This window comes from Zootermopsis nevadensis, unplaced genomic scaffold, assembly GCF_977971745.1.
Source record: "Zootermopsis nevadensis isolate Lab colony 2312 unplaced genomic scaffold, Znev_1.0 Znev_ptg000007l, whole genome shotgun sequence".
Classification (NCBI taxonomy): Eukaryota; Metazoa; Arthropoda; class Insecta; order Blattodea; family Termopsidae; genus Zootermopsis; species Zootermopsis nevadensis.
The window spans coordinates 21,551,525-21,623,613 of record NW_028259139.1 but is presented as its reverse complement, the minus strand read 5'-3'; positions in this window follow the sequence as shown (position 1 = coordinate 21,623,613).

Sequence of the window (72,089 nt, the reverse complement as noted above, 5' to 3'; positions counted from 1 at the left end):
TGTAAAGCAGATACCGGTTGAGGCACAGAGTACGGCTGAGACTGTGTGAAGTAGACAATAGCATGGTCAGGGTCTGGCATAGCCTAGTTCTGACAGGGAATAATTGTCAGGTCAAATATAGAAGAAATATTTTCAATTTTTTCGAAATTTTCGAAAAATCAAAAAACGCTGCAAAACTTCTGAAAAGCGCACATAACGAAGAATTTTCGAAAAATTCTGAAAAAATTAAAAGTTGAAAATTTTCAAAAATTCTTAGTTTTGTGCGCTTTTTGGACGATTTCCTACGTTTTTTGATTTTTTGAAAATTTTCGAAAAATTTGAAAATTCTCAAAGGAATACCCCTTTGAGAAATTTCAAAAATTTTCGAAAATTTAAAAAAATGGAAAATGGTTGCAAATGGCATGAAACGCGAAGATAAATAAGAATTTGTGAAATTTTAGACAAAAAATTTGAAAACGGAATTTTTCAAACGTTATTGGTTTTGTGCGCAATTTGAAGTTTCCTACGTTTTTGATTATTCGAAAAATTTGAAAAAATTTTATCAAAATTTTCTCCTCACTATCCCGTTCAGGACCGTCTGTGTTCTTCCCGGTCACTGCCGCCCTCTTTCTCTGTCGGACGCGGTGTCTGCCGGACTCGCTCTCTGCAGGATACGTCGTCTGTATCACCCGACATCTGCCAGGCCGTCTGTCGAAGACGTGGTTCGGCAGAGACCGGGTGAGGCACAGACCGAAAGCAAGGAGAGAAGTATGACAGACAGTGAGGCGAAGACGTGGTGAGTCACAGGAAATAAAAAGCAGAGCTCGGGTGAGGCAGAGACAGAGTCAAGCATGAACAGGCTGATGCACATACCGTATCAAGCAGAGACCGGTGAGGCACAGGCCGATTCACGCAGAGACCCTGTTAACCAGAGACGGAGTCAAGACGAGACCTGGTGAATCACACCGTGTAGAGCAGATACCGGTTGAGGCACAGAGTACGGCTGAGACTGTGTGAAGTAGACAATAGCAGGGTCGGGGTCTGGCATAGCCTAGTTCTGACAGGGAATAATTGTAAGGTCAAATTTAGAAAAAATATTTTCAATTTCTTCGAAATTTTCGAAAAATCAAAAAACGCTGCAAATCTTCTGAAAAGCGCACATAACGAAGAATTTTCGAAAAATTCTGAAAAAATTAAAAGTTGAAAATTTTCAAAAATTCTTAGTTTTGTGCGCTTTTTGGACGATTTCCTACGTTTTTTGATTTTTCGAAAATTTTCGAAAAATTTGAAAATTCTCAAAGGGGTACCCCTTTGAGAAATTTCAAAAATTTTCGATAATTTAATAAAATGGAAAATGGTTGCAAATGGCATGAAACGCGAAGATAAATAAGAATTTGTGAAATTTTAGACAAAAATTTTGAAAACAGAATTTTACAAAAATTATTGGTTTTGTGCGCATTTTGAACGGTTTCCTACGTTTTTGATTTTTCGAAAAATTTGAAATTTTTTTATCAAAATTTTCTCCTCACTATCCCGGCCAGGACCGTCTGTGTTCTTCCCTCTCACTGCCGCCCTCTTTCTCTGTCGGACGCGGTGACTGCCGGACTCGCTCTCTGCAGGATACGTCGTCTGTGTCACTCGACATCTGCCAGGCCGTCTGTGAAAGACGTGGTTCGGCAGAGACCGGGTGAGGCACAGACCGAAAGCAAGGACAGACAGAGTGAGGCGAAGACGTGGTGAGTCACAGGAAATGGGAAGCAGAGCTCGGGTGAGACAGAGACAGAGTCAAGCATGAACAGGCTGATGCACATACCGTATCAAGCAGAGACCGGTGAGGCACAGGCCGATTCACGCAGAGACCCTGTTAACCAGAGACGGAGTCAAGACGAGACCTGGTGAATCACACCGTGTAGAGCAGATACCGGTTGAGGCACAGACAGAGTACGGCTGAGACTGTGTGAAGTAGACAATAGCAGGGTCGGGGTCTGGCATAGCCTAGTTCTGACAGGGAATAATTGTAAGGTCAAATTTAGAAAAAATATTTTCAATTTCTTCGAAATTTTCGAAAAATCAAAAAACGCTGCAAATCTTCTGAAAAGCGCACATAACGAAGAATTTTCGAAAAATTCTGAAAAAATTAAAAGTTGAAAATTTCAAAATTTCTTAGTTTTGTGCGCTTTTTGGACGATTTCCTACGTTTTTTGATTTTTCGAAAATTTTCGAAAAATTTGAAAATTCTCAAAGGGGTACCCCTTTGAGAAATTTCAAAAATTTTCGAAAATTTAAAAAAATGGAAAATGGTTGCAAATGGCATGAAACGCGAAGATAAATAAGAATTTGTGAAATTTTAGACAAAAAATTTGAAAACGGAATTTTTAAAAAATTATTGGTTTTGTGCGCAATTTGAACGGTTTCCTACGTTTTTGATTATTCGAAAAATTTGAAAAAATTTTATCAAAATTTTCTCCTCACTATCCCGGTCAGGACCGTCTGTGTTCTTCCCGGTCACTGCCGCCCTCTTTCTCTGTCGGACGCGGTGTCTGCCGGACTCGCTCTCTGCAGGATACGTCGTCTGTATCACCCGACATCTGCCAGGCCGTCTGTCGAAGACGTGGTTCGGCAGAGACCGGGTGAGGCACAGACCGAAAGCAAGGAGAGAAGTATGACAGACAGTGAGGCGAAGACGTGGTGAGTCACAAGAAATAAAAAGCAGAGCTCGGGTGAGGCAGAGACAGAGTCAAGTATGAACGGGCTGATGCACATACCGTATCAAGCAGAGACCGGTGAGGCACAGGCCGATTCACGCAGAGACCCTGTTAACCAGAGACGGAGTCAAGACGAGACCTGGTGAATCACACGGTGTAAAGCAGATACCGGTTGAGGCACAGACAGAGTACGGCTGAGACTGTGTGAAGTAGACAATAGCATGGTCAGGGTCTGGCATAGCCTAGTTCTGACAGGGAATAATTGTCAGGTCAAATATAGAAGAAATATTTTCAATTTCTTCGAAATTTTCGAAAAATCAAAAAACGCTGCAAATCTTCTGAAAAGCGCACATAACGAAGAATTTTCGAAAAATTCTGAAAAAATTAAAAGTTGAAAATTTTCAAAAATTCTTAGTTTTGTGCGCTTTTTGGACGATTTCCTACGCTTTTTGATTTTTCGAAAATTTTCGAAAAATTTGAAAATTCTCAATTTGAGAAATTTCAAAAATTTTCGAAAATTTAAAAAAATGGAAAATGGTTGCAAATGGCATGAAACGCGAAGATAAATAAGAATTTGTGAAATTTTAGACAAAAAATTTGAAAACGGAATTTTTCAAAAATTATTGGTTTTGTGCGCAATTTGAACGGTTTCCTACGTTTTTGATTATTCGAAAAATTTGAAAATTTTTTATCAAAATTTTCTCCTCACTATCCCGGTCAGGACCGTCTGTGTTCTTCCCGGTCACTGCCGCCCTCTTTCTCTGTCGGACGCGGTGTCTGCCGGACTCGCTCTCTGCAGGATACGTCGTCTGTATCACCCGACATCTGCCAGGCCGTCTGTCGAAGACGTGGTTCGGCAGAGACCGGGTGAGGCACAGACCGAAAGCAAGGAGAGAAGTATGACAGACAGTGAGGCGAAGACGTGGTGAGTCACAGGAAATGGAAAGCAGAGCTCGGGTGAGGCAGAGACAGAGTCAAGTATGAACAGGCTGATGCACATACCGTATCAAGCAGAGACCGGTGAGGCACAGGCCGATTCACGCAGAGACCCTGTTAACCAGAGACGGAGTCAAGACGAGACCTGGTGAATAACACCGTGTAGAGCAGATACCGGTTGAGGCACAGACAGAGTACGGCTGAGACTGTGTGAAGTAGACAATAGCAGGGTCGGGGTCTGGCATAGCCTAGTTCTGACAGGGAATAATTGTAAGTTCAAATTTAGAAAAAATATTTTCAATTTCTTCGAAATTTTCGAAAAATCAAAAAACGCTGCAAATCTTCTGAAAAGCGCACAAAACGAAGAATTTTCGAAAAATTCTGAAAAAATTAAAAGTTGAAAATTTTCAAAAATTCTTAGTTTTTTGCGCTTTTTGGACGATTTCCTACGTTTTTTGATTTTTCGAAAATTTTCGAAAAATTTGAAAATTCTCAAAGGGGTACCCCTTTGAGAAATTTCAAAAATTTACGAAAATTTAAAAAAATGGAAAATGGTTGCAAATGGCATGAAACGCGAAGATAAATAAGAATTTGTGAAATTTTAGACAAAAAATTTGAAAACGGAATTTTTCAAAAATTATTGGTTTTTTGCGCAATTTGAACGGTTTCCTACGTTTTTGATTATTCGAAAAATTTGAAAATTTTTTATCAAAATTTTCTCCTCACTATCCCAGTCAGGACCGTCTGTGTTCTTCCCGGTCACTGCCGCCCTCTTTCTCTGTCGGACGCGGTGTCTGCCGGACTCGCTCTCTGCAGGATACGTCGTCTGTATCACCCGACATCTGCCAGGCCGTCTGTCGAAGACGTGGTTCGGCAGAGACCGGGTGAGGCACAGACCGAAAGCAAGGAGAGAAGTATGACAGACAGTGAGGCGAAGACGTGGTGAGTCACAAGAAATAAAAAGCAGAGCTCGGGTGAGGCAGAGACAGAGTCAAGTATGAACGGGCTGATGCACATACCGTATCAAGCAGAGACCGGTGAGGCACAGGCCGATTCACGCAGAGACCCTGTTAACCAGAGACGGAGTCAAGACGAGACCTGGTGAATCACACGGTGTAAAGCAGATACCGGTTGAGGCACAGACAGAGTACGGCTGAGACTGTGTGAAGTAGACAATAGCATGGTCAGGGTCTGGCATAGCCTAGTTCTGACAGGGAATAATTGTCAGGTCAAATATAGAAGAAATATTTTCAATTTCTTCGAAATTTTCGAAAAATCAAAAAACGCTGCAAATCTTCTGAAAAGCGCACATAACGAAGAATTTTCGAAAAATTCTGAAAAAATTAAAAGTTGAAAATTTTCAAAAATTCTTAGTTTTGTGCGCTTTTTGGACGATTTCCTACGCTTTTTGATTTTTCGAAAATTTTCGAAAAATTTGAAAATTCTCAATTTGAGAAATTTCAAAAATTTTCGAAAATTTAAAAAAATGGAAAATGGTTGCAAATGGCATGAAACGCGAAGATAAATAAGAATTTGTGAAATTTTAGACAAAAAATTTGAAAACGGAATTTTTCAAAAATTATTGGTTTTGTGCGCAATTTGAACGGTTTCCTACGTTTTTTATTATTCGAAAAATTTGAAAATTTTTTATCAAAATTTTCTCCTCACTATCCCGGTCAGGACCGTCTGTGTTCTTCCCGGTCACTGCCGCCCTCTTTCTCTGTCGGACGCGGTGTCTGCCGGACTCGCTCTCTGCAGGATACGTCGTCTGTATCACCCGACATCTGCCAGGCCGTCTGTCGAAGACGTGGTTCGGCAGAGACCGGGTGAGGCACAGACCGAAAGCAAGGAGAGAAGTATGACAGACAGTGAGGCGAAGACGTGGTGAGTCACAGGAAATGGAAAGCAGAGCTCGGGTGAGGCAGAGACAGAGTCAAGTATGAACAGGCTGATGCACATACCGTATCAAGCAGAGACCGGTGAGGCACAGGCCGATTCACGCAGAGACCCTGTTAACCAGAGACGGAGTCAAGACGAGACCTGGTGAATAACACCGTGTAGAGCAGATACCGGTTGAGGCACAGACAGAGTACGGCTGAGACTGTGTGAAGTAGACAATAGCAGGGTCGGGGTCTGGCATAGCCTAGTTCTGACAGGGAATAATTGTAAGTTCAAATTTAGAAAAAAATATTTTCAATTTCTTCGAAATTTTCGAAAAATCAAAAAACGCTGCAAATCTTCTGAAAAGCGCACAAAACGAAGAATTTTTGAAAAATTCTGAAAAAATTAAAAGTTGAAAATTTTCAAAAATTCTTAGTTTTTTGAGCTTTTTGGACGATTTCCTACGTTTTTTGATTTTTCGAAAATTTTCGAAAAATTTGAAAATTCTCAAAGGGGTACCCCTTTGAGAAATTTCAAAAATTTACGAAAATTTAAAAAAATGGAAAATGGTTGCAAATGGCATGAAACGCGAAGATAAATAAGAATTTGTGAAATTTTAGACAAAAAATTTGAAAACGGAATTTTTCAAAAATTATTGGTTTTGTGCGCAATTTGAACGGTTTCCTACGTTTTTGATTATTCGAAAAATTTGAAAATTTTTTATCAAAATTTTCTCCTCACTATCCCGGTCAGGACCGTCTGTGTTCTTCCCGGTCACTGCCGCCCTCTTTCTCTGTCGGACGCGGTGTCTGCCGGACTCGCTCTCTGCAGGATACGTCGTCTGTATCACCCGACATCTGCCAGGCCGTCTGTCGAAGACGTGGTTCGGCAGAGACCGGGTGAGGCACAGACCGAAAGCAAGGAGAGAAGTATGACAGACAGTGAGGCGAAGACGTGGTGAGTCACAGGAAATGGAAAGCAGAGCTCGGGTGAGGCAGAGACAGAGTCAAGTATGAACAGGCTGATGCACATACCGTATCAAGCAGAGACCGGTGAGGCACAGGCCGATTCACGCAGAGACCCTGTTAACCAGAGACGGAGTCAAGACGAGACCTGGTGAATAACACCGTGTAGAGCAGATACCGGTTGAGGCACAGACAGAGTACGGCTGAGACTGTGTGAAGTAGACAATAGCAGGGTCGGGGTCTGGCATAGCCTAGTTCTGACAGGGAATAATTGTAAGTTCAAATTTAGAAAAAATATTTTCAATTTATTCGAAATTTTCGAAAAATCAAAAAACGCTGCAAATCTTCTGAAAAGCGCACATAACGAAGAATTTTCGAAAAATTCTGAAAAAATTAAAAGTTGAAAATTTTCAAAAATTCTTAGTTTTTTGCGCTTTTTGGACGATTTCCAACGTTTTTTGATTTTTCGAAAATTTTCGAAAAATTTGAAAATTCTCAAAGGGGTACCCCTTTGAGAAATTTCAAAAATTTACGAAAATTTAAAAAAATGGAAAATGGTTGCAAATGGCATGAAACGCGAAGATAAATAAGAATTTGTGAAATTTTAGACAAAAAATTTGAAAACGGAATTTTTCAAAAATTATTGGTTTTGTGCGCAATTTGAACGGTTTCCTACGTTTTTGATTATTCGAAAAATTTGAAAATTTTTTATCAAAATTTTCTCCTCACTATCCCGGTCAGGACCGTCTGTGTTCTTCCCGGTCACTGCCGCCCTCTTTCTCTGTCGGACGCGGTGTCTGCCGGACTCGCTCTCTGCAGGATACGTCGTCTGTATCACCCGACATCTGCCAGGCCGTCTGTCGAAGACGTGGTTCGGCAGAGACCGGGTGAGGCACAGACCGAAAGCAAGGAGAGAAGTATGACAGACATTGAGGCGAAGACGTGGTGAGTCACAGGAAATAAAAAGCAGAGCTCGGGTGAGGCAGAGACAGAGTCAAGCATGAACAGGCTGATGCACATACCGTATCAAGCAGAGACCGGTGAGGCACAGGCCGATTCACGCAGAGACCCTGTTAACCAGAGACGGAGTCAAGACGAGACCTGGTGAATCACACGGTGTAAAGCAGATACCGGTTGAGGCACAGAGTACGGCTGAGACTGTGTGAAGTAGACAATAGCATGGTCAGGGTCTGGCATAGCCTAGTTCTGACAGGGAATAATTGTCAGGTCAAATATAGAAGAAATATTTTCAATTTTTTCGAAATTTTCGAAAAATCAAAAAACGCTGCAAAACTTCTGAAAAGCGCACATAACGAAGAATTTTCGAAAAATTCTGAAAAAATTAAAAGTTGAAAATTTTCAAAAATTCTTAGTTTTGTGCGCTTTTTGGACGATTTCCTACGTTTTTTGATTTTTTGAAAATTTTCGAAAAATTTGAAAATTCTCAAAGGAATACCCCTTTGAGAAATTTCAAAAATTTTCGAAAATTTAAAAAAATGGAAAATGGTTGCAAATGGCATGAAACGCGAAGATAAATAAGAATTTGTGAAATTTTAGACAAAAAATTTGAAAACGGAATTTTTCAAACGTTATTGGTTTTGTGCGCAATTTGAAGTTTCCTACGTTTTTGATTATTCGAAAAATTTGAAAAAATTTTATCAAAATTTTCTCCTCACTATCCCGTTCAGGACCGTCTGTGTTCTTCCCGGTCACTGCCGCCCTCTTTCTCTGTCGGACGCGGTGTCTGCCGGACTCGCTCTCTGCAGGATACGTCGTCTGTATCACCCGACATCTGCCAGGCCGTCTGTCGAAGACGTGGTTCGGCAGAGACCGGGTGAGGCACAGACCGAAAGCAAGGAGAGAAGTATGACAGACAGTGAGGCGAAGACGTGGTGAGTCACAGGAAATAAAAAGCAGAGCTCGGGTGAGGCAGAGACAGAGTCAAGCATGAACAGGCTGATGCACATACCGTATCAAGCAGAGACCGGTGAGGCACAGGCCGATTCACGCAGAGACCCTGTTAACCAGAGACGGAGTCAAGACGAGACCTGGTGAATCACACCGTGTAGAGCAGATACCGGTTGAGGCACAGAGTACGGCTGAGACTGTGTGAAGTAGACAATAGCAGGGTCGGGGTCTGGCATAGCCTAGTTCTGACAGGGAATAATTGTAAGGTCAAATTTAGAAAAAATATTTTCAATTTCTTCGAAATTTTCGAAAAATCAAAAAACGCTGCAAATCTTCTGAAAAGCGCACATAACGAAGAATTTTCGAAAAATTCTGAAAAAATTAAAAGTTGAAAATTTTCAAAAATTCTTAGTTTTGTGCGCTTTTTGGACGATTTCCTACGTTTTTTGATTTTTCGAAAATTTTCGAAAAATTTGAAAATTCTCAAAGGGGTACCCCTTTGAGAAATTTCAAAAATTTTCGATAATTTAAAAAAATGGAAAATGGTTGCAAATGGCATGAAACGCGAAGATAAATAAGAATTTGTGAAATTTTAGACAAAAATTTTGAAAACAGAATTTTACAAAAATTATTGGTTTTGTGCGCATTTTGAACGGTTTCCTACGTTTTTGATTTTTCGAAAAATTTGAAATTTTTTTATCAAAATTTTCTCCTCACTATCCCGGCCAGGACCGTCTGTGTTCTTCCCTCTCACTGCCGCCCTCTTTCTCTGTCGGACGCGGTGACTGCCGGACTCGCTCTCTGCAGGATACGTCGTCTGTGTCACTCGACATCTGCCAGGCCGTCTGTGAAAGACGTGGTTCGGCAGAGACCGGGTGAGGCACAGACCGAAAGCAAGGACAGACAGAGTGAGGCGAAGACGTGGTGAGTCACAGGAAATGGGAAGCAGAGCTCGGGTGAGACAGAGACAGAGTCAAGCATGAACAGGCTGATGCACATACAGTATCAAGCAGAGACCGGTGAGGCACAGGCCGATTCACGCAGAGACCCTGTTAACCAGAGACGGAGTCAAGACGAGACCTGGTGAATCACACCGTGTAGAGCAGATACCGGTTGAGGCACAGACAGAGTACGGCTGAGACTGTGTGAAGTAGACAATAGCAGGGTCGGGGTCTGGCATAGCCTAGTTCTGACAGGGAATAATTGTAAGGTCAAATTTAGAAAAAATATTTTCAATTTCTTCGAAATTTTCGAAAAATCAAAAAACGCTGCAAATCTTCTGAAAAGCGCACATAACGAAGAATTTTCGAAAAATTCTGAAAAAATTAAAAGTTGAAAATTTCAAAATTTCTTAGTTTTGTGCGCTTTTTGGACGATTTCCTACGTTTTTTGATTTTTCGAAAATTTTCGAAAAATTTGAAAATTCTCAAAGGGGTACCCCTTTGAGAAATTTCAAAAATTTTCGAAAATTTAAAAAAATGGAAAATGGTTGCAAATGGCATGAAACGCGAAGATAAATAAGAATTTGTGAAATTTTAGACAAAAAATTTGAAAACGGAATTTTTAAAAAATTATTGGTTTTGTGCGCAATTTGAACGGTTTCCTACGTTTTTGATTATTCGAAAAATTTGAAAAAATTTTATCAAAATTTTCTCCTCACTATCCCGGTCAGGACCGTCTGTGTTCTTCCCGGTCACTGCCGCCCTCTTTCTCTGTCGGACGCGGTGTCTGCCGGACTCGCTCTCTGCAGGATACGTCGTCTGTATCACCCGACATCTGCCAGGCCGTCTGTCGAAGACGTGGTTCGGCAGAGACCGGGTGAGGCACAGACCGAAAGCAAGGAGAGAAGTATGACAGACAGTGAGGCGAAGACGTGGTGAGTCACAAGAAATAAAAAGCAGAGCTCGGGTGAGGCAGAGACAGAGTCAAGTATGAACGGGCTGATGCACATACCGTATCAAGCAGAGACCGGTGAGGCACAGGCCGATTCACGCAGAGACCCTGTTAACCAGAGACGGAGTCAAGACGAGACCTGGTGAATCACACGGTGTAAAGCAGATACCGGTTGAGGCACAGACAGAGTACGGCTGAGACTGTGTGAAGTAGACAATAGCATGGTCAGGGTCTGGCATAGCCTAGTTCTGACAGGGAATAATTGTCAGGTCAAATATAGAAGAAATATTTTCAATTTCTTCGAAATTTTCGAAAAATCAAAAAACGCTGCAAATCTTCTGAAAAGCGCACATAACGAAGAATTTTCGAAAAATTCTGAAAAAATTAAAAGTTGAAAATTTTCAAAAATTCTTAGTTTTGTGCGCTTTTTGGACGATTTCCTACGCTTTTTGATTTTTCGAAAATTTTCGAAAAATTTGAAAATTCTCAATTTGAGAAATTTCAAAAATTTTCGAAAATTTAAAAAAATGGAAAATGGTTGCAAATGGCATGAAACGCGAAGATAAATAAGAATTTGTGAAATTTTAGACAAAAAATTTGAAAACGGAATTTTTCAAAAATTATTGGTTTTGTGCGCAATTTGAACGGTTTCCTACGTTTTTGATTATTCGAAAAATTTGAAAATTTTTTATCAAAATTTTCTCCTCACTATCCCGGTCAGGACCGTCTGTGTTCTTCCCGGTCACTGCCGCCCTCTTTCTCTGTCGGACGCGGTGTCTGCCGGACTCGCTCTCTGCAGGATACGTCGTCTGTATCACCCGACATCTGCCAGGCCGTCTGTCGAAGACGTGGTTCGGCAGAGACCGGGTGAGGCACAGACCGAAAGCAAGGAGAGAAGTATGACAGACAGTGAGGCGAAGACGTGGTGAGTCACAGGAAATGGAAAGCAGAGCTCGGGTGAGGCAGAGACAGAGTCAAGTATGAACAGGCTGATGCACATACCGTATCAAGCAGAGACCGGTGAGGCACAGGCCGATTCACGCAGAGACCCTGTTAACCAGAGACGGAGTCAAGACGAGACCTGGTGAATAACACCGTGTAGAGCAGATACCGGTTGAGGCACAGACAGAGTACGGCTGAGACTGTGTGAAGTAGACAATAGCAGGGTCGGGGTCTGGCATAGCCTAGTTCTGACAGGGAATAATTGTAAGTTCAAATTTAGAAAAAAATATTTTCAATTTCTTCGAAATTTTCGAAAAATCAAAAAACGCTGCAAATCTTCTGAAAAGCGCACAAAACGAAGAATTTTTGAAAAATTCTGAAAAAATTAAAAGTTGAAAATTTTCAAAAATTCTTAGTTTTTTGCGCTTTTTGGACGATTTCCTACGTTTTTTGATTTTTCGAAAATTTTCGAAAAATTTGAAAATTCTCAAAGGGGTACCCCTTTGAGAAATTTCAAAAATTTACGAAAATTTAAAAAAATGGAAAATGGTTGCAAATGGCATGAAACGCGAAGATAAATAAGAATTTGTGAAATTTTAGACAAAAAATTTGAAAACGGAATTTTTCAAAAATTATTGGTTTTTTGCGCAATTTGAACGGTTTCCTACGTTTTTGATTATTCGAAAAATTTGAAAATTTTTTATCAAAATTTTCTCCTCACTATCCCAGTCAGGACCGTCTGTGTTCTTCCCGGTCACTGCCGCCCTCTTTCTCTGTCGGACGCGGTGTCTGCCGGACTCGCTCTCTGCAGGATACGTCGTCTGTATCACCCGACATCTGCCAGGCCGTCTGTCGAAGACGTGGTTCGGCAGAGACCGGGTGAGGCACAGACCGAAAGCAAGGAGAGAAGTATGACAGACAGTGAGGCGAAGACGTGGTGAGTCACAAGAAATAAAAAGCAGAGCTCGGGTGAGGCAGAGACAGAGTCAAGTATGAACGGGCTGATGCACATACCGTATCAAGCAGAGACCGGTGAGGCACAGGCCGATTCACGCAGAGACCCTGTTAACCAGAGACGGAGTCAAGACGAGACCTGGTGAATCACACGGTGTAAAGCAGATACCGGTTGAGGCACAGACAGAGTACGGCTGAGACTGTGTGAAGTAGACAATAGCATGGTCAGGGTCTGGCATAGCCTAGTTCTGACAGGGAATAATTGTCAGGTCAAATATAGAAGAAATATTTTCAATTTCTTCGAAATTTTCGAAAAATCAAAAAACGCTGCAAATCTTCTGAAAAGCGCACATAACGAAGAATTTTCGAAAAATTCTGAAAAAATTAAAAGTTGAAAATTTTCAAAAATTCTTAGTTTTGTGCGCTTTTTGGACGATTTCCTACGCTTTTTGATTTTTCGAAAATTTTCGAAAAATTTGAAAATTCTCAATTTGAGAAATTTCAAAAATTTTCGAAAATTTAAAAAAATGGAAAATGGTTGCAAATGGCATGAAACGCGAAGATAAATAAGAATTTGTGAAATTTTAGACAAAAAATTTGAAAACGGAATTTTTCAAAAATTATTGGTTTTGTGCGCAATTTGAACGGTTTCCTACGTTTTTGATTATTCGAAAAATTTGAAAATTTTTTATCAAAATTTTCTCCTCACTATCCCGGTCAGGACCGTCTGTGTTCTTCCCGGTCACTGCCGCCCTCTTTCTCTGTCGGACGCGGTGTCTGCCGGACTCGCTCTCTGCAGGATACGTCGTCTGTATCACCCGACATCTGCCAGGCCGTCTGTCGAAGACGTGGTTCGGCAGAGACCGGGTGAGGCACAGACCGAAAGCAAGGAGAGAAGTATGACAGACAGTGAGGCGAAGACGTGGTGAGTCACAGGAAATGGAAAGCAGAGCTCGGGTGAGGCAGAGACAGAGTCAAGTATGAACAGGCTGATGCACATACCGTATCAAGCAGAGACCGGTGAGGCACAGGCCGATTCACGCAGAGACCCTGTTAACCAGAGACGGAGTCAAGACGAGACCTGGTGAATAACACCGTGTAGAGCAGATACCGGTTGAGGCACAGACAGAGTACGGCTGAGACTGTGTGAAGTAGACAATAGCAGGGTCGGGGTCTGGCATAGCCTAGTTCTGACAGGGAATAATTGTAAGTTCAAATTTAGAAAAAAATATTTTCAATTTCTTCGAAATTTTCGAAAAATCAAAAAACGCTGCAAATCTTCTGAAAAGCGCACAAAACGAAGAATTTTCGAAAAATTCTGAAAAAATTAAAAGTTGAAAATTTTCAAAAATTCTTAGTTTTTTGCGCTTTTTGGACGATTTCCTACGTTTTTTGATTTTTCGAAAATTTTCGAAAAATTTGAAAATTCTCAAAGGGGTACCCCTTTGAGAAATTTCAAAAATTTACGAAAATTTAAAAAAATGGAAAATGGTTGCAAATGGCATGAAACGCGAAGATAAATAAGAATTTGTGAAATTTTAGACAAAAAATTTGAAAACGGAATTTTTCAAAAATTATTGGTTTTTTGCGCAATTTGAACGGTTTCCTACGTTTTTGATTATTCGAAAAATTTGAAAATTTTTTATCAAAATTTTCTCCTCACTATCCCAGTCAGGACCGTCTGTGTTCTTCCCGGTCACTGCCGACCTCTTTCTCTGTCGGACGCGGTGTCTGCCGGACTCGCTCTCTGCAGGATACGTCGTCTGTATCACCCGACATCTGCCAGGCCGTCTGTCGAAGACGTGGTTCGGCAGAGACCGGGTGAGGCACAGACCGAAAGCAAGGAGAGAAGTATGACAGACAGTGAGGCGAAGACGTGGTGAGTCACAGGAAATGGAAAGCAGAGCTCGGGTGAGGCAGAGACAGAGTCAAGTATGAACAGGCTGATGCACATACCGTATCAAGCAGAGACCGGTGAGGCACAGGCCGATTCACGCAGAGACCCTGTTAACCAGAGACGGAGTCAAGACGAGACCTGGTGAATCACACCGTGTAGAGCAGATACCGGTTGAGGCACAGAGTACGGCTGAGACTGTGTGAAGTAGACAATAGCAGGGTCGGGGTCTGGCATAGCCTAGTTGTGACAGGGAATAATTGTAAGGTCAAATTTAGAAAAAATATTTTCAATTTCTTCGAAATTTTCGAAAAATCAAAAAACGCTGCAAATCTTCTGAAAAGCGCACAAAACGAAGAATTTTCGAAAAATTCTGAAAAAATTAAAAGTTGAAAATTTTCAAAAATTCTTAGTTTTGTGCGCTTTTTGGACGATTTCCTACGCTTTTTGATTTTTCGAAAATTTTCGAAAAATTTGAAAATTCTCAATTTGAGAAATTTCAAAAATTTTCGAAAATTTAAAAAAATGGGAAATGGTTGCAAATGGCATGAAACGCGAAGATAAATAAGAATTTGTGAAATTTTAGACAAAAAATTTGAAAACGGAATTTTTCAAAAATTATTGGTTTTGTGCGCAATTTGAACGGTTTCCTACGTTTTTGATTATTCGAAAAATTTGAAAATTTTTTATCAAAATTTTCTCCTCACTATCCCGGTCAGGACCGTCTGTGTTCTTCCCGGTCACTGCCGCCGTCTTTCTCTGTCGGACGCGGTGTCTGCCGGACTCGCTCTCTGCAGGATACGTCGTCTGTATCACCCGACATCTGCCAGGCCGTCTGTCGAAGACGTGGTTCGGCAGAGACCGGGTGAGGCACAGACCGAAAGCAAGGAGAGAAGTATGACAGACAGTGAGGCGAAGACGTGGTGAGTCACAGGAAATGGAAAGCAGAGCTCGGGTGAGGCAGAGACAGAGTCAAGTATGAACAGGCTGATGCACATACCGTATCAAGCAGAGACCGGTGAGGCACAGGCCGATTCACGCAGAGACCCTGTTAACCAGAGACGGAGTCAAGACGAGACCTGGTGAATCACACCGTGTAGAGCAGATACCGGTTGAGGCACAGACAGAGTACGGCTGAGACTGTGTGAAGTAGACAATAGCAGGGTGGGGGTCTGGCATAGCCTAGTTCTGACAGGGAATAATTGTAAGTTCAAATTTAGAAAAAATATTTTCAATTTCTTCGAAATTTTCGAAAAATCAAAAAACGCTGCAAATCTTCTGAAAAGCGCACAAAACGAAGAATTTTCGAAAAATTCTGAAAAAATTAAAAGTTGAAAATTTTCAAAAATTCTTAGTTTTTTGCGCTTTTTGGACGATTTCCTACGTTTTTTGATTTTTCGAAAATTTTCGAAAAATTTGAAAATTCTCAAAGGGGTACCCCTTTGAGAAATTTCAAAAATTTACGAAAATTTAAAAAAATGGAAAATGGTTGCAAATGGCATGAAACGCGAAGATAAATAAGAATTTGTGATATTTTAGACAAAAATTTTGAAAACAGAATTTTACAAAAATTATTGGTTTTGTGCGCATTTTGAACGGTTTCCTACGTTTTTGATTATTCGAAAAATTTGAAAAATTTTTATCAAAATTTTCTCCTCACTATCCCGGCCACGACCGTCTGTGTTCTTCCCTCTCACTGCCGCCCTCTTTCTCTGTCGGACGCGGTGACTGCCGGACTCGCTCTCTGCAGGATACGTCGTCTGTGTCACTCGACATCTGCCAGGCCGTCTGTGAAAGACGTGGTTCGGCAGAGACCGGGTGAGGCACAGACCGAAAGCAAGGACAGACAGAGTGAGGCGAAGACGTGGTGAGTCACAGGAAATGGGAAGCAGAGCTCGGGTGAGACAGAGACAGAGTCAAGCATGAACAGGCTGATGCACATACAGTATCAAGCAGAGACCGGTGAGGCACAGGCCGATTCACGCAGAGACCCTGTTAACCAGAGACGGAGTCAAGACGAGACCTGGTGAATCACACCGTGTAGAGCAGATACCGGTTGAGGCACAGAGTACGGCTGAGACTGTGTGAAGTAGACAATAGCAGGGTCGGGGTCTGGCATAGCCTAGTTCTGACAGGGAATAATTGTAAGGTCAAATTTAGAAAAAATATTTTCAATTTATTCGAAATTATCGAAAAATCAAAAAACGCTGCAAATCTTCTGAAAAGCGCACATAACGAAGAATTTTCGAAAAATTCTGAAAAAATTAAAAGTTAAAAATTTTCAAAAATTCTTAGTTTTGTGCGCTTTTTGGACGATTTCCTACGTTTTTTGATTTTTCGAAAATTTTTGAAAAATTTGAAAATTCTCAAAGGGGTACCCCTTTGAGAAATTTCAAAAAAATTCGAAAATTTAAAAAAATGGAAAATGGTTGCAAATGGCATGAAACGCGAAGATAAATAAGAATTTGTGAAATTTTAGTCAAAAATTTTGAAAACGGAATTTTTCAAAAATTATTGGTTTTGTGCGCATTTTGAACGGTTTCCTACGTTTTTGATTTTTCGAAAAATTTGAAATTTTTTTATCAAAATTTTCTCCTCACTATCCCGGCCAGGACCGTCTGTGTTCTTCCCGGTCACTGCCGCCCTCTTTCTCTGTCGGACGCGGTGTCTGCCGGACTCGCTCTCTGCAGGATACGTCGTCTGTATCACCCGACATCTGCCAGGCCGTCTGTCGAAGACGTGGTTCGGCAGAGACCGGGTGAGGCACAGACCGAAAGCAAGGAGAGAAGTATGACAGACAGTGAGGCGAAGACGTGGTGAGTCACAGGAAATGGAAAGCAGAGCTCGGGTGAGGCAGAGACAGAGTCAAGTATGAACAGGCTGATGCACATACCGTATCAAGCAGAGACCGGTGAGGCACAGGCCGATTCACGCAGAGACCCTGTTAACCAGAGACGGAGTCAAGACGAGACCTGGTGAATCACACCGTGTAGAGCAGATACCGGTTGAGGCACAGAGTACGGCTGAGACTGTGTGAAGTAGACAATAGCAGGGTCGGGGTCTGGCATAGCCTAGTTCTGACAGGGAATAATTGTAAGGTCAAATTTAGAAAAAATATTTTCAATTTCTTCGAAATTTTCGAAAAATCAAAAAACGCTGCAAATCTTCTGAAAAGCGCACAAAACGAAGAATTTTCGAAAAATTCTGAAAAAATTAAAAGTTGAAAATTTTCAAAAATTCTTAGTTTTGTGCGCTTTTTGGACGATTTCCTACGCTTTTTGATTTTTCGAAAATTTTCGAAAAATTTGAAAATTCTCAAAGGGGTACCCCTTTGAGAAATTTCAAAAATTTTTGAAAATTTAAAAAAATGGAAAATGGTTGCAAATGGCATGAAACGCGAAGATAAATAAGAATTTGTGAAATTTTAGACAAAAAATTTGAAAACGGAATTTTTCAAAAATTATTGGTTTTGTGCGCAATTTGAACGGTTTCCTACGTTTTTGATTATTCGAAAAATTTGAAAATTTTTTATCAAAATTTTCTCCTCACTATCCCGGTCAGGACCGTCTGTGTTCTTCCCGGTCACTGCCGCCCTCTTTCTCTGTCGGACGCGGTGTCTGCCGGACTCGCTCTCTGCAGGATACGTCGTCTGTATCACCCGACATCTGCCAGGCCGTCTGTCGAAGACGTGGTTCGGCAGAGACCGGGTGAGGCACAGACCGAAAGCAAGGAGAGAAGTATGACAGACAGTGAGGCGAAGACGTGGTGAGTCACAGGAAATGGAAAGCAGAGCTCGGGTGAGGCAGAGACAGAGTCAAGTATGAACAGGCTGATGCACATACCGTATCAAGCAGAGACCGGTGAGGCACAGGCCGATTCACGCAGAGACCCTGTTAACCAGAGACGGAGTCAAGACGAGACCTGGTGAATCACACCGTGTAGAGCAGATACCGGTTGAGGCACAGAGTACGGCTGAGACTGTGTGAAGTAGACAATAGCAGGGTCGGGGTCTGGCATAGCCTAGTTCTGACAGGGAATAATTGTAAGGTCAAATTTAGAAAAAATATTTTCAATTTCTTCGAAATTTTCGAAAAATCAAAAAACACTGCAAATCTTCTGAAAAGCGCACAAAACGAAGAATTTTCGAAAAATTCTGAAAAAATTAAAAGTTGAAAATTTTCAAAAATTCTTAGTTTTGTGCGCTTTTTGGACGATTTCCTACGTTTTTTGATTTTTCGAAAATTTTCGAAAAATTTGAAAATTCTCAAAGGGGTACCCCTTTGAGAAATATAAAAATTTTTCGAAAATTTAAAAAAATGGAAAATGGTTGCAAATGGCATGAAACGCGAAGATAAATAAGAATTTGTGAAATTTTAGACAAAAAATTTGAAAACGGAATTTTTCAAAAATTATTGGTTTTGTGCGCAATTTGAACGGTTTCCTACGTTTTTGATTATTCGAAAAATTTGAAAAAATTTTATCAAAATTTTCTCCTCACTATCCCGTTCAGGACCGTCTGTGTTCTTCCCGGTCACTGCCGCCCTCTTTCTCTGTCGGACGCGGTGTCTGCCGGACTCGCTCTCTGCAAGATACGTCGTCTGTATCACTCGACATCTGCCAGGCCGTCTGCCGAAGACGTGGTTCGGCAGAGACCGGGTGAGGCACAGACCGAAAGCAAGGAGAGAAGTATGACAGACAGTGAGGCGAAGACGTGGTGAGTCACAGGAAATAAAAAGCAGAGCTCGGGTGAGGCAGAGACAGAGTCAAGCATGAACGGGCTGATGCACATACCGTATCAAGCAGAGACCGGTGAGGCACAGGCCGATTCACGCAGAGACCCTGTTAACCAGAGACGGAGTCAAGACGAGACCTGGTGAATCACACGGTGTAAAGCAGATACCGGTTGAGGCACAGACAGAGTACGGCTGAGACTGTGTGAAGTAGGCAATAGCATGGTCAGGGTCTGGCATAGCCTAGTTCTGACAGGGAATAATTGTCAGGTCAAATATAGAAGAAATATTTTCAATTTTCTCGAAATTTTCGAAAAATCAAAAAACGCTGCAAAACTTCTGAAAAGCGCACATAACGAAGAATTTTCGAAAAATTCTGAAAAAATTAAAAGTTGAAAATTTTCAAAAATTCTTAGTTTTGTGCGCTTTTTGGACGATTTCCTACGTTTTTTGATTTTTCGAAAATTTTCGAAAAATTTGAAAATTCTCAAAGGGGTACCCCTTTGAGAAATTTCAAAAATTTTCGATAATTTAAAAAAATGGAAAATGGTTGCAAATGGCATGAAACGCGAAGATAAATAAGAATTTGTGAAATTTTTTTGCGCATTTTGAACGGTTTCCTACGTTTTTGATTTTTCGAAAAATTTGAAATTTTTTTATCAAAGTTTTCTCCTCACTATCCCGGCCAGGACCGTCTGTGTTCTTCCCTCTCACTGCCGCCCTCTTTCTCTGTCGGACGCGGTGACTGCCGGACTCGCTCTCTGCAGGATACGTCGTCTGTATCACCCGACATCTGCCAGGCCGTCTGTCGAAGACGTGGTTCGGCAGAGACCGGGTGAGGCACAGACCGAAAGCAAGGAGAGAAGTATGACAGACAGTGAGGCGAAGACGTGGTGAGTCACAGGAAATGGAAAGCAGAGCTCGGGTGAGGCAGAGACAGAGTCAAGTATGAACAGGCTGATGCACATACCGTATCAAGCAGAGACCGGTGAGGCACAGGCCGATTCACGCAGAGACCCTGTTAACCAGAGACGGAGTCAAGACGAGACCTGGTGAATCACACCGTGTAGAGCAGATACCGGTTGAGGCACAGAGTACGGCTGAGACTGTGTGAAGTAGACAATAGCAGGGTCGGGGTCTGGCATAGCCTAGTTCTGACAGGGAATAATTGTAAGGTCAAATTTAGAAAAAATATTTTCAATTTCTTCGAAATTTTCGAAAAATCAAAAAACGCTGCAAATCTTCTGAAAAGCGCACAAAACGAAGAATTTTCGAAAAATTCTGAAAAAATTAAAAGTTGAAAATTTTCAAAAATTCTTAGTTTTGTGCGCTTTTTGGACGATTTCCTACGCTTTTTGATTTTTCGAAAATTTTCGAAAAATTTGAAAATTCTCAAAGGGGTACCCCTTTGAGAAATTTCAAAAATTTTCGAAAATTTAAAAAAATGGAAAATGGTTGCAAATGGCATGAAACGCGAAGATAAATAAGAATTTGTGAAATTTTTGTGCGCATTTTGAACGGTTTCCTACGTTTTTGATTTTTCGAAAAAATTGAAATTTTTTTATCAAAATTTTCTCCTCACTATCCCGGCCAGGACCGTCTGTGTTCTTCCCGGTCACTGCCGCCCTCTTTCTCTGTCGGACGCGGTGTCTGCCGGACTCGCTCTCTGCAGGATACGTCGTCTGTATCACCCGACATCTGCCAGGCCGTCTGTCGAAGACGTGGTTCGGCAGAGACCGGGTGAGGCACAGACCGAAAGCAAGGAGAGAAGTATGACAGACAGTGAGGCGAAGACGTGGTGAGTCACAGGAAATGGAAAGCAGAGCTCGGGTGAGGCAGAGACAGAGTCAAGTATGAACAGGCTGATGCACATACCGTATCAAGCAGAGACCGGTGAGGCACAGGCCGATTCACGCAGAGACCCTGTTAACCAGAGACGGAGTCAAGACGAGACCTGGTGAATCACACCGTGTAGAGCAGATACCGGTTGAGGCACAGAGTACGGCTGAGACTGTGTGAAGTAGACAATAGCAGGGTCGGGGTCTGGCATAGCCTAGTTCTGACAGGGAATAATTGTAAGTTCAAATTTAGAAAAAATATTTTCAATTCCTTCGAAATTTTCGAAAAATCAAAAAACGCTGCAAATCTTCTGAAAAGCGCACAAAACGAAGAATTTTCGAAAAATTCTGAAAAAATTAAAAGTTGAAAATTTTCAAAAATTCTTAGTTTTTTGCGCTTTTTGGACGATTTCCTACGTTTTTTGATTTTTCGAAAATTTTCGAAAAATTTGAAAATTCTCAAAGGGGTACCCCTTTGAGAAATTTCAAAAATTTACGAAAATTTAAAAAAATGGAAAATGGTTGCAAATGGCATGAAACGCGAAGATAAATAAGAATTTGTGAAATTTTAGACAAAAAATTTGAAAACGGAATTTTTCAAAAATTATTGGTTTTTTGCGCAATTTGAACGGTTTCCTACGTTTTTGATTATTCGAAAAATTTGAAAAATTTTTATCAAAATTTTCTCCTCACTATCCCAGTCAGGACCGTCTGTGTTCTTCCCGGTCACTGCCGCCCTCTTTCTCTGTCGGACGCGGTGTCTGCCGGACTCGCTCTCTGCAGGATACGTCGTCTGTATCACCCGACATCTGCCAGGCCGTCTGTCGAAGACGTGGTTCGGCAGAGACCGGGTGAGGCACAGACCGAAAGCAAGGAGAGAAGTATGACAGACAGTGAGGCGAAGACGTGGTGAGTCACAGGAAATGGAAAGCAGAGCTCGGGTGAGGCAGAGACAGAGTCAAGTATGAACAGGCTGATGCACATACCGTATCAAGCAGAGACCGGTGAGGCACAGGCCGATTCACGCAGAGACCCTGTTAACCAGAGACGGAGTCAAGACGAGACCTGGTGAATCACACCGTGTAGAGCAGATACCGGTTGAGGCACAGACAGAGTACGGCTGAGACTGTGTGAAGTAGACAATAGCAGGGTGGGGGTCTGGCATAGCCTAGTTCTGAAAGGGAATAATTGTAAGGTCAAATTTAGAAAAAATATTTTCAATTTCTTCGAAATTTTCGAAAAATCAAAAAACGCTGCAAATCTTCTGAAAAGCGCACAAAACGAAGAATTTTCGAAAAATTCTGAAAAAATTAAAAGTTGAAAATTTTCAAAAATTCTTAGTTTTTTGCGCTTTTTGGACGATTTCCTACGTTTTTTGATTTTTCGAAAATTTTCGAAAAATTTGAAAATTCTCAAAGGGGTACCCCTTTGAGAAATTTCAAAAATTTACGAAAATTTAAAAAAATGGAAAATGGTTGCAAATGGCATGAAACGCGAAGATAAATAAGAATTTGTGAAATTTTAGACAAAAATTTTGAAAACAGAATTTTACAAAAATTATTGGTTTTGTGCGCATTTTGAACGGTTTCCTACGTTTTTGATTTTTCGAAAAATTTGAAATTTTTTTATCAAAATTTTCTCCTCACTATCCCGGCCACGACCGTCTGTGTTCTTCCCTCTCACTGCCGCCCTCTTTCTCTGTCGGACGCGGTGACTGCCGGACTCGCTCTCTGCAGGATACGTCGTCTGTGTCACTCGACATCTGCCCAGGCCGTCTGTGAAAGACGTGGTTCGGCAGAGACCGGGTGAGGCACAGACCGAAAGCAAGGACAGACAGAGTGAGGCGAAGACGTGGTGAGTCACAGGAAATGGGAAGCAGAGCTCGGGTGAGACAGAGACAGAGTCAAGCATGAACAGGCTGATGCACATACAGTATCAAGCAGAGACCGGTGAGGCACAGGCCGATTCACGCAGAGACCCTGTTAACCAGAGACGGAGTCAAGACGAGACCTGGTGAATCACACCGTGTAGAGCAGATACCGGTTGAGGCACAGAGTACGGCTGAGACTGTGTGAAGTAGACAATAGCAGGGTCGGGGTCTGGCATAGCCTAGTTCTGACAGGGAATAATTGTAAGGTCAAATTTAGAAAAAATATTTTCAATTTATTCGAAATTATCGAAAAATCAAAAAACGCTGCAAATCTTCTGAAAAGCGCACATAACGAAGAATTTTCGAAAAATTCTGAAAAAATTAAAAGTTGAAAATTTTCAAAAATTCTTAGTTTTGTGCGCTTTTTGGACGATTTCCTACGTTTTTTGATTTTTCGAAAATTTTCGAAAAATTTGAAAATTCTCAATGGGGTACCCCTTTGAGAAATTTCAAAAAATTTCGAAAATTTAAAAAAATGGAAAATGGTTGCAAATGGCATGAAACGCGAAGATAAATAAGAATTTGTGAAATTTTAGACAAAAATTTTGAAAACGGAATTTTTCAAAAATTATTGGTTTTGTGCGCATTTTGAACGGTTTCCTACGTTTTTGATTTTTCGAAAAATTTGAAATTTTTTTATCAAAATTTTCTCCTCACTATCCCGGCCAGGACCGTCTGTGTTCTTCCCGGTCACTGCCGCCCTCTTTCTCTGTCGGACGCGGTGTCTGCCGGACTCGCTCTCTGCAGGATACGTCGTCTGTATCACCCGACATCTGCCAGGCCGTCTGTCGAAGACGTGGTTCGGCAGAGACCGGGTGAGGCACAGACCGAAAGCAAGGAGAGAAGTATGACAGACAGTGAGGCGAAGACGTGGTGAGTCACAGGAAATGGATAGCAGAGCTCGGGTGAGGCAGAGACAGAGTCAAGTATGAACAGGCTGATGCACATACCGTATCAAGCAGAGACCGGTGAGGCACAGGCCGATTCACGCAGAGACCCTGTTAACCAGAGACGGAGTCAAGACGAGACCTGGTGAATCACACCGTGTAGAGCAGATACCGGTTGAGGCACAGAGTACGGCTGAGACTGTGTGAAGTAGACAATAGCAGGGTCGGGGTCTGGCATAGCCTAGTTCTGACAGGGAATAATTGTAAGTTCAAATTTAGAAAAAATATTTTCAATTCCTTCGAAATTTTCGAAAAATCAAAAAACGCTGCAAATCTTCTGAAAAGCGCACAAAACGAAGAATTTTCGAAAAATTCTGAAAAAATTAAAAGTTGAAAATTTTCAAAAATTCTTAGTTTTTTGCGCTTTTTGGACGATTTCCTACGTTTTTTGATTTTTCGAAAATTTTCGAAAAATTTGAAAATTCTCAAAGGGGTACCCCTTTGAGAAATTTCAAAAATTTACGAAAATTTAAAAAAATGGAAAATGGTTGCAAATGGCATGAAACGCGAAGATAAATAAGAATTTGTGAAATTTTAGACAAAAAATTTGAAAACGGAATTTTTCAAAAATTATTGGTTTTTTGCGCAATTTGAACGGTTTCCTACGTTTTTGATTATTCGAAAAATTTGAAAAATTTTTATCAAAATTTTCTCCTCACTATCCCAGTCAGGACCGTCTGTGTTCTTCCCGGTCACTGCCGCCCTCTTTCTCTGTCGGACGCGGTGTCTGCCGGACTCGCTCTCTGCAGGATACGTCGTCTGTATCACCCGACATCTGCCAGGCCGTCTGTCGAAGACGTGGTTCGGCAGAGACCGGGTGAGGCACAGACCGAAAGCAAGGAGAGAAGTATGACAGACAGTGAGGCGAAGACGTGGTGAGTCACAGGAAATGGAAAGCAGAGCTCGGGTGAGGCAGAGACAGAGTCAAGTATGAACAGGCTGATGCACATACCGTATCAAGCAGAGACCGGTGAGGCACAGGCCGATTCACGCAGAGACCCTGTTAACCAGAGACGGAGTCAAGACGAGACCTGGTGAATCACACCGTGTAGAGCAGATACCGGTTGAGGCACAGACAGAGTACGGCTGAGACTGTGTGAAGTAGACAATAGCAGGGTGGGGGTCTGGCATAGCCTAGTTCTGAAAGGGAATAATTGTAAGGTCAAATTTAGAAAAAATATTTTCAATTTCTTCGAAATTTTCGAAAAATCAAAAAACGCTGCAAATCTTCTGAAAAGCGCACAAAACGAAGAATTTTCGAAAAATTCTGAAAAAATTAAAAGTTGAAAATTTTCAAAAATTCTTAGTTTTTTGCGCTTTTTGGACGATTTCCTACGTTTTTTGATTTTTCGAAAATTTTCGAAAAATTTGAAAATTCTCAAAGGGGTACCCCTTTGAGAAATTTCAAAAATTTACGAAAATTTAAAAAAATGGAAAATGGTTGCAAATGGCATGAAACGCGAAGATAAATAAGAATTTGTGAAATTTTAGACAAAAATTTTGAAAACAGAATTTTACAAAAATTATTGGTTTTGTGCGCATTTTGAACGGTTTCCTACGTTTTTGATTTTTCGAAAAATTTGAAATTTTTTTATCAAAATTTTCTCCTCACTATCCCGGCCACGACCGTCTGTGTTCTTCCCTCTCACTGCCGCCCTCTTTCTCTGTCGGACGCGGTGACTGCCGGACTCGCTCTCTGCAGGATACGTCGTCTGTGTCACTCGACATCTGCCCAGGCCGTCTGTGAAAGACGTGGTTCGGCAGAGACCGGGTGAGGCACAGACCGAAAGCAAGGACAGACAGAGTGAGGCGAAGACGTGGTGAGTCACAGGAAATGGGAAGCAGAGCTCGGGTGAGACAGAGACAGAGTCAAGCATGAACAGGCTGATGCACATACAGTATCAAGCAGAGACCGGTGAGGCACAGGCCGATTCACGCAGAGACCCTGTTAACCAGAGACGGAGTCAAGACGAGACCTGGTGAATCACACCGTGTAGAGCAGATACCGGTTGAGGCACAGAGTACGGCTGAGACTGTGTGAAGTAGACAATAGCAGGGTCGGGGTCTGGCATAGCCTAGTTCTGACAGGGAATAATTGTAAGGTCAAATTTAGAAAAAATATTTTCAATTTATTCGAAATTATCGAAAAATCAAAAAACGCTGCAAATCTTCTGAAAAGCGCACATAACGAAGAATTTTCGAAAAATTCTGAAAAAATTAAAAGTTGAAAATTTTCAAAAATTCTTAGTTTTGTGCGCTTTTTGGACGATTTCCTACGTTTTTTGATTTTTCGAAAATTTTCGAAAAATTTGAAAATTCTCAATGGGGTACCCCTTTGAGAAATTTCAAAAAATTTCGAAAATTTAAAAAAATGGAAAATGGTTGCAAATGGCATGAAACGCGAAGATAAATAAGAATTTGTGAAATTTTAGACAAAAATTTTGAAAACGGAATTTTTCAAAAATTATTGGTTTTGTGCGCATTTTGAACGGTTTCCTACGTTTTTGATTTTTCGAAAAATTTGAAATTTTTTTATCAAAATTTTCTCCTCACTATCCCGGCCAGGACCGTCTGTGTTCTTCCCGGTCACTGCCGCCCTCTTTCTCTGTCGGACGCGGTGTCTGCCGGACTCGCTCTCTGCAGGATACGTCGTCTGTATCACCCGACATCTGCCAGGCCGTCTGTCGAAGACGTGGTTCGGCAGAGACCGGGTGAGGCACAGACCGAAAGCAAGGAGAGAAGTATGACAGACAGTGAGGCGAAGACGTGGTGAGTCACAGGAAATGGATAGCAGAGCTCGGGTGAGGCAGAGACAGAGTCAAGTATGAACAGGCTGATGCACATACCGTATCAAGCAGAGACCGGTGAGGCACAGGCCGATTCACGCAGAGACCCTGTTAACCAGAGACGGAGTCAAGACGAGACCTGGTGAATCACACCGTGTAGAGCAGATACCGGTTGAGGCACAGAGTACGGCTGAGACTGTGTGAAGTAGACAATAGCAGGGTCGGGGTCTGGCATAGCCTAGTTCTGACAGGGAATAATTGTAAGTTCAAATTTAGAAAAAATATTTTCAATTCCTTCGAAATTTTCGAAAAATCAAAAAACGCTGCAAATCTTCTGAAAAGCGCACAAAACGAAGAATTTTCGAAAAATTCTGAAAAAATTAAAAGTTGAAAATTTTCAAAAATTCTTAGTTTTTTGCGCTTTTTGGACGATTTCCTACGTTTTTTGATTTTTCGAAAATTTTCGAAAAATTTGAAAATTCTCAAAGGGGTACCCCTTTGAGAAATTTCAAAAATTTACGAAAATTTAAAAAAATGGAAAATGGTTGCAAATGGCATGAAACGCGAAGATAAATAAGAATTTGTGAAATTTTAGACAAAAAATTTGAAAACGGAATTTTTCAAAAATTATTGGTTTTTTGCGCAATTTGAACGGTTTCCTACGTTTTTGATTATTCGAAAAATTTGAAAAATTTTTATCAAAATTTTCTCCTCACTATCCCAGTCAGGACCGTCTGTGTTCTTCCCGGTCACTGCCGCCCTCTTTCTCTGTCGGACGCGGTGTCTGCCGGACTCGCTCTCTGCAGGATACGTCGTCTGTATCACCCGACATCTGCCAGGCCGTCTGTCGAAGACGTGGTTCGGCAGAGACCGGGTGAGGCACAGACCGAAAGCAAGGAGAGAAGTATGACAGACAGTGAGGCGAAGACGTGTTGAGTCACAGGAAATGGAAAGCAGAGCTCGGGTGAGGCAGAGACAGAGTCAAGTATGAACAGGCTGATGCACATACCGTATCAAGCAGAGACCGGTGAGGCACAGGCCGATTCACGCAGAGACCCTGTTAACCAGAGACGGAGTCAAGACGAGACCTGGTGAATCACACCGTGTAGAGCTGATACCGGTTGAGGCACAGACAGAGTACGGCTGAGACTGTGTGAAGTAGACAATAGCAGGGTGGGGGTCTGGCATAGCCTAGTTCTGAAAGGGAATAATTGTAAGGTCAAATTTAGAAAAAATATTTTCAATTTCTTCGAAATTTTCGAAAAATCAAAAAACGCTGCAAATCTTCTGAAAAGCGCACAAAACGAAGAATTTTCGAAAAATTCTGAAAAAATTAAAAGTTGAAAATTTTCAAAAATTCTTAGTTTTGTGCGCTTTTTGGACGATTTCCTACGTTTTTTGATTTTTCGAAAAATTTGAAAATTCTCAAAGGGGTACCCCTTTGAGAAATTTCAAAAAATTTCGAAAATTTAAAAAAATGGAAAATGGTTGCAAATGGCATGAAACGCGAAGATAAATAAGAATTTGTGAAATTTTAGACAAAAATTTTGAAAACGGAATTTTTCAAAAATTATTGGTTTTGTGCGCATTTTGAACGGTTTCCTACGTTTTTGATTTTTCGAAAAATTTGAAATTTTTTTATCAAAATTTTCTCCTCACTATCCCGGCCAGGACCGTCTGTGTTCTTCCCGGTCACTGCCGCCCTCTTTCTCTGTCGGACGCGGTGTCTGCCGGACTCGCTCTCTGCAGGATACGTCGTCTGTATCACCCGACATCTGCCAGGCCGTCTGTCGAAGACGTGGTTCGGCAGAGACCGGGTGAGGCACAGACCGAAAGCAAGGAGAGAAGTATGACAGACAGTGAGGCGAAGACGTGGTGAGTCACAGGAAATGGAAAGCAGAGCTCGGGTGAGGCAGAGACAGAGTCAAGTATGAACAGGCTGATGCACATACCGTATCAAGCAGAGACCGGTGAGGCACAGGCCGATTCACGCAGAGACCCTGTTAACCAGAGACGGAGTCAAGACGAGACCTGGTGAATCACACCGTGTAGAGCAGATACCGGTTGAGGCACAGAGTACGGCTGAGACTGTGTGAAGTAGACAATAGCAGGGTCGGGGTCTGGCATAGCCTAGTTCTGACAGGGAATAATTGTAAGGTCAAATTTAGAAAAAATATTTTCAATTTATTCGAAATTATCGAAAAATCAAAAAACGCTGCAAATCTTCTGAAAAGCGCACATAACGAAGAATTTTCGAAAAATTCTGAAAAAATTAAAAGTTGAAAATTTTCAAAAATTCTTAGTTTTGTGCGCTTTTTGGACGATTTCCTACGTTTTTTGATTTTTCGAAAATTTTCGAAAAATTTGAAAATTCTCAAAGGGGTACCCCTTTGAGAAATTTCAAAAATTTACGAAAATTTAAAAAAATGGAAAATGGTTGCAAATGGCATGAAACGCGAAGATAAATAAGAATTTGTGAAATTTTAGACAAAAATTTTGAAAACAGAATTTTACAAAAATTATTGGTTTTGTGCGCATTTTGAACGGTTTCCTACGTTTTTGATTTTTCGAAAAATTTGAAATTTTTTTATCAAAATTTTCTCCTCACTATACCGGCCACGACCGTCTGTGTTCTTCCCTCTCACTGCCGCCCTCTTTCTCTGTCGGACGCGGTGACTGCCGGACTCGCTCTCTGCAGGATACGTCGTCTGTGTCACTCGACATCTGCCCAGGCCGTCTGTGAAAGACGTGGTTCGGCAGAGACCGGGTGAGGCACAGACCGAAAGCAAGGACAGACAGAGTGAGGCGAAGACGTGGTGAGTCACAGGAAATGGGAAGCAGAGCTCGGGTGAGACAGAGACAGAGTCAAGCATGAACAGGCTGATGCACATACAGTATCAAGCAGAGACCGGTGAGGCACAGGCCGATTCACGCAGAGACCCTGTTAACCAGAGACGGAGTCAAGACGAGACCTGGTGAATCACACCGTGTAGAGCAGATACCGGTTGAGGCACAGAGTACGGCTGAGACTGTGTGAAGTAGACAATAGCAGGGTCGGGGTCTGGCATAGCCTAGTTCTGACAGGGAATAATTGTAAGGTCAAATTTAGAAAAAAATATTTTCAATTTATTCGAAATTATCGAAAAATCAAAAAACGCTGCAAATCTTCTGAAAAGCGCACATAACGAAGAATTTTCGAAAAATTCTGAAAAAATTAAAAGTTGAAAATTTTCAAAAATTCTTAGTTTTGTGCGCTTTTTGGACGATTTCCTACGTTTTTTGATTTTTCGAAAATTTTCGAAAAATTTGAAAATTCTCAAAGGGGTACCCCTTTGAGAAATTTCAAAAAATTTCGAAAATTTAAAAAAATGGAAAATGGTTGCAAATGGCATGAAACGCGAAGATAAATAAGAATTTGTGAAATTTTAGACAAAAATTTTGAAAACGGAATTTTTCAAAAATTATTGGTTTTGTGCGCATTTTGAACGGTTTCCTACGTTTTTGATTTTTCGAAAAATTTGAAATTTTTTTATCAAAATTTTCTCCTCACTATCCCGGCCAGGACCGTCTGTGTTCTTCCCGGTCACTGCCGCCCTCTTTCTCTGTCGGACGCGGTGTCTGCCGGACTCGCTCTCTGCAGGATACGTCGTCTGTATCACCCGACATCTGCCAGGCCGTCTGTCGAAGACGTGGTTCGGCAGAGACCGGGTGAGGCACAGACCGAAAGCAAGGAGAGAAGTATGACAGACAGTGAGGCGAAGACGTGGTGAGTCACAGGAAATGGGAAGCAGAGCTCGGGTGAGACAGAGACAGAGTCAAGCATGAACAGGCTGATGCACATACAGTATCAAGCAGAGACCGGTGAGGCACAGGCCGATTCACGCAGAGACCCTGTTAACCAGAGACGGAGTCAAGACGAGACCTGGTGAATCACACCGTGTAGAGCAGATACCGGTTGAGGCACAGACAGAGTACGGCTGAGACTGTGTGAAGTAGACAATAGCAGGGTGGGGGTCTGGCATAGCCTAGTTCTGAAAGGGAATAATTGTAAGGTCAAATTTAGAAAAAATATTTTCAATTTCTTCGAAATTTTCGAAAAATCAAAAAACGCTGCAAATCTTCTGAAAAGCGCACAAAACGAAGAATTTTCGAAAAATTCTGAAAAAATTAAAAGTTGAAAATTTTCAAAAATTCTTAGTTTTTTGCGCTTTTTGGACGATTTCCTACGTTTTTTGATTTTTCGAAAATTTTCGAAAAATTTGAAAATTCTCAAAGGGGTACCCCTTTGAGAAATTTCAAAAATTTACGAAAATTTAAAAAAATGGAAAATGGTTGCAAATGGCATGAAACGCGAAGATAAATAAGAATTTGTGAAATTTTAGACAAAAATTTTGAAAACAGAATTTTACAAAAATTATTGGTTTTGTGCGCATTTTGAACGGTTTCCTACGTTTTTGATTTTTCGAAAAATTTGAAATTTTTTTATCAAAATTTTCTCCTCACTATCCCGGCCACGACCGTCTGTGTTCTTCCCTCTCACTGCCGCCCTCTTTCTCTGTCGGACGCGGTGACTGCCGGACTCGCTCTCTGCAGGATACGTCGTCTGTGTCACTCGACATCTGCCCAGGCCGTCTGTGAAAGACGTGGTTCGGCAGAGACCGGGTGAGGCACAGACCGAAAGCAAGGACAGACAGAGTGAGGCGAAGACGTGGTGAGTCACAGGAAATGGGAAGCAGAGCTCGGGTGAGACAGAGACAGAGTCAAGCATGAACAGGCTGATGCACATACAGTATCAAGCAGAGACCGGTGAGGCACAGGCCGATTCACGCAGAGACCCTGTTAACCAGAGACGGAGTCAAGACGAGACCTGGTGAATCACACCGTGTAGAGCAGATACCGGTTGAGGCACAGAGTACGGCTGAGACTGTGTGAAGTAGACAATAGCAGGGTCGGGGTCTGGCATAGCCTAGTTCTGACAGGGAATAATTGTAAGGTCAAATTTAGAAAAAATATTTTCAATTTATTCGAAATTATCGAAAAATCAAAAAACGCTGCAAATCTTCTGAAAAGCGCACATAACGAAGAATTTTCGAAAAATTCTGAAAAAATTAAAAGTTGAAAATTTTCAAAAATTCTTAGTTTTGTGCGCTTTTTGGACGATTTCCTACGTTTTTTGATTTTTCGAAAATTTTCGAAAAATTTGAAAATTCTCAAAGGGGTACCCCTTTGAGAAATTTCAAAAAATTTCGAAAATTTAAAAAAATGGAAAATGGTTGCAAATGGCATGAAACGCGAAGATAAATAAGAATTTGTGAAATTTTAGACAAAAATTTTGAAAACGGAATTTTTCAAAAATTATTGGTTTTGTGCGCAATTTGAACGGTTTCCTACGTTTTTGATTTTTCGAAAAATTTGAAATTTTTTTATCAAAATTTTCTCCTCACTATCCCGGCCAGGACCGTCTGTGTTCTTCCCGGTCACTGCCGCCCTCTTTCTCTGTCGGACGCGGTGTCTGCCGGACTCGCTCTCTGCAGGATACGTCGTCTGTATCACCCGACATCTGCCAGGCCGTCTGTCGAAGACGTGGTTCGGCAGAGACCGGGTGAGGCACAGACCGAAAGCAAGGAGAGAAGTATGACAGACAGTGAGGCGAAGACGTGGTGAGTCACAGGAAATGGATAGCAGAGCTCGGGTGAGGCAGAGACAGAGTCAAGTATGAACAGGCTGATGCACATACCGTATCAAGCAGAGACCGGTGAGGCACAGGCCGATTCACGCAGAGACCCTGTTAACCAGAGACGGAGTCAAGACGAGACCTGGTGAATCACACCGTGTAGAGCAGATACCGGTTGAGGCACAGAGTACGGCTGAGACTGTGTGAAGTAGACAATAGCAGGGTCGGGGTCTGGCATAGCCTAGTTCTGACAGGGAATAATTGTAAGTTCAAATTTAGAAAAAATATTTTCAATTCCTTCGAAATTTTCGAAAAATCAAAAAACGCTGCAAATCTTCTGAAAAGCGCACAAAACGAAGAATTTTCGAAAAATTCTGAAAAAATTAAAAGTTGAAAATTTTCAAAAATTCTTAGTTTTTTGCGCTTTTTGGACGATTTCCTACGTTTTTTGATTTTTCGAAAATTTTCGAAAAATTTGAAAATTCTCAAAGGGGTACCCCTTTGAGAAATTTCAAAAATTTACGAAAATTTAAAAAAATGGAAAATGGTTGCAAATGGCATGAAACGCGAAGATAAATAAGAATTTGTGAAATTTTAGACAAAAAATTTGAAAACGGAATTTTTCAAAAATTATTGGTTTTTTGCGCAATTTGAACGGTTTCCTACGTTTTTGATTATTCGAAAAATTTGAAAAATTTTTATCAAAATTTTCTCCTCACTATCCCAGTCAGGACCGTCTGTGTTCTTCCCGGTCACTGCCGCCCTCTTTCTCTGTCGGACGCGGTGTCTGCCGGACTCGCTCTCTGCAGGATACGTCGTCTGTATCACCCGACATCTGCCAGGCCGTCTGTCGAAGACGTGGTTCGGCAGAGACCGGGTGAGGCACAGACCGAAAGCAAGGAGAGAAGTATGACAGACAGTGAGGCGAAGACGTGTTGAGTCACAGGAAATGGAAAGCAGAGCTCGGGTGAGGCAGAGACAGAGTCAAGTATGAACAGGCTGATGCACATACCGTATCAAGCAGAGACCGGTGAGGCACAGGCCGATTCACGCAGAGACCCTGTTAACCAGAGACGGAGTCAAGACGAGACCTGGTGAATCACACCGTGTAGAGCTGATACCGGTTGAGGCACAGACAGAGTACGGCTGAGACTGTGTGAAGTAGACAATAGCAGGGTGGGGGTCTGGCATAGCCTAGTTCTGAAAGGGAATAATTGTAAGGTCAAATTTAGAAAAAATATTTTCAATTTCTTCGAAATTTTCGAAAAATCAAAAAACGCTGCAAATCTTCTGAAAAGCGCACAAAACGAAGAATTTTCGAAAAATTCTGAAAAAATTAAAAGTTGAAAATTTTCAAAAATTCTTAGTTTTGTGCGCTTTTTGGACGATTTCCTACGTTTTTTGATTTTTCGAAAAATTTGAAAATTCTCAAAGGGGTACCCCTTTGAGAAATTTCAAAAAATTTCGAAAATTTAAAAAAATGGAAAATGGTTGCAAATGGCATGAAACGCGAAGATAAATAAGAATTTGTGAAATTTTAGACAAAAATTTTGAAAACGGAATTTTTCAAAAATTATTGGTTTTGTGCGCATTTTGAACGGTTTCCTACGTTTTTGATTTTTCGAAAAATTTGAAATTTTTTTATCAAAATTTTCTCCTCACTATCCCGGCCAGGACCGTCTGTGTTCTTCCCGGTCACTGCCGCCCTCTTTCTCTGTCGGACGCGGTGTCTGCCGGACTCGCTCTCTGCAGGATACGTCGTCTGTATCACCCGACATCTGCCAGGCCGTCTGTCGAAGACGTGGTTCGGCAGAGACCGGGTGAGGCACAGACCGAAAGCAAGGAGAGAAGTATGACAGACAGTGAGGCGAAGACGTGGTGAGTCACAGGAAATGGAAAGCAGAGCTCGGGTGAGGCAGAGACAGAGTCAAGTATGAACAGGCTGATGCACATACCGTATCAAGCAGAGACCGGTGAGGCACAGGCCGATTCACGCAGAGACCCTGTTAACCAGAGACGGAGTCAAGACGAGACCTGGTGAATCACACCGTGTAGAGCAGATACCGGTTGAGGCACAGAGTACGGCTGAGACTGTGTGAAGTAGACAATAGCAGGGTCGGGGTCTGGCATAGCCTAGTTCTGACAGGGAATAATTGTAAGGTCAAATTTAGAAAAAATATTTTCAATTTATTCGAAATTATCGAAAAATCAAAAAACGCTGCAAATCTTCTGAAAAGCGCACATAACGAAGAATTTTCGAAAAATTCTGAAAAAATTAAAAGTTGAAAATTTTCAAAAATTCTTAGTTTTGTGCGCTTTTTGGACGATTTCCTACGTTTTTTGATTTTTCGAAAATTTTCGAAAAATTTGAAAATTCTCAAAGGGGTACCCCTTTGAGAAATTTCAAAAATTTACGAAAATTTAAAAAAATGGAAAATGGTTGCAAATGGCATGAAACGCGAAGATAAATAAGAATTTGTGAAATTTTAGACAAAAATTTTGAAAACAGAATTTTACAAAAATTATTGGTTTTGTGCGCATTTTGAACGGTTTCCTACGTTTTTGATTTTTCGAAAAATTTGAAATTTTTTTATCAAAATTTTCTCCTCACTATACCGGCCACGACCGTCTGTGTTCTTCCCTCTCACTGCCGCCCTCTTTCTCTGTCGGACGCGGTGACTGCCGGACTCGCTCTCTGCAGGATACGTCGTCTGTGTCACTCGACATCTGCCCAGGCCGTCTGTGAAAGACGTGGTTCGGCAGAGACCGGGTGAGGCACAGACCGAAAGCAAGGACAGACAGAGTGAGGCGAAGACGTGGTGAGTCACAGGAAATGGGAAGCAGAGCTCGGGTGAGACAGAGACAGAGTCAAGCATGAACAGGCTGATGCACATACAGTATCAAGCAGAGACCGGTGAGGCACAGGCCGATTCACGCAGAGACCCTGTTAACCAGAGACGGAGTCAAGACGAGACCTGGTGAATCACACCGTGTAGAGCAGATACCGGTTGAGGCACAGAGTACGGCTGAGACTGTGTGAAGTAGACAATAGCAGGGTCGGGGTCTGGCATAGCCTAGTTCTGACAGGGAATAATTGTAAGGTCAAATTTAGAAAAAATATTTTCAATTTATTCGAAATTATCGAAAAATCAAAAAACGCTGCAAATCTTCTGAAAAGCGCACATAACGAAGAATTTTCGAAAAATTCTGAAAAAATTAAAAGTTGAAAATTTTCAAAAATTCTTAGTTTTGTGCGCTTTTTGGACGATTTCCTACGTTTTTTGATTTTTCGAAAAATTTGAAAATTCTCAAAGGGGTACCCCTTTGAGAAATTTCAAAAAATTTCGAAAATTTAAAAAAATGGAAAATGGTTGCAAATGGCATGAAACGCGAAGATAAATAAGAATTTGTGAAATTTTAGACAAAAATTTTGAAAACGGAATTTTTCAAAAATTATTGGTTTTGTGCGCATTTTGAACGGTTTCCTACGTTTTTGATTTTTCGAAAAATTTGAAATTTTTTTATCAAAATTTTCTCCTCACTATCCCGGCCAGGACCGTCTGTGTTCTTCCCGGTCACTGCCGCCCTCTTTCTCTGTCGGACGCGGTGTCTGCCGGACTCGCTCTCTGCAGGATACGTCGTCTGTATCACCCGACATCTGCCAGGCCGTCTGTCGAAGACGTGGTTCGGCAGAGACCGGGTGAGGCACAGACCGAAAGCAAGGAGAGAAGTATGACAGACAGTGAGGCGAAGACGTGGTGAGTCACAGGAAATGGAAAGCAGAGCTCGGGTGAGGCAGAGACAGAGTCAAGTATGAACAGGCTGATGCACATACCGTATCAAGCAGAGACCGGTGAGGCACAGGCCGATTCACGCAGAGACCCTGTTAACCAGAGACGGAGTCAAGACGAGACCTGGTGAATCACACCGTGTAGAGCAGATACCGGTTGAGGCACAGAGTACGGCTGAGACTGTGTGAAGTAGACAATAGCAGGGTCGGGGTCTGGCATAGCCTAGTTCTGACAGGGAATAATTGTAAGGTCAAATTTAGAAAAAATATTTTCAATTTATTCGAAATTATCGAAAAATCAAAAAACGCTGCAAATCTTCTGAAAAGCGCACATAACGAAGAATTTTCGAAAAATTCTGAAAAAATTAAAAGTTGAAAATTTTCAAAAATTCTTAGTTTTGTGCGCTTTTTGGACGATTTCCTACGTTTTTTGATTTTTCGAAAATTTTCGAAAAATTTGAAAATTCTCAAAGGGGTACCCCTTTGAGAAATTTCAAAAATTTACGAAAATTTAAAAAAATGGAAAATGGTTGCAAATGGCATGAAACGCGAAGATAAATAAGAATTTGTGAAATTTTAGACAAAAATTTTGAAAACAGAATTTTACAAAAATTATTGGTTTTGTGCGCATTTTGAACGGTTTCCTACGTTTTTGATTTTTCGAAAAATTTGAAATTTTTTTATCAAAATTTTCTCCTCACTATACCGGCCACGACCGTCTGTGTTCTTCCCTCTCACTGCCGCCCTCTTTCTCTGTCGGACGCGGTGACTGCCGGACTCGCTCTCTGCAGGATACGTCGTCTGTGTCACTCGACATCTGCCCAGGCCGTCTGTGAAAGACGTGGTTCGGCAGAGACCGGGTGAGGCACAGACCGAAAGCAAGGACAGACAGAGTGAGGCGAAGACGTGGTGAGTCACAGGAAATGGGAAGCAGAGCTCGGGTGAGACAGAGACAGAGTCAAGCATGAACAGGCTGATGCACATACAGTATCAAGCAGAGACCGGTGAGGCACAGGCCGATTCACGCAGAGACCCTGTTAACCAGAGACGGAGTCAAGACGAGACCTGGTGAATCACACCGTGTAGAGCAGATACCGGTTGAGGCACAGAGTACGGCTGAGACTGTGTGAAGTAGACAATAGCAGGGTCGGGGTCTGGCATAGCCTAGTTCTGACAGGGAATAATTGTAAGGTCAAATTTAGAAAAAAATATTTTCAATTTATTCGAAATTATCGAAAAATCAAAAAACGCTGCAAATCTTCTGAAAAGCGCACATAACGAAGAATTTTCGAAAAATTCTGAAAAAATTAAAAGTTGAAAATTTTCAAAAATTCTTAGTTTTGTGCGCTTTTTGGACGATTTCCTACGTTTTTTGATTTTTCGAAAATTTTCGAAAAATTTGAAAATTCTCAAAGGGGTACCCCTTTGAGAAATTTCAAAAAATTTCGAAAATTTAAAAAAATGGAAAATGGTTGCAAATGGCATGAAACGCGAAGATAAATAAGAATTTGTGAAATTTTAGACAAAAATTTTGAAAACGGAATTTTTCAAAAATTATTGGTTTTGTGCGCATTTTGAACGGTTTCCTACGTTTTTGATTTTTCGAAAAATTTGAAATTTTTTTATCAAAATTTTCTCCTCACTATCCCGGCCAGGACCGTCTGTGTTCTTCCCGGTCACTGCCGCCCTCTTTCTCTGTCGGACGCGGTGTCTGCCGGACTCGCTCTCTGCAGGATACGTCGTCTGTATCACCCGACATCTGCCAGGCCGTCTGTCGAAGACGTGGTTCGGCAGAGACCGGGTGAGGCACAGACCGAAAGCAAGGAGAGAAGTATGACAGACAGTGAGGCGAAGACGTGGTGAGTCACAGGAAATGGGAAGCAGAGCTCGGGTGAGACAGAGACAGAGTCAAGCATGAACAGGCTGATGCACATACAGTATCAAGCAGAGACCGGTGAGGCACAGGCCGATTCACGCAGAGACCCTGTTAACCAGAGACGGAGTCAAGACGAGACCTGGTGAATCACACCGTGTAGAGCAGATACCGGTTGAGGCACAGAGTACGGCTGAGACTGTGTGAAGTAGACAATAGCAGGGTCGGGGTCTGGCATAGCCTAGTTCTGACAGGGAATAATTGTAAGGTCAAATTTAGAAAAAATATTTTCAATTTATTCGAAATTATCGAAAAATCAAAAAACGCTGCAAATCTTCTGAAAAGCGCACATAACGAAGAATTTTCGAAAAATTCTGAAAAAATTAAAAGTTGAAAATTTTCAAAAATTCTTAGTTTTGTGCGCTTTTTGGACGATTTCCTACGTTTTTTGATTTTTCGAAAATTTTCGAAAAATTTGAAAATTCTCAAAGGGGTACCCCTTTGAGAAATTTCAAAAAATTTCGAAAATTTAAAAAAATGGTTGCAAATGGCATGAAACGCGAAGATAAATAAGAATTTGTGAAATTTTAGACAAAAATTTTGAAAACGGAATTTTTCAAAAATTATTGGTTTTGTGCGCATTTTGAACGGTTTCCTACGTTTTTGATTTTTCGAAAAATTTGAAATTTTTTTATCAAAATTTTCTCCTCACTATCCCGGCCAGGACCGTCTGTGTTCTTCCCGGTCACTGCCGCCCTCTTTCTCTGTCGGACGCGGTGTCTGCCGGACTCGCTCTCTGCAGGATACGTCGTCTGTATCACCCGACATCTGCCAGGCCGTCTGTCGAAGACGTGGTTCGGCAGAGACCGGGTGAGGCACAGACCGAAAGCAAGGAGAGAAGTATGACAGACAGTGAGGCGAAGACGTGGTGAGTCACAGGAAATGGAAAGCAGAGCTCGGGTGAGGCAGAGACAGAGTCAAGTATGAACAGGCTGATGCACATACCGTATCAAGCAGAGACCGGTGAGGCACAGGCCGATTCACGCAGAGACCCTGTTAACCAGAGACGGAGTCAAGAGGAGACCTGGTGAATCACACCGTGTAGAGCAGATACCGGTTGAGGCACAGAGTACGGCTGAGACTGTGTGAAGTAGACAATAGCAGGGTCGGGGTCTGGCATAGCCTAGTTCTGACAGGGAATAATTGTAAGGTCAAATTTAGAAAAAAATATTTTCAATTTCTTCGAAATTTTCGAAAAATCAAAAAACGCTGCAAATCTTCTGAAAAGCGCACAAAACGAAGAATTTTCGAAAAATTCTGAAAAAATTAAAAGTTGAAAATTTTCAAAAATTCTTAGTTTTGTGCGCTTTTTGGACGATTTCCTACGCTTTTTGATTTTTCGAAAATTTTCGAAAAATTTGAAAATTCTCAAAGGGGTACCCCTTTGAGAAATTTCAAAAATTTTTGAAAATTTAAAAAAATGGAAAATGGTTGCAAATGGCATGAAACGCGAAGATAAATAAGAATTTGTGAAATTTTAGACAAAAATTTTGAAAACGGAATTTTTCAAAAATTATTGGTTTTGTGCGCAATTTGAACGGTTTCCTACGTTTTTGATTATTCGAAAAATTTGAAAATTTTTTATCAAAATTTTCTCCTCACTATCCCGGTCAGGACCGTCTGTGTTCTTCCCGGTCACTGCCGCCCTCTTTCTCTGTCGGACGCGGTGTCTGCTGGACTCGCTCTCTGCAGGATACGTCGTCTGTATCACCCGACATCTGCCAGGCCGTCTGTCGAAGACGTGGTTCGGCAGAGACCGGGTGAGGCACAGACCGAAAGCAAGGAGAGAAGTATGACAGACAGTGAGGCGAAGACGTGGTGAGTCACAGGAAATGGAAAGCAGAGCTCGGGTGAGGCAGAGACAGAGTCAAGTATGAACAGGCTGATGCACATACCGTATCAAGCAGAGACCGGTGAGGCACAGGCCGATTCACGCAGAGACCCTGTTAACCAGAGACGGAGTCAAGACGAGACCTGGTGAATCACACCGTGTAGAGCAGATACCGGTTGAGGCACAGAGTACGGCTGAGACTGTGTGAAGTAGACAATAGCAGGGTCGGGGTATGGCATAGCCTAGTTCTGACAGGGAATAATTGTAAGGTCAAATTTAGAAAAAATATTTTCAATTTCTTCGAAATTTTCGAAAAATCAAAAAACGCTGCAAATCTTCTGAAAAGCGCACAAAACGAAGAATTTTCGAAAAATTCTGAAAAAATTAAAAGTTGAAAATTTTCAAAAATTCTTAGTTTTGTGCGCTTTTTGGACGATTTCCTACGCTTTTTGATTTTTCGAAAATTTTCGAAAAATTTGAAAATTCTCAAAGGGGTACCCCTTTGAGAAATTTCAAAAATTTTCGAAAATTTAAAAAAATGGAAAATGGTTGCAAATGGCATGAAACGCGAAGATAAATAAGAATTTGTGAAATTTTAGACAAAAAATTTGAAAACGGAATTTTTCAAAAATTATTGGTTTTGTGCGCAATTTGAACGGTTTCCTACGTTTTTGATTATTCGAAAAATTTGAAAATTTTTTATCAAAATTTTCTCCTCACTATCCCGGTCAGGACCGTCTGTGTTCTTCCCGGTCACTGCCGCCCTCTTTCTCTGTCGGACGCGGTGTCTGCCGGACTCGCTCTCTGCAGGATACGTCGTCTGTATCACCCGACATCTGCCAGGCCGTCTGTCGAAGACGTGGTTCGGCAGAGACCGGTTGAGGCACAGACCGAAAGCAAGGAGAGAAGTATGACAGACAGTGAGGCGAAGACGTGGTGAGTCACAGGAAATGGAAAGCAGAGCTCGGGTGAGGCAGAGACAGAGTCAAGTATGAACAGGCTGATGCACATACCGTATCAAGCAGAGACCGGTGAGGCACAGGCCGATTCACGCAGAGACCCTGTTAACCAGAGACGGAGTCAAGACGAGACCTGGTGAATCACACGGTGTAAAGCAGATACCGGTTGAGGCACAGACAGAGTACGGCTGAGACTGTGTGAAGTAGACAATAGCATGGTCAGGGTCTGGCATAGCCTAGTTCTGACAGGGAATAATTGTCAGGTCAAATATAGAAGAAATATTTTCAATTTCTTCGAAATTTTCGAAAAATCAAAAAACGCTGCAAATCTTCTGAAAAGCGCACATAACGAAGAATTTTCGAAAAATTCTGAAAAAATTAAAAGTTGAAAATTTTCAAAAATTCTTAGTTTTGTGCGCTTTTTGGACGATTTCCTACGCTTTTTGATTTTTCGAAAATTTTCGAAAAATTTGAAAATTCTCAAAGGGGTACCCCTTTGAGAAATTTCAAAAATTTTCGAAAATTTAAAAAAATTGAAAATGGTTGCAAATGGCATGAAACGCGAAGATAAATAAGAATTTGTGAAATTTTAGACAAAAAATTTGAAAACGGAATTTTTCAAAAATTATTGGTTTTGTGCGCAATTTGAACGGTTTCCTACGTTTTTGATTATTCGAAAAATTTGAAAATTTTTTATCAAAATTTTCTCCTCACTATCCCGGTCAGGACCGTCTGTGTTCTTCCCGGTCACTGCCGCCCTCTTTCTCTTGTCGGACGCGGTGTCTGCCGGACTCGCTCTCTGCAGGATACGTCGTCTGTATCACCCGACATCTGCCAGGCCGTCTGTCGAAGACGTGGTTCGGCAGAGACCGGGTGAGGCACAGACCGAAAGCAAGGAGAGAAGTATGACAGACAGTGAGGCGAAGACGTGGTGAGTCACAGGAAATGGAAAGCAGAGCTCGGGTGAGGCAGAGACAGAGTCAAGTATGAACAGGCTGATGCACATACCGTATCAAGCAGAGACCGGTGAGGCACAGGCCGATTCACGCAGAGACCCTGTTAACCAGAGACGGAGTCAAGACGAGACCTGGTGAATCACACCGTGTAGAGCAGATACCGGTTGAGGCACAGAGTACGGCTGAGACTGTGTGAAGTAGACAATAGCAGGGTCGGGGTCTGGCATAGCCTAGTTCTGACAGGGAATAATTGTAAGGTCAAATTTAGAAAAAATATTTTCAATTTCTTCGAAATTTTCGAAAAATCAAAAAACGCTGCAAATCTTCTGAAAAGCGCACAAAACGAAGAATTTTCGAAAAATTCTGAAAAAATTAAAAGTTGAAAATTTTCAAAACTTCTTAGTTTTGTGCGCTTTTTGGACGATTTCCTACGCTTTTTGATTTTTCGAAAATTTTCGAAAAATTTGAAAATTCTCAAAGGGGTACCCCTTTGAGAAATTTCAAAAATTTTCGAAAATTTAAAAAAATGGAAAATGGTTGCAAATGGCATGAAACGCGAAGATAAATAAGAATTTGTGAAATTTTAGACAAAAAATTTGAAAACGGAATTTTTCAAAAATTATTGGTTTTGTGCGCAATTTGAACGGTTTCCTACGTTTTTGATTATTCGAAAAATTTGAAAATTTTTTATCAAAATTTTCTCTTCACTATCCCGGTCAGGACCGTCTGTGTTCTTCCCGGTCACTGCCGCCCTCTTTCTCTGTCGGACGCGGTGTCTGCCGGACTCGCTCTCTGCAGGATACGTCGTCTGTATCACCCGACATCTGCCAGGCCGTCTGTCGAAGACGTGGTTCGGCAGAGACCGGGTGAGGCACAGACCGAAAGCAAGGAGAGAAGTATGACAGACAGTGAGGCGAAGACGTGGTGAGTCACAGGAAATGGAAAGCAGAGCTCGGGTGAGGCAGAGACAGAGTCAAGTATGAACAGGCTGATGCACATACCGTATCAAGCAGAGACCGGTGAGGCACAGGCCGATTCACGCAGAGACCCTGTTAACCAGAGACGGAGTCAAGACGAGACCTGGTGAATCACACCGTGTAGAGCAGATACCGGTTGAGGCACAGAGTACGGCTGAGACTGTGTGAAGTAGACAATAGCAGGGTCGGGGTCTGGCATAGCCTAGTTCTGACAGGGAATAATTGTAAGGTCAAATTTAGAAAAAATATTTTCAATTTCTTCGAAATTTTCGAAAAATCAAAAAACGCTGCAAATCTTCTGAAAAGCGCACAAAACGAAGAATTTTCGAAAAATTCTGAAAAAATTAAAAGTTGAAAATTTTCAAAAATTCTTAGTTTTGTGCGCTTTTTGGACGATTTCCTACGCTTTTTGATTTTTCGAAAATTTTCGAAAAATTTGAAAATTCTCAAAGGGGTACCCCTTTGAGAAATTTCAAAAATTTTCGAAAATTTAAAAAAATGGAAAATGGTTGCAAATGGCATGAAACGCGAAGATAAATAAGAATTTGTGAAATTTTAGACAAAAAATTTGAAAACGGAATTTTTCAAAAATTATTGGTTTTGTGCGCAATTTGAACGGTTTCCTACGTTTTTGATTATTCGAAAAATTTGAAAATTTTTTATCAAAATTTTCTCCTCACTATCCCGGTCAGGACCGTCTGTGTTCTTCCCGGTCACTGCCGCCCTCTTTCTCTGTCGGACGCGGTGTTTGCCGGACTCGCTCTCTGCAGGATACGTCGTCTGTATCACCCGACATCTGCCAGGCCGTCTGTCGAAGACGTGGTTCGGCAGAGACCGGGTGAGGCACAGACCGAAAGCAAGGAGAGAAGTATGACAGACAGTGAGGCGAAGACGTGGTGAGTCACAGGAAATGGAAAGCAGAGCTCGGGTGAGGCAGAGACAGAGTCAAGTATGAACAGGCTGATGCACATACCGTATCAAGCAGAGACCGGTGAGGCACAGGCCGATTCACGCAGAGACCCTGTTAACCAGAGACGGAGTCAAGACGAGACCTGGTGAATCACACCGTGTAGAGCAGATACCGGTTGAGGCACAGAGTACGGCTGAGACTGTGTGAAGTAGACAATAGCAGGGTGGGGGTCTGGCATAGCCTAGTTCTGAAAGGGAATAATTGTAAGGTCAAATTTAGAAAAAATATTTTCAATTTCTTCGAAATTTTCGAAAAATCAAAAAACGCTGCAAATCTTCTGAAAAGCGCACAAAACGAAGAATTTTCGAAAAATTCTGAAAAAATTAAAAGTTGAAAATTTTCAAAAATTCTTAGTTTTTTGCGCTTTTTGGACGATTTCCTACGTTTTTTGATTTTTCGAAAATTTTCGAAAAATTTGAAAATTCTCAAAGGGGTACCCCTTTGAGAAATTTCAAAAATTTATGAAAATTTAAAAAAATGGAAAATGGTTGCAAATGGCATGAAACGCGAAGATAAATAAGAATTTGTGAAATTTTAGACAAAAATTTTGAAAACAGAATTTTACAAAAATTATTGGTTTTGTGCGCATTTTGAACGGTTTCCTACGTTTTTGATTTTTCGAAAAATTTGAAATTTTTTTATCAAAATTTTCTCCTCACTATCCCGGCCACGACCGTCTGTGTTCTTCCCTCTCACTGCCGCCCTCTTTCTCTGTCGGACGCGGTGACTGCCGGACTCGCTCTCTGCAGGATACGTCGTCTGTGTCACTCGACATCTGCCAGGCCGTCTGTGAAAGACGTGGTTCGGCAGAGACCGGGTGAGGCACAGACCGAAAGCAAGGACAGACAGAGTGAGGCGAAGACGTGGTGAGTCACAGGAAATGGGAAGCAGAGCTCGGGTGAGACAGAGACAGAGTCAAGCATGAACAGGCTGATGCACATACAGTATCAAGCAGAGACCGGTGAGGCACAGGCCGATTCACGCAGAGACCCTGTTAACCAGAGACGGAGTCAAGACGAGACCTGGTGAATCACACCGTGTAGAGCAGATACCGGTTGAGGCACAGACAGAGTACGGCTGAGACTGTGTGAAGTAGACAATAGCAGGGTCGGGGTCTGGCATAGCCTAGTTCTGACAGGGAATAATTGTAAGGTCAAATTTAGAAAAAATATTTTCAATTTCTTCGAAATTTTCGAAAAATCAAAAAACGCTGCAAATCTTCTGAAAAGCGCACAAAACGAAGAATTTTCGAAAAATTCTGAAAAAATTAAAAGTTGAAAATTTTCAAAAATTCTTAGTTTTGTGCGCTTTTTGGACGATTTCCTACGCTTTTTGATTTTTCGAAAATTTTCGAAAAATTTGAAAATTCTCAAAGGGGTACCCCTTTGAGAAATTTCAAAAATTTTCGAAAATTTAAAAAAATGGAAAATGGTTGCAAATGGCATGAAACGCGAAGATAAATAAGAATTTGTGAAATTTTAGACAAAAAATTTGAAAACGGAATTTTTCAAAAATTATTGGTTTTGTGCGCAATTTGAACGGTTTCCTACGTTTTTGATTATTCGAAAAATTTGAAAATTTTTTATCAAAATTTTCTCCTCACTATCCCGGTCAGGACCGTCTGTGTTCTTCCCGGTCACTGCCGCCCTCTTTCTCTGTCGGACGCGGTGTTTGCCGGACTCGCTCTCTGCAGGATACGTCGTCTGTATCACCCGACATCTGCCAGGCCGTCTGTCGAAGACGTGGTTCGGCAGAGACCGGGTGAGGCACAGACCGAAAGCAAGGAGAGAAGTATGACAGACAGTGAGGCGAAGACGTGGTGAGTCACAGGAAATGGAAAGCAGAGCTCGGGTGAGGCAGAGACAGAGTCAAGTATGAACAGGCTGATGCACATACCGTATCAAGCAGAGACCGGTGAGGCACAGGCCGATTCACGCAGAGACCCTGTTAACCAGAGACGGAGTCAAGACGAGACCTGGTGAATCACACCGTGTAGAGCAGATACCGGTTGAGGCACAGAGTACGGCTGAGACTGTGTGAAGTAGACAATAGCAGTGTCGGGGTCTGGCATAGCCTAGTTCTGACAGGGAATAATTGTAAGGTCAAATTTAGAAAAAATATTTTCAATTTCTTCGAAATTTTCGAAAAATCAAAAAAACGCTGCAAATCTTCTGAAAAGCGCACAAAACGAAGAATTTTCGAAAAATTCTGAAAAAATTAAAAGTTGAAAATTTTCAAAAATTCTTAGTTTTGTGCGCTTTTTGGACGATTTCCTACGCTTTTTGATTTTTCGAAAATTTTCGAAAAATTTGAAAATTCTCAAAGGGGTACCCCTTTGAGAAATTTCAAAAATTTTCGAAAATTTAAAAAAATGGAAAATGGTTGCAAATGGCATGAAACGCGAAGATAAATAAGAATTTGTGAAATTTTAGACAAAAAATTTGAAAACGGAATTTTTCAAAAATTATTGGTTTTGTGCGCAATTTGAACGGTTTCCTACGTTTTTGATTATTCGAAAAATTTGAAAATTTTTTATCAAAATTTTCTCCTCACTATCCCGGTCAGGACCGTCTGTGTTCTTCCCGGTCACTGCCGCCCTCTTTCTCTGTCGGACGCGGTGTTTGCCGGACTCGCTCTCTGCAGGATACGTCGTCTGTATCACCCGACATCTGCCAGGCCGTCTGTCGAAGACGTGGTTCGGCAGAGACCGGGTGAGGCACAGACCGAAAGCAAGGAGAGAAGTATGACAGACAGTGAGGCGAAGACGTGGTGAGTCACAGGAAATGGAAAGCAGAGCTCGGGTGAGGCAGAGACAGAGTCAAGTATGAACAGGCTGATGCACATACAGTATCAAGCAGAGACCGGTGAGGCACAGGCCGATTCACGCAGAGACCCTGTTAACCAGAGACGGAGTCAAGACGAGACCTGGTGAATCACACCGTGTAGAGCAGATACCGGTTGAGGCACAGACAGAGTACGGCTGAGACTGTGTGAAGTAGACAATAGCAGGGTCGGGGTCTGGCATAGCCTAGTTCTGACAGGGAATAATTGTAAGGTCAAATTTAGAAAAAATATTTTCAATTTATTCGAAATTATCGAAAAATCAAAAAACGCTGCAAATCTTCTGAAAAGCGCACATAACGAAGAATTTTCAAAAATTCTGAAAAAATTAAAAGTTGAAAATTTTCAAAAATTCTTAGTTTTGTGCGCTTTTTGGACGATTTCCTACGTTTTTTGATTTTTCGAAAATTTTCGAAAAATTTGAAAATTCTCAAAGGGGTACCCCTTTGAGAAATTTCAAAAAATTTCGAAAATTTAAAAAAATGGAAAATGGTTGCAAATGGCATGAAACGCGAAGATAAATAAGAATTTGTGAAATTTTAGACAAAAATTTTGAAACGGAATTTTTCAAAAATTATTGGTTTTGTGCGCATTTTGAACGGTTTCCTACGTTTTTGATTTTTCGAAAAATTTGAAATTTTTTTATCAAAATTTTCTCCTCACTATCCCGGCCAGGACCGTCTGTGTTCTTCCCGGTCACTGCCGCCCTCTTTCTCTGTCGGACGCGGTGTCTGCCGGACTCGCTCTCTGCAGGATACGTCGTCTGTATCACCCGACATCTGCCAGGCCGTCTGTCGAAGACGTGGTTCGGCAGAGACCGGGTGAGGCACAGACCGAAAGCAAGGAGAGAAGTATGACAGACAGTGAGGCGAAGACGTGGTGAGTCACAGGAAATGGAAAGCAGAGCTCGGGTGAGGCAGAGACAGAGTCAAGTATGAACAGGCTGATGCACATACCGTATCAAGCAGAGACCGGTGAGGCACAGGCCGATTCACGCAGAGACCCTGTTAACCAGAGACGGAGTCAAGACGAGACCTGGTGAATCACACCGTGTAGAGCAGATACCGGTTGAGGCACAGAGTACGGCTGAGACTGTGTGAAGTAGACAATAGCAGGGTCGGGGTCTGGCATAGCCTAGTTCTGACAGGGAATCTGCCAGGCCGTCTGTCGAAGACGTGGTTCGGCAGAGACCGGGTGAGGCACAGACCGAAAGCAAGGAGAGAAGTATGACAGACAGTGAGGCGAAGACGTGGTGAGTCACAGGAAATGGAAAGCAGAGCTCGGGTGAGGCAGAGACAGAGTCAAGTATGAACAGGCTGATGCACATACAGTATCAAGCAGAGACCGGTGAGGCACAGGCCGATTCACGCAGAGACCCTGTTAACCAGAGACGGAGTCAAGACGAGACCTGGTGAATCACACCGTGTAGAGCAGATACCGGTTGAGGCACAGACAGAGTACGGCTGAGACTGTGTGAAGTAGACAATAGCAGGGTCGGGGTCTGGCATAGCCTAGTTCTGACAGGGAATAATTGTAAGGTCAAATTTAGAAAAAATATTTTCAATTTATTCGAAATTATCGAAAAATCAAAAAACGCTGCAAATCTTCTGAAAAGCGCACATAACGAAGAATTTTCAAAAATTCTGAAAAAATTAAAAGTTGAAAATTTTCAAAAATTCTTAGTTTTGTGCGCTTTTTGGACGATTTCCTACGTTTTTTGATTTTTCGAAAATTTTCGAAAAATTTGAAAATTCTCAAAGGGGTACCCCTTTGAGAAATTTCAAAAAATTTCGAAAATTTAAAAAAATGGAAAATGGTTGCAAATGGCATGAAACGCGAAGATAAATAAGAATTTGTGAAATTTTAGACAAAAATTTTGAAACGGAATTTTTCAAAAATTATTGGTTTTGTGCGCATTTTGAACGGTTTCCTACGTTTTTGATTTTTCGAAAAATTTGAAATTTTTTTATCAAAATTTTCTCCTCACTATCCCGGCCAGGACCGTCTGTGTTCTTCCCGGTCACTGCCGCCCTCTTTCTCTGTCGGACGCGGTGTCTGCCGGACTCGCTCTCTGCAGGATACGTCGTCTGTATCACCCGACATCTGCCAGGCCGTCTGTCGAAGACGTGGTTCGGCAGAGACCGGGTGAGGCACAGACCGAAAGCAAGGAGAGAAGTATGACAGACAGTGAGGCGAAGACGTGGTGAGTCACAGGAAATGGAAAGCAGAGCTCGGGTGAGGCAGAGACAGAGTCAAGTATGAACAGGCTGATGCACATACCGTATCAAGCAGAGACCGGTGAGGCACAGGCCGATTCACGCAGAGACCCTGTTAACCAGAGACGGAGTCAAGACGAGACCTGGTGAATCACACCGTGTAGAGCAGATACCGGTTGAGGCACAGAGTACGGCTGAGACTGTGTGAAGTAGACAATAGCAGGGTCGGGGTCTGGCATAGCCTAGTTCTGACAGGGAATAATTGTAAGTTCAAATTTAGAAAAAATATTTTCAATTTCTTCGAAATTTTCGAAAAATCAAAAAACGCTGCAAATCTTCTGAAAAGCGCACAAAACGAAGAATTTTCGAAAAATTCTGAAAAAATTAAAAGTTGAAAATTTTCAAAAATTCTTAGTTTTTTGCGCTTTTTGGACGATTTCCTACGTTTTTTGATTTTTCGAAAATTTTCGAAAAATTTGAAAATTCTCAAAGGGGTACCCCTTTGAGAAATTTCAAAAATTTACGAAAATTTAAAAAAATGGAAAATGGTTGCAAATGGCATGAAACGCGAAGATAAATAAGAATTTGTGAAATTTTAGACAAAAAATTTGAAAACGGAATTTTTCAAAAATTATTGGTTTTTTGCGCAATTTGAACGGTTTCCTACGTTTTTGATTATTCGAAAAATTTGAAAAATTTTTATCAAAATTTTCTCCTCACTATCCCAGTCAGGACCGTCTGTGTTCTTCCCGGTCACTGCCGCCCTCTTTCTCTGTCGGACGCGGTGTCTGCCGGACTCGCTCTCTGCAGGATACGTCGTCTGTATCACCCGACATCTGCCAGGCCGTCTGTCGAAGACGTGGTTCGGCAGAGACCGGGTGAGGCACAGACCGAAAGCAAGGAGAGAAGTATGACAGACAGTGAGGCGAAGACGTGGTGAGTCACAGGAAATGGAAAGCAGAGCTCGGGTGAGGCAGAGACAGAGTCAAGTATGAACAGGCTGATGCACATACCGTATCAAGCAGAGACCGGTGAGGCACAGGCCGATTCACGCAGAGACCCTGTTAACCAGAGACGGAGTCAAGACGAGACCTGGTGAATCACACCGTGTAGAGCAGATACCGGTTGAGGCACAGAGTACGGCTGAGACTGTGTGAAGTAGACAATAGCAGGGTCGGGGTCTGGCATAGCCTAGTTCTGACAGGGAATAATTGTAAGGTCAAATTTAGAAAAAATATTTTCAATTTCTTCGAAATTTTCGAAAAATCAAAAAACGCTGCAAATCTTCTGAAAAGCGCACAAAACGAAGAATTTTCGAAAAATTCTGAAAAAATTAAAAGTTGAAAATTTTCAAAAATTCTTAGTTTTGTGCGCTTTTTGGACGATTTCCTACGCTTTTTGATTTTTCGAAAATTTTCGAAAAATTTGAAAATTCTCAAAGGGGTACCCCTTTGAGAAATTTCAAAAATTTACGAAAATTTAAAAAAATGGAAAATGGTTGCAAATGGCATGAAACGCGAAGATAAATAAGAATTTGTGAAATTTTAGACAATAATTTTGAAAACAGAATTTTACAAAAATTATTGGTTTTGTGCGCATTTTGAACGGTTTCCTACGTTTTTGATTTTTCGAAAAATTTGAAATTTTTTTATCAAAATTTTCTCCTCACTATCCCGGCCAGGACCGTCTGTGTTCTTCCCTCTCACTGCCGCCCTCTTTCTCTGTCGGACGCGGTGACTGCCGGACTCGCTCTCTGCAGGATACGTCGTCTGTGTCACTCGACATCTGCCCAGGCCGTCTGTGAAAGACGTGGTTCGGCAGAGACCGGGTGAGGCACAGACCGAAAGCAAGGACAGACAGAGTGAGGCGAAGACGTGGTGAGTCACAGGAAATGGGAAGCAGAGCTCGGGTGAGACAGAGACAGAGTCAAGCATGAACAGGCTGATGCACATACAGTATCAAGCAGAGACCGGTGAGGCACAGGCCGATTCACGCAGAGACCCTGTTAACCAGAGACGGAGTCAAGACGAGACCTGGTGAATCACACCGTGTAGAGCAGATACCGGTTGAGGCACAGACAGAGTACGGCTGAGACTGTGTGAAGTAGACAATAGCAGGGTCGGGGTCTGGCATAGCCTAGTTCTGACAGGGAATAATTGTAAGGTCAAATTTAGAAAAAATATTTTCAATTTATTCGAAATTATCGAAAAATCAAAAAACGCTGCAAATCTTCTGAAAAGCGCACATAACGAAGAATTTTCGAAAAATTCTGAAAAAATTAAAAGTTGAAAATTTTCAAAAATTCTTAGTTTTGTGCGCTTTTTGGACGATTTCCTACGTTTTTTGATTTTTCGAAAATTTTCGAAAAATTTGAAAATTCTCAAAGGGGTACCCCTTTGAGAAATTTCAAAAAATTTCGAAAATTTAAAAAAATGGAAAATGGTTGCAAATGGCATGAAACGCGAAGATAAATAAGAATTTGTGAAATTTTAGACAAAAAATTTGAAAACGGAATTTTTCAAAAATTATTGGTTTTGTGCGCAATTTGAACGGTTTCCTACGTTTTTGATTATTCGAAAAATTTGAAAATTTTTTATCAAAATTTTCTCCTCACTATCCCGGTCAGGACCGTCTGTGTTCTTCCCGGTCACTGCCGCCCTCTTTCTCTGTCGGACGCGGTGTCTGCCGGACTCGCTCTCTGCAGGATACGTCGTCTGTATCACCCGACATCTGCCAGGCCGTCTGTCGAAGACGTGGTTCGGCAGAGACCGGGTGAGGCACAGACCGAAAGCAAGGAGAGAAGTATGACAGACAGTGAGGCGAAGACGTGGTGAGTCACAGGAAATGGAAAGCAGAGCTCGGGTGAGGCAGAGACAGAGTCAAGTATGAACAGGCTGATGCACATACCGTATCAAGCAGAGACCGGTGAGGCACAGGCCGATTCACGCAGAGACCCTGTTAACCAGAGACGGAGTCAAGACGAGACCTGGTGAATCACACCGTGTAGAGCAGATACCGGTTGAGGCACAGAGTACGGCTGAGACTGTGTGAAGTAGACAATAGCAGGGTCGGGGTCTGGCATAGCCTAGTTCTGACAGGGAATAATTGTAAGGTCAAATTTAGAAAAAATATTTTCAATTTCTTCGAAATTTTCGAAAAATCAAAAAACGCTGCAAATCTTCTGAAAAGCGCACAAAACGAAGAATTTTCGAAAAATTCTGAAAAAATTAAAAGTTGAAAATTTTCAAAAATTCTTAGTTTTGTGCGCTTTTTGGACGATTTCCTACGCTTTTTGATTTTTCGAAAATTTTCGAAAAATTTGAAAATTCTCAAAGGGGTACTTCTTTGAGAAATTTCAAAAATTTTCGAAAATTTAAAAAAATGGAAAATGGTTGCAAATGGCATGAAACGCGAAGATAAATAAGAATTTGTGAAATTTTAGACAAAAAATTTGAAAACGGAATTTTTCAAAAATTATTGGTTTTGTGCGCAATTTGAACGGTTTCCTACGTTTTTGATTATTCGAAAAATTTGAAAATTTTTTATCAAAATTTTCTCCTCACTATCCCGGTCAGGACCGTCTGTGTTCTTCCCGGTCACTGCCGCCCTCTTTCTCTGTCGGACGCGGTGTCTGCCGGACTCGCTCTCTGCAGGATACGTCGTCTGTATCACCCGACATCTGCCAGGCCGTCTGTCGAAGACGTGGTTCGGCAGAGACCGGGTGAGGCACAGACCGAAAGCAAGGAGAGAAGTATGACAGACAGTGAGGCGAAGACGTGGTGAGTCACAGGAAATGGAAAGCAGAGCTCGGGTGAGGCAGAGACAGAGTCAAGTATGAACAGGCTGATGCACATACCGTATCAAGCAGAGACCGGTGAGGCACAGGCCGATTCACGCAGAGACCCTGTTAACCAGAGACGGAGTCAAGACGAGACCTGGTGAATCACACCGTGTAGAGCAGATACCGGTTGAGGCACAGAGTACGGCTGAGACTGTGTGAAGTAGACAATAGCAGGGTCGGGGTCTGGCATAGCCTAGTTCTGACAGGGAATAATTGTAAGGTCAAATTTAGAAAAAATATTTTCAATTTCTTCGAAATTTTCGAAAAATCAAAAAACGCTGCAAATCTTCTGAAAAGCGCACAAAACGAAGAATTTTCGAAAAATTCTGAAAAAATTAAAAGTTGAAAATTTTCAAAAATTCTTAGTTTTGTGCGCTTTTTGGACGATTTCCTACGCTTTTTGATTTTTCGAAAATTTTCGAAAAATTTGAAAATTCTCAAAGGGGTACCCCTTTGAGAAATTTCAAAAATTTTTGAAAATTTAAAAAAATGGAAAATGGTTGCAAATGGCATGAAACGCGAAGATAAATAAGAATTTGTGAAATTTTAGACAAAAAATTTGAAAACGGAATTTTTCAAAAATTATTGGTTTTGTGCGCAACTTGAACGGTTTCCTACGTTTTTGATTATTCGAAAAATTTGAAAATTTTTTATCAAAATTTTCTCCTCACTATCCCGGTCAGGACCGTCTGTGTTCTTCCCGGTCACTGCCGCCCTCTTTCTCTGTCGGACGCGGTGTCTGCTGGACTCGCTCTCTGCAGGATACGTCGTCTGTATCACCCGACATCTGCTAGGCCGTCTGTCGAAGACGTGGTTCGGCAGAGACCGGGTGAGGCACAGACCAAAAGCAAGGAGAGAAGTATGACAGACAGTGAGGCGAAGACGTGGTGAGTCACAGGAAATGGAAAGCAGAGCTCGGGTGAGGCAGAGACAGAGTCAAGTATGAACAGGCTGATGCACATACCGTATCAAGCAGAGACCGGTGAGGCACAGGCCGATTCACGCAGAGACCCTGTTAACCAGAGACGGAGTCAAGACGAGACCTGGTGAATCACACCGTGTAGAGCAGATACCGGTTGAGGCACAGAGTACGGCTGAGACTGTGTGAAGTAGACAATAGCAGGGTCGGGGTCTGGCATAGCCTAGTTGTGACAGGGAATAATTGTAAGGTCAAATTTAGAAAAAATATTTTCAATTTCTTCGAAATTTTCGAAAAATCAAAAAACGCTGCAAATCTTCTGAAAAGCGCACAAAACGAAGAATTTTCGAAAAATTCTGAAAAAATTAAAAGTTGAAAATTTTCAAAAATTCTTAGTTTTGTGCGCTTTTTGTACGATTTCCTACGCTTTTTGATTTTTCGAAAATTTTCGAAAAATTTGAAAATTCTCAAAGGGGTACCCCTTTGAGAAATTTCAAAAATTTTCGAAAATTTAAAAAAATGGAAAATGGTTGCAAATGGCATGAAACGCGAAGATAAATAAGAATTTGTGAAATTTTAGACAAAAAATTTGAAAACGGAATTTTTCAAAAATTATTGGTTTTGTGCGCAATTTGAACGGTTTCCTACGTTTTTGATTATTCGAAAAATTTGAAAATTTTTTATCAAAATTTTCTCCTCACTATCCCGGTCAGGACCGTCTGTGTTCTTCCCGGTCACTGCCGCCCTCTTTCTCTGTCGGACGCGGTGTCTGCCGGACTCGCTCTCTGCAGGATACGTCGTCTGTATCACCCGACATCTGCCAGGCCGTCTGTCGAAGACGTGGTTCGGCAGAGACCGGGTGAGGCACAGACCGAAAGCAAGGAGAGAAGTATGACAGACAGTGAGGCGAAGACGTGGTGAGTCACAGGAAATGGAAAGCAGAGCTCGGGTGAGGCAGAGACAGAGTCAAGTATGAACAGGCTGATGCACATACCGTATCAAGCAGAGACCGGTGAGGCACAGGCCGATTCACGCAGAGACCCTGTTAACCAGAGACGGAGTCAAGACGAGACCTGGTGAATCACACCGTGTAGAGCAGATACCGGTTGAGGCACAGAGTACGGCTGAGACTGTGTGAAGTAGACAATAGCAGGGTCGGGGTCTGGCATAGCCTAGTTCTGACAGGGAATAATTGTAAGGTCAAATTTAGAAAAAATATTTTCAATTTCTTCGAAATTTTCGAAAAATCAAAAAACGCTGCAAATCTTCTGAAAAGCGCACAAAACGAAGAATTTTCGAAAAATTCTGAAAAAATTAAAAGTTGAAAATTTTCAAAAATTCTTAGTTTTGTGCGCTTTTTGGACGATTTCCTACGCTTTTTGATTTTTCGAAAATTTTCGAAAAATTTGAAAATTCTCAAAGGGGTACCCCTTTGAGAAATTTCAAAAATTTTTGAAAATTTAAAAAAATGGAAAATGGTTGCAAATGGCATGAAACGCGAAGATAAATAAGAATTTGTGAAATTTTAGACAAAAAATTTGAAAACGGAATTTTTCAAAAATTATTGGTTTTGTGCGCAACTTGAACGGTTTCCTACGTTTTTGATTATTCGAAAAATTTGAAAATTTTTTATCAAAATTTTCTCCTCACTATCCCGGTCAGGACCGTCTGTGTTCTTCCCGGTCACTGCCGCCCTCTTTCTCTGTCGGACGCGGTGTCTGCTGGACTCGCTCTCTGCAGGATACGTCGTCTGTATCACCCGACATCTGCTAGGCCGTCTGTCGAAGACGTGGTTCGGCAGAGACCGGGTGAGGCACAGACCAAAAGCAAGGAGAGAAGTATGACAGACAGTGAGGCGAAGACGTGGTGAGTCACAGGAAATGGAAAGCAGAGCTCGGGTGAGGCAGAGACAGAGTCAAGTATGAACAGGCTGATGCACATACCGTATCAAGCAGAGACCGGTGAGGCACAGGCCGATTCACGCAGAGACCCTGTTAACCAGAGACGGAGTCAAGACGAGACCTGGTGAATCACACCGTGTAGAGCAGATACCGGTTGAGGCACAGAGTACGGCTGAGACTGTGTGAAGTAGACAATAGCAGGGTCGGGGTCTGGCATAGCCTAGTTGTGACAGGGAATAATTGTAAGGTCAAATTTAGAAAAAATATTTTCAATTTCTTCGAAATTTTCGAAAAATCAAAAAACGCTGCAAATCTTCTGAAAAGCGCACAAAACGAAGAATTTTCGAAAAATTCTGAAAAAATTAAAAGTTGAAAATTTTCAAAAATTCTTAGTTTTGTGCGCTTTTTGTACGATTTCCTACGCTTTTTGATTTTTCGAAAATTTTCGAAAAATTTGAAAATTCTCAAAGGGGTACCCCTTTGAGAAATTTCAAAAATTTTCGAAAATTTAAAAAAATGGAAAATGGTTGCAAATGGCATGAAACGCGAAGATAAATAAGAATTTGTGAAATTTTAGACAAAAAATTTGAAAACGGAATTTTTCAAAAATTATTGGTTTTGTGCGCAATTTGAACGGTTTCCTACGTTTTTGATTATTCGAAAAATTTGAAAATTTTTTATCAAAATTTTCTCCTCACTATCCCGGTCAGGACCGTCTGTGTTCTTCCCGGTCACTGCCGCCCTCTTTCTCTGTCGGACGCGGTGTCTGCCGGACTCGCTCTCTGCAGGATACGTCGTCTGTATCACCCGACATCTGCCAGGCCGTCTGTCGAAGACGTGGTTCGGCAGAGACCGGGTGAGGCACAGACCGAAAGCAAGGAGAGAAGTATGACAGACAGTGAGGCGAAGACGTGGTGAGTCACAGGAAATGGAAAGCAGAGCTCGGGTGAGGCAGAGACAGAGTCAAGTATGAACAGGCTGATGCACATACCGTATCAAGCAGAGACCGGTGAGGCACAGGCCGATTCACGCAGAGACCCTGTTAACCAGAGACGGAGTCAAGACGAGACCTGGTGAATCACACCGTGTAGAGCAGATACCGGTTGAGGCACAGAGTACGGCTGAGACTGTGTGAAGTAGACAATAGCAGGGTCGGGGTCTGGCATAGCCTAGTTCTGACAGGGAATAATTGTAAGGTCAAATTTAGAAAAAATATTTTCAATTTCTTCGAAATTTTCGAAAAATCAAAAAACGCTGCAAATCTTCTGAAAAGCGCACAAAACGAAGAATTTTCGAAAAATTCTGAAAAAATTAAAAGTTGAAAATTTTCAAAAATTCTTAGTTTTTTGCGCTTTTTGGACGATTTCCTACGTTTTTTGATTTTTCGAAAATTTTCGAAAAATTTGAAAATTCTCAAAGGGGTACCCCTTTGAGAAATTTCAAAAATTTACGAAAATTTAAAAAAATGGAAAATGGTTGCAAATGGCATGAAACGCGAAGATAAATAAGAATTTGTGAAATTTTAGACAAAAATTTTGAAAACAGAATTTTACAAAAATTATTGGTTTTGTGCGCATTTTGAACGGTTTCCTACGTTTTTGATTTTTCGAAAAATTTGAAATTTTTTTATCAAAATTTTCTCCTCACTATCCCGGCCAGGACCGTCTGTGTTCTTCCCTCTCACTGCCGCCCTCTTTCTCTGTCGGACGCGGTGACTGCCGGACTCGCTCTCTGCAGGATACGTCGTCTGTGTCACTCGACATCTGCCAGGCCGTCTGTGAAAGACGTGGTTCGGCAGAGACCGTGTGAGGCACAGACCGAAAGCAAGGACAGACAGAGTGAGGCGAAGACGTGGTGAGTCACAGGAAATGGGAAGCAGAGCTGGGGTGAGACAGAGACAGAGTCAAGCATGAACAGGCTGATGCACATACAGTATCAAGCAGAGACCGGTGAGGCACAGGCCGATTCACGCAGAGACCCTTTTAACCAGAGACGGAGTCAAGACGAGACCTGGTGAATCACACCGTGTAGAGCAGATACCGGTTGAGGCACAGACAGAGTACGGCTGAGACTGTGTGAAGTAGACAATAGCAGGGTCGGGGTCTGGCATAGCCTAGTTCTGACAGGGAATAATTGTAAGGTCAAATTTAGAAAAAATATTTTCAATTTCTTCGAAATTTTCGAAAAATCAAAAAACGCTGCAAATCTTCTGAAAAGCGCACAAAACGAAGAATTTTCGAAAAATTCTGAAAAAATTAAAAGTTGAAAATTTTCAAAAATTCTTAGTTTTGTGCGCTTTTTGGACGATTTCCTACGCTTTTTGATTTTTCGAAAATTTTCGAAAAATTTGAAAATTCTCAAAGGGGTACCCCTTTGAGAAATTTCAAAAATTTTTGAAAATTTAAAAAAATGGAAAATGGTTGCAAATGGCATGAAACGCGAAGATAAATAAGAATTTGTGAAATTTTAGACAAAAAATTTGAAAACGGAATTTTTCAAAAATTATTGGTTTTGTGCGCAACTTGAACGGTTTCCTACGTTTTTGATTATTCGAAAAATTTGAAAATTTTTTATCAAAATTTTCTCCTCACTATCCCGGTCAGGACCGTCTGTGTTCTTCCCGGTCACTGCCGCCCTCTTTCTCTGTCGGACGCGGTGTCTGCTGGACTCGCTCTCTGCAGGATACGTCGTCTGTATCACCCGACATCTGCTAGGCCGTCTGTCGAAGACGTGGTTCGGCAGAGACCGGGTGAGGCACAGACCAAAAGCAAGGAGAGAAGTATGACAGACAGTGAGGCGAAGACGTGGTGAGTCACAGGAAATGGAAAGCAGAGCTCGGGTGAGGCAGAGACAGAGTCAAGTATGAACAGGCTGATGCACATACCGTATCAAGCAGAGACCGGTGAGGCACAGGCCGATTCACGCAGAGACCCTGTTAACCAGAGACGGAGTCAAGACGAGACCTGGTGAATCACACCGTGTAGAGCAGATACCGGTTGAGGCACAGAGTACGGCTGAGACTGTGTGAAGTAGACAATAGCAGGGTCGGGGTCTGGCATAGCCTAGTTGTGACAGGGAATAATTGTAAGGTCAAATTTAGAAAAAATATTTTCAATTTCTTCGAAATTTTCGAAAAATCAAAAAACGCTGCAAATCTTCTGAAAAGCGCACAAAACGAAGAATTTTCGAAAAATTCTGAAAAAATTAAAAGTTGAAAATTTTCAAAAATTCTTAGTTTTGTGCGCTTTTTGTACGATTTCCTACGCTTTTTGATTTTTCGAAAATTTTCGAAAAATTTGAAAATTCTCAAAGGGGTACCCCTTTGAGAAATTTCAAAAATTTTCGAAAATTTAAAAAAATGGAAAATGGTTGCAAATGGCATGAAACGCGAAGATAAATAAGAATTTGTGAAATTTTAGACAAAAAATTTGAAAACGGAATTTTTCAAAAATTATTGGTTTTGTGCGCAATTTGAACGGTTTCCTACGTTTTTGATTATTCGAAAAATTTGAAAATTTTTTATCAAAATTTTCTCCTCACTATCCCGGTCAGGACCGTCTGTGTTCTTCCCGGTCACTGCCGCCCTCTTTCTCTGTCGGACGCGGTGTCTGCCGGACTCGCTCTCTGCAGGATACGTCGTCTGTATCACCCGACATCTGCCAGGCCGTCTGTCGAAGACGTGGTTCGGCAGAGACCGGGTGAGGCACAGACCGAAAGCAAGGAGAGAAGTATGACAGACAGTGAGGCGAAGACGTGGTGAGTCACAGGAAATGGAAAGCAGAGCTCGGGTGAGGCAGAGACAGAGTCAAGTATGAACAGGCTGATGCACATACCGTATCAAGCAGAGACCGGTGAGGCACAGGCCGATTCACGCAGAGACCCTGTTAACCAGAGACGGAGTCAAGACGAGACCTGGTGAATCACACCGTGTAGAGCAGATACCGGTTGAGGCACAGAGTACGGCTGAGACTGTGTGAAGTAGACAATAGCAGGGTCGGGGTCTGGCATAGCCTAGTTCTGACAGGGAATAATTGTAAGGTCAAATTTAGAAAAAATATTTTCAATTTCTTCGAAATTTTCGAAAAATCAAAAAACGCTGCAAATCTTCTGAAAAGCGCACAAAACGAAGAATTTTCGAAAAATTCTGAAAAAATTAAAAGTTGAAAATTTTCAAAAATTCTTAGTTTTTTGCGCTTTTTGGACGATTTCCTACGTTTTTTGATTTTTCGAAAATTTTCGAAAAATTTGAAAATTCTCAAAGGGGTACCCCTTTGAGAAATTTCAAAAATTTACGAAAATTTAAAAAAATGGAAAATGGTTGCAAATGGCATGAAACGCGAAGATAAATAAGAATTTGTGAAATTTTAGACAAAAATTTTGAAAACAGAATTTTACAAAAATTATTGGTTTTGTGCGCATTTTGAACGGTTTCCTACGTTTTTGATTTTTCGAAAAATTTGAAATTTTTTTATCAAAATTTTCTCCTCACTATCCCGGCCAGGACCGTCTGTGTTCTTCCCTCTCACTGCCGCCCTCTTTCTCTGTCGGACGCGGTGACTGCCGGACTCGCTCTCTGCAGGATACGTCGTCTGTGTCACTCGACATCTGCCAGGCCGTCTGTGAAAGACGTGGTTCGGCAGAGACCGTGTGAGGCACAGACCGAAAGCAAGGACAGACAGAGTGAGGCGAAGACGTGGTGAGTCACAGGAAATGGGAAGCAGAGCTGGGGTGAGACAGAGACAGAGTCAAGCATGAACAGGCTGATGCACATACAGTATCAAGCAGAGACCGGTGAGGCACAGGCCGATTCACGCAGAGACCCTTTTAACCAGAGACGGAGTCAAGACGAGACCTGGTGAATCACACCGTGTAGAGCAGATACCGGTTGAGGCACAGACAGAGTACGGCTGAGACTGTGTGAAGTAGACAATAGCAGGGTCGGGGTCTGGCATAGCCTAGTTCTGACAGGGAATAATTGTAAGTTCAAATTTAGAAAAAATATTTTCAATTTCTTCGAAATTTTCGAAAAATCAAAAAACGCTGCAAATCTTCTGAAAAGCGCACATAACGAAGAATTTTCGAAAAATTCTGAAAAAATTAAAAGTTGAAAATTTTCAAAAATTCTTAGTTTTGTGCGTTTTTTGGACGATTTCCTACGTTTTTTGATTTTTCGAAAATTTTCGAAAAATTTGAAAATTCTCAAAGGGGTACCCCTTTGAGAAATTTCAAAAATTTTTGAAAATTTAAAAAAATGGAAAATGGTTGCAAATGGCATGAAACGCGAAGATAAATAAGAATTTGTGAAATTTTAGACAAAAATTTTGAAAAAAGAATTTTTGAAAAATTATTGGTTTTGTGCGCATTTTGAACGGTTTCCTAAGTTTTTGATTTTTCAAAAAAATTAAAAATTTTTATCAAAATTTTCTCCTCACTATCCCGGCCAGGACCGTCTGTGATCTTCCAGGTCACTACCGCCATCTTTCTCTGTCGGACGCGATGTCTGCCGGACGCCCTCTCTGCAGGATAGATCGTCTTTATCACCCGACAACTGTGGAAGACGTGGTTCGGCAGAGACCGAGTGAGGCACAGACCGAAAGCAAGGAGAGTAGTATGAGAGACTTTTTGGACGATTTCCTACGTTTTTTTATAGGGGTATTTAAAAGTCAATTTTTCAAAGGCAAATAGCTGCCGATCTGCAGTAATCTGAGAGACACAACTGATGTCAGTTTGAGGTAACGTATATATCATCGTCACGTCAATGTAAGTTCAAGTGTTTGCAGGGTAGAGAACATATAATTTATCCCGGGTATTCGAAAGTCATTTTATAAAGGCATATTTCTCCCGATCTCTAGGAATCTGAGAGACTAAACTCATGTCAGTTTGAAGTAACGTATATATCATCGTCATGTCAGAGTCACGTCATTGTAAGTCCAAGGGTTTGCTGGATAGAGAACTTTTAATTTTTGAAGGTTATTCGAAAGTCAATTTTTCAAAGGTATATATCTGCCGATCTGTATTAAACTGTGAGGGAAACTCATGTCAGTTTGAGGTAACATATATGTCATCGCCTTGTCAAAGTCACGTCAATGTAAGTCCAAGGGTTTGCAGGATAGAGAACTTTTAATTCTTGAAGGTAATTTGAAAATTAATTTTTCAAAGGCATATATCTCCCGATCTGTAGGAAACTGAGAGACAAAACTCATGTCAGTTTGAGGCAACTTATATATGTTCGTCATGTCAGAGTCACGTTAATGTAAGTCAAACAGTTTGTAGGATAGAGAACTTTTAATGTTTGAAGGTTTTTATAAAGTCAATGTTTCAAAAGCATATATCTCCCGATCTGTAGGAATCTGAGAGACACAACTGATGTCAGTTAGAGGTAACATATATATCATCGTTGTGTTACAGTCACGTCAATGTAATACCAAGGGTTTGGAGGATAGAGAACTTTAAATTTTTCACGGGTAATCGAAACTCAATTTTTCAAAGACATATATCTGCCGATCTGCAGGAATCAGAGAGACACAATTCATGTCAGTTTGAAGTAACGTATATATCATCGTTATGTCAAAGTCACGTCAATGCAAGTCATGGGGTTTGCAGGATAGAGAAGTTTTAATTTTTCACGGGTATTCGAAAGGCATTTTTTCAAAAGCATATATCTCCCGATCTTTAGGAATCTGAGAGACAAAACTCATGTCTGTTTAAGATAACATGTATGTAATCGCCATGGAAAAGTCATGTCAATGTAAGTCCAACGGTTTGCAGGATAGAGAACTTTTAATTTTTGAAGGTCATTCGAAAGTCAATTTCTCAAAGGCATATATCTCCAGATCTGTAGGAAACTGAGTGACAAAACTCATGTCAGTTTGAGGTAACATATATATCATCGTGATGTCAAAGTGACGTCAATGTAAGTCCAAGGGTTTAAAGGATAGAGAACTTTTAATTTTTCAGGGGTATTCGAAACTCAATTTTTCAAAGAGATATAGCTGCCGATCTACAATAATCTGAGAGATACAACTCATGTCGGTTTGAGGTAAAGTACATATCATCGTGATGTCAAAGTGACGTCAGTGTAAGTACAAAGGTTTGTAGGATAGAGAACTTTTAATTTTTCAATGTTATCCGAAAATCAATATTTCAGGCATATATCTCCCGATCTGTAGGAAACTGAGAGACAAAACTCATGTCAGTTTGAGGTAAAATATATGTCATCGTCGTGTCGAAGTCATGTCAATGTAAGTCCAAGGGTTTGGAGGATAAAGAACTTTTAATTTTTCAGGGGTATTTGAAACTCAAATTTTCAAAGGCATATAGATGCCGATCTGCAAGAATCTGAGAGACACAACTCATGTCATTTTGAGGTAACGTTTATATCATCGTCATGTCAAAATAACGTCAATGTAAGCCCAAGGGTTTGCAGGATAGAGAAGTTTTAATTTTTCACTGATATTCGAAAGTCATTTTTTCAAAGGTATATATCTCGCGTTCTGTAGGAATCTGAGAGACAAAACTCATGTCAGATTGAGGTAACGTATGTATCACCGTCATGTCAAATTTACGTCAATGCAAGTCGAAGGGTTTGCAGGATAGAGAAATTTTAATTTTTGAATGTTATTCGAAAGTCATTTTTTCAAAGGCATATATCTCCAGATCTGTAATAATCTGAGAGACTCAACTCATGCCAGATTGAGGTAACGTATATATCATCGTCATGCCAAAGTCTCGTCAATGTAAGTCAAAGGATTTGCAGGATAGAGAAGTTTTAAATTTGAAGAATATTCGAAAGTCAATTTTTCAAAGGCATATATCTCCAGATCTGTAATAATCTGAGAGACAAAAATCATGTCAGATTGAGGTAACGTATATGTCATCGTCATGCCATTGTCACGTCAATGTAAGTCAAAGGGTTTGCAGCATAGAGAATTTTTAATTTGTGAAGGTTATTCGAAAGTAAATTTGTCAAAGGCATATATCACCAGATCTGTAATAATCTGAGAGGCACAACTGATGCCAGATTGAGGTAACGTATATATCATCGTCATGTCAAAGTCACGTCAATGTAAGAGAAAGAGTTTGCAGGATAGAGGACTCTTAAATTTTCACGGGTATAAGAAAGTCATTTTCATCGGCATATATCTCCCGATCTGTATTAAACTGAGAGGCAAAACTCATGTCAGTTTGAGGTAATATATATGTCATCGTCATGCCAAAGTCACGTAAATGCAACTCCAAGGGTTTGCATGATAGAGAAGTTTTAATTTTTGAAGGTTATTCGAAAGTCAATTTTTCAAAGGCTTATATCTCCCGATCTGTAGAAATCTGAGAGACAAAACTCACATCAGTTTGAGGTAACGTATATATCATCGTCATGGCAAAGTCACGTCAATGAAAGTACAAGGGTTTGCAGGATAGAGAACTTTAAATTTTTCATGGGTATTCGAAAGTCATTTTTCAAAGTCATATTTCTCCCGATCTCTAGGAATCTATGAAACAAAAATCATGTCAGATTGAGGTAACGTATATATCATCGTTATGCCAAACTCACGTCAATGTAAGTCCAAGGGATTGCAGGATAGAGAACTTTAATTTTTCACGGGTATTCGAATGTCATTTTTTCAATGGCATATATCTCCCGATCTGTAGGAAACGGAGAGACAAAAATCATATCAGATTGAGGTAACGTATATATCATCGTCATGCCAAAGTCACGTCAAGGTAAGTAGAAGGGTTTGCAGGATAGACAACTTTTAATTTTTCACGGGAATTCGAAAGTCATTTTTTCAAAGGCATATATCTCCCGATCTGTAGGAATCTGAGAGACATAACTCATGTCAGATTGAGGTAACGTATATATCATCGTCATGTCAAAGTCAAGTCAATGAAAGTCCAAGGGTTTGCAGGATAGAGGACTTTTAATTTTTCACGGGTTTTCGAAAGTCATTTTACAATGGTAGAGAAGTTTTAATTTTGAAGGTTATTCGAAAGTCAATTTTTCGAAGAAATATATTTCCAGACCTGTAATAATCTGAGAGAGACAACTCATGCCAGATTGAGGTAACGTTTATATCATCGTCATGTCAAAGTCAAGTCAATGAAAGTCAAAGGGTTTGCGGGATAGAGGACTTTTAATTTTTGACGGGTTTTCGAAAGTCATTTTACAATGGTATATATCTTCCGATCTGTAGGAAACTGAGAGACAAACTCATGTCAATTTGAGGTAACGTATATATAATCATCATGTCAAAGTCACGTCATTGTAAGTCCAAGGGTTGCAGGATAGGGAACTTTTAATTTTTAAGGTTATTCGAAATTCAATTTTTCAAAGGCATATATCTCCCGATCTGTAGAAATCTGAGAGGCACAACTCATGTCAGACTGAGGTAACGTATATATCATCGTCATGCCAAAGTCACGTCAATATAAGTCAAAGGGTTTGCAGGATAGAGAATTTTGAATTTTTGATGGTTATTCGAAAGTCAATTTTTCAAAGGCATATATCTCCCGACCTGTAGGAATCTGAGAGACAAAAATCATGTCAGATATAGGTAACGTATATATCATTGTCATGCCAGAGTCACGTCAATGTAAGTCCAAGTGTTTGCAGGATAGACAACTTTTAATTTATCACGGGTATTCGAAAGTCATTTTTCAAAGCCATATATCTCCCGACCTGTAGGAATCTGAGAGACACAACTCATGTCAGATTGAGGTAACGTATATATCATCGTCATGCCAAAGTCACGTCAATGTAAGTCAAAGGGTTTGCAGGATAGAGAAATTTTAATTTTGAAGGTTATTCGAAAGTCAATTTTTCAAAGGCGTATATCTCCAGATCTGTAATAATCTGAGAGACACAACTCATGCCAGATTAAGGTAACGTATATATCATCGTCATGCCAAAGTCACGTCAATGTAAGTCAAAGGGTTTGCAGGATAGAGAAGTTTTAATTTTGAAGGTTATTCGAAAGTCAATTTTTCAAAGGCATATATCTCCAGATCTGTAATAATCTGAGAGACACAACTCATGCCAGATTGAGGTAACGTATATATCATCGTAATGTCAAAGTCAAATCAATGAAGGTCCAAGGGTTTGCAGGATAGAGGACTTTTAAATTTTCACGGGTATTCGAAAGTCATTTTTCAATGGCATATATCTCGCGATCTGTAGGAAGCTGAGAGACAAAACTCATGTCAATTTGAGGTAACATATATGTCAACGTCATGCCAGAGTACAGGTCAATGTAAGTCCAAGTTTTTGCAGGATAGACAACTTTTCATTTTTCACGGGTATTCGAAAGTCATTTTTCAAAGCCATATGTCTCCCGACCTGTAGGAATCTGAGAGACACAACTCATGTCAGATTGAGGTAACGTATATATCATCGTCATGCCAAAGTCACGTCAATGTAAGTCAAATTGTTTGCAGGATAAAGAAGTTTTAATTTTTGAAGGTTATTCGAAAGTCAATTTTTCAAAGGCATATATCTCCAGATCTGTAATAATCTGAGAGACACAACTCATGCCAGATTGAGGTAACGTATATATCATCGTCATGTCAAAGTCACGTCAATGTAAGTCAAAGGTTTTGCAGGATAAATGACTTTTAAATTTTCACGGGTATTCCAAAGTCATTTTTCAATGGGATATATCTCCCGATCTGTTGGAATCGGAGAGAAAAAAATAATGTCAATTTGAGGTAACGTATATATCATTGTCATGCCAAAGTCACGTCAATGTAAGTCCAAGGGTTTGCAGGATAGACAACCTTTAATTTTTCTCGGGTATTCGAAAGTCATTTATTCAAAGGCATATATCTCCCGATCTGTAGGAATCTGAGAGACACAACTCATGTCAGACTGAGGTAACGTATATATAATTGTCATGTCAAAGTCACGTCAATGTAAGTCCAAGGGTTTGCAGGATAGACAACCTTTAATTTTTCTCGGGTATTCGAAAGTCAATTTTTCAAAGGCATATATCACCCGATCTGTAGAAATCTGAGAATCACAACTCATGTCAGAATGAGGTAACGTATATATCATCGTCATGTCAGAGTCACGTCCATGTAATTCGAAGTGTTTGCAGAATAGAGAACTTTTAATTTTTGAAGGTTATTCGAAAGTCAGTTTTTCAAAGCCATATATCTCCCGACCTGTAGGAATCTGAGAGACAAAAAGATGTCAGATTGAGGTAACGTATATATCATCGTCATGCCAAAGTCACGTTAATGTAAGTCAAATTGTTTGCAGGATAGAGAAGTTTTAATTTTTGAAGGTTATTCGAAAGTCAATTTTTCAAAGGCATGTATCTCCCGACCTGTAGGAATCTGAGAGACAAAAATCATGTCAGATTGAGGTAACGTATATATCATCGTCATGCCAAAGTCACGTCAATGTAAGTCAAAGGTTTTGCAGGATAGAGAAGTTTTAATTTTGAAGGTTATTCGAAAGTCAATTTTTCAAAGTCATATATCTCCAGATCTGTAATAATCTGAGAGAGACAACTCATGCCAGATTGAGGTAACGTATATATCATCGTCATGTCAAAGTAAAGTCAATGAAAGTCCAAGGGTTTGCAGGATAGAGGACTTTTAAATATTCACGGGTTTTCGAAAGTCACTTTTCAATGGCATATATCTCCCGATCTGTAGGAAACTGAGAGACAAAACTCATGTCAATTTGAGGTAACATATATGTCATCGTCATGTCAAAGTCACGTCAATGTAAGTCCAAGGGTTTGCAGGATAGAGAATTTTTAATTTTTCACGGGTATTCGAAAGTCATTTTTTCAAAGGCATATATCTCCCGATCTGTAGGAATCTGAGAGACACAACTCATGTCAGACTGAGGTAACGTATATATAATCGTCATGTCAAAGTCACGTCAAAGTAAGTCCAAGGGTTGCAGGATAGGGAACTTTTAATTTTTAGGGTTATTCGAAATTCAATTTTTCAAAAGCATATATCTCCCGATCTGTAGGAATCAGAGAGGCACAACTCATGTCAGACTGAGGTAACGTATATATCATTGTCATGTCAAAGTCACGTCAATATAAGTCAAAGGGTTTGCAGGATAGAGAAGTTTTAATTTCTGATGGTTATTCGAAAGTCAATTTTTCAAAGGCATGTATCTCCCGACCTGTAGGAATCTGAGAGACAAAAATCATGTCAGATTGATGTAACGTATATATCATTGTCATGCCAGAGTCACGTCAATGTAAGTATAAGTGTTTGCAGGATAGACAACTTTTAATTTTTGACGGGTATTCGAAAGTCATTTTTCAAAGCCATATATATCCCGACCTGTAGGAATCTGAGAGACACAACTCATGTCAGTTTGAGCTAACGTATATATCATCGTCATGGCAAAGTCACGTCAATGTAAGTCCAAGGGTATGCAGGATAGAGAAGTTTTAATTTTTCACGGGTAATCGAAAGTCATTTTTTCAAAGGCATATATCACCCGATCTGTAGGAAACTGAGAGACACAAATCATGTCAGTTTGAGGTAACGTATATGTCATCGTCATGTCAAGTCACGTCAATGTAAGTCTAAGGGTTTGCAGGATAGAGAACTTTTAATTTTTGAAGGTTATTCGAAATTCAATTTTTCAAAGGCATATATCTCCCGATCTGTAGGAATCTGAGAGACACAACTCATGTCAGTTTGAGGTAACGTATATATCATAGTCATGGTAAAGTCACGTCAATATAAGTCCAAGGGTTTGCAAGATAGAGAAGTTTTAATTTTTCACGGGTATTCGAAAGTCATTTTTTCAAAGGCATATATCAACCGATCTTTAGGAATCTGAGAGACAAAACTCATGTCAGTTTGAGGTACCATATATGTCATCGTCATGTCAAAGGTACGTCAATGCAAGTCCAAGGGTTTGCAGGATAGAAAACTTTTAATTTCTGAAGGTTATTCGAAAGTCATTTTTTCAATGGCATATATCTCCCGATCTGCAGGAATCTGAGAGACAAAACTGATGTCAGTTTGTTGTAACTTATGTATCATCGTCATGTCAGAGGCACGTCCATGTAAGTCGAAGGGTTTGCAGGATAGAGAACTTTTAATTTTTGAAGGTTATTCGAGGTCATTTTTTCAAAGGCATATATCTCCCGATCTGTAGGAATCTGAGAGACAAAACTCATGTCAGGTTAAGGTAACGCATATATCATCGTCATGTCAAAGTCACGTCAATGTAAGTCCAAGCGTTTGCAGGATAGAGAAGTTTTAATTTTTGATGGTTATTCGAAAGTCAATTTTTCAAAGGCATATATCTCCCGACCTGTAGGAATCTGAGAGACAAAAATCATGTCAGATTGAGGTAACGTATATATCATTGTCATGCCAGAGTCACGTCAATGTAAGTCCAAGTGTTTGCAGGATAGACAACTTTTAATTTTTCACGGGTATTCGAAAGTCATTTTTCAAAGCCATATATATCCCGACCTGTAGGAATCTGAGAGGCACAACTCATGTCAGTTTGAGCTAACGTATATATCATCGTCATGGCAAAGTCACGTCAATGTAATTCCAAGGGTATGCAGGATAGAGAAGTTTTAATTTTTCACGGGTATTCGAAAGTCATTTTTCAAAGTTATATATCTCCCGACCTGTAGGAATCTGAGAGACACAACTCATGTCAGATTGTGGTAACGTATATATCATCGTCATGTCAGAGTCACGTCCATGTAATTCGAAGGGTTTTTAGGATAGAGATCTTTTATTTTTTGAAGGTTATTCGAAAGTCAATTTTTCAAAGCCATATATCTCCCGATCTGTAGGAATCTGAAAGACAAAAATCATGTCAGATTGAGGTAACGTTTATATCATCGTCATGCGAAAGTCACGTCAATGTAAGTCAAAGGGTTTGCAGGATAGAGAAATTTTAATTTTGAAGGTTATTCGAAAGTCAATTTTTCAAAGGCGTATATCTCCAGATCTGTAATAATCTGAGAGACACAACTCATGCCAGATTAAGGTAACGTATATATCATCGTCATGCCAAAGTCACGTCAATGTAAGTCAAAGGGTTTGCAGGATAGAGAAGTTTTAATTTTGAAGGTTATTCGAAAGTCAATTTTTCAAAGGCATATATCTCCAGATCTGTAATAATCTGAGAGACACAACTCATGCCAGATTGAGGTAACGTATATATCATCGTAATGTCAAAGTCAAATCAATGAAGGTCCAAGGGTTTGCAGGATAGAGGACTTTTAAATTTTCACGGGTATTCGAAAGTCATTTTTCAATGGCATATATCTCGCGATCTGTAGGAAGCTGAGAGACAAAACTCATGTCAATTTGAGGTAACATATATGTCAACGTCATGCCAGAGTACAGGTCAATGTAAGTCCAAGTGTTTGCAGGATAGACATCTTTTCATTTTTCACGGGTATTCGAAAGTCATTTTTCAAAGCCATATGTCTCCCGACCTGTAGGAATCTGAGAGACACAACTCATGTCAGATTGAGGTAACGTATATATCATCGTCATGCCAAAGTCACGTCAATGTAAGTCAAATTGTTTGCAGGATAAAGAAGTTTTAATTTTTGAAGGTTATTCGAAAGTCAATTTTTCAAAGGCATATATCTCCAGATCTGTAATAATCTGAGAGACACAACTCATGCCAGATTGAGGTAACGTATATATCGTCGTCATGTCAAAGTCACGTCAATGTAAGTCAAAGGTTTTGCAGGATAAATGACTTTTAAATTTTCACGGGTATTCCAAAGTCATTTTTCAATGGGATATATCTCCCGATCTGTTGGAATCGGAGAGACAAAAATAATGTCAATTTGAGGTAACGTATATATCATCGTCATGCCAAAGTCACGTCAATGTAAGTCCAAGGGTTTGCAGGATAGACAACTTTTAATTTTTCTCGGGTATTCGAAAGTCATTTATTCAAAGGCATATATCTCCCGATCTGTAGGAATCTGAGAGACACAACTCATGTCAGACTGAGGTAACGTATATATAATTGTCATGTCAAAGTCACGTCAATGTAAGTCCAAGGGTTGCAGGATAGGGAACTTTTAATTTTTAAGGTTATTCGAAATTCAATTTTTCAAAGGCATATATCACCCGATCTGTAGAAATCTGAGAATCACAACTCATGTCAGACTGAGGTAACGTATATATCATCGTCATGTCAGAGTCACGTCCATGTAATTCGAAGTGTTAGCAGAATAGAGAACTTTTAATTTTTGAAGGTTATTCGAAAGTCAGTTTTTCAAAGCCATATATCTCCCGACCTGTAGGAATCTGAGAGACAAAAAGATGTCAGATTGAGGTAACGTATATATCATCGTCATGCCAAAGTCACGTCAATGTAAGTCAAAGGTTTTGCAGGATAGAGAAGTTTTAATTTTGAAGGTTATTCGAAAGTCAATTTTTCAAAGTCATATATCTCCAGATCTGTAATAATCTGAGAGAGACAACTCATGCCAGATTGAGGTAACGTATATATCATCGTCATGTCAAAGTAAAGTCAATGAAAGTCCAAGGGTTTGCAGGATAGAGGACTTTTAAATATTTACGGGTTTTCGAAAGTCACTTTTCAATGGCATATATCTCCCGATCTGTAGGAAACTGAGAGACAAAACTCATGTCAATTTGAGGTAACATATATGTCATCGTCATGTCAAAGTCACGTCAATGTAAGTCCAAGGGTTTGCAGGATAGAGAATTTTTAATTTATCACGGGTATTCGAAAGTCATTTTTTCAAAGGCATATATCTCCCGATCTGTAGGAATCTGAGAGACACAACTCATGTCAGACTGAGATAACGTATATATAATCGTCATGTCAAAGTCACGTCAAAGTAAGTCCAAGGGTTGCAGGATAGGGAACTTTTAATTTTTAGGGTTATTCGAAATTCAATTTTTCAAAGGCATATATCCCCCGATCTGTAGGAATCAGAGAGGCACAACTCATGTCAGACTGAGGTAACGTATATATCATTGTCATGTCAAAGTCACGTCAATATAAGTCAAAGGGTTTGCAGGATAGAGAAGTTTTAATTTTGAAGGTTATTCGAAAGTCAATTTTTCAAAGTCATATATCTCCAGATCTGTAATAATCTGAGAGAGACAACTCATGCCAGATTGAGGTAACGTATATATCATCGTCATGTCAAAGTAAAGTCAATGAAAGTCCAAGGGTTTGCAGGATAGAGGACTTTTAAATATTCACGGGTTTTCGAAAGTCACTTTTCAATGGCATATATCTCCCGATCTGTAGGAAACTGAGAGACAAAACTCATGTCAATTTGAGGTAACATATATGTCATCGTCATGTCAAAGTCACGTCAATGTAAGTCCAAGGGTTTGCAGGATAGAGAATTTTTAATTTTTCACGGGTATTCGAAAGTCATTTTTTCAAAGGCATATATCTCCCGATCTGTAGGAATCTGAGAGACACAACTCATGTCAGACTGAGGTAACGTATATATAATCGTCATGTCAAAGTCACGTCAAAGTAAGTCCAAGGGTTGCAGGATAGGGAACTTTTAATTTTTAGGGTTATTCGAAATTCAATTTTTCAAAAGCATATATCTCCCGATCTGTAGGAATCAGAGAGGCACAACTCATGTCAGACTGAGGTAACGTATATATCATTGTCATGTCAAAGTCACGTCAATATAAGTCAAAGGGTTTGCAGGATAGAGAAGTTTTAATTTCTGATGGTTATTCGAAAGTCAATTTTTCAAAGGCATGTATCTCCCGACCTGTAGGAATCTGAGAGACAAAAATCATGTCAGATTGATGTAACGTATATATCATTGTCATGCCAGAGTCACGTCAATGTAAGTATAAGTGTTTGCAGGATAGACAACTTTTAATTTTTGACGGGTATTCGAAAGTCATTTTTCAAAGCCATATATATCCCGACCTGTAGGAATCTGAGAGACACAACTCATGTCAGTTTGAGCTAACGTATATATCATCGTCATGGCAAAGTCACGTCAATGTAAGTCCA